The sequence below is a fragment of the Conger conger genome, chromosome 16 (assembly GCF_963514075.1).
Source record: "Conger conger chromosome 16, fConCon1.1, whole genome shotgun sequence".
NCBI classification, from domain to species: domain Eukaryota; kingdom Metazoa; phylum Chordata; class Actinopteri; order Anguilliformes; family Congridae; genus Conger; species Conger conger.
This window is the reverse complement of record NC_083775.1, coordinates 14,087,307-14,159,395: the sequence shown is the minus strand read 5'-3', so window position 1 is coordinate 14,159,395 and position 72,089 is coordinate 14,087,307. Positions and strand designations below refer to the sequence as shown.

Here is a 72,089-nt window from a genome sequence, read left to right as displayed (position 1 = left end):
TCCGTTGGAGTTTTATTGGTCCAGTGGCTGCTATTCTCGCCGTAAGTTCTTAGTGTGCTAGGTGTACTCTTCAATACTCACTATATTCACATTTTATTATCTTACAGTATTTAATTTAGACTGGCAATGCACAAAAAAAACTTTAAAATAGAGATGCTCCGAGATGCTTCCTTCCCGATACCAATTCCGATACTTGAACTTGCGTACCAGCGATACCGAGTAATGATACGATGCCTGTGCGTAAAAAAATGTAAAAGTCCCGCTTTTCAAACTTTATTTTGGGCCATCTTAAGAGTTAAATGCCAACATTGTAAGTCAGATAATAGCCTAATTGTCAAATTAAAGACTTACATTTACGTTGAATTGTTGGAGAGTCTAAATTGCCCATAGGTATGAGTGTGTGAGTGAATGGTGTGTGTGCCCTGCGATGGACTGGCAACCTGTCCAGGGTGTATTCCTGCCTTTCGTCCAAAGTATGCTGGGATAGGATCCAGCCCCCCTGCGACCCTGCTCAGGATAAGCGGGTTCAGATAATGGATGGATGGATGGATTTACGTTGAATTGTGCAATGTAACCTCACTTGATTGGCATCGGCTACGATAGCATTCAATTCCCTGCGGTATTTGCATTCTTAGCACTGAAATGGCCGCAGATTGCTTGATAGTAGGCAACCTCTGTAGCTTCTCGATTGCTAGTTCAGAATGGAAGGGTATTACTTGCGTGCAGCATTTGTCAAATGATCTATTGCTTTGTTTATTTTCATGTAGAGCATAGTGGAAAGCTGCGTTCAGTTTGCCGGTAGTTTGAATTTGTGTGTCAACAAATAAATAGGGATCTTCTGTGAACCTTAAGAAACAACACATTACAATAAACCATAAGTCAACAGCTACATAAATTCTTTGATAACGATAATACTGTAGGATTCAATTCCCTGTGGTGCATTTTAAACCCCCTGAATTGGCCAGATTGCTTGCAAGAACTATTGTAGCTTGTCGATTGTTTAGGATGTAAACCGCTATAATACACTTGGTGGTGAACACGTAAACGTTTACGACTCAGTTTCCCTTTGCCTTGGTGAACTCGTCATGCTATTTCACCTGATGCGCCTTCAAATGCTTTGTGAGATTGCTGGTGTTGAAATTGCCAATACTGTGCCGCCTCAAAACTAAAGTCTTGTATGCTGTGCACATCACCATTTTACTGGTGAGATTTTCCAGTGTAATGCCAACTTGCTGAAATTTTGCTGGCTCTGACAAACATTACTATCTCCGCTCCGCACGTGCTGTTGTTTGCCTGAGTAGCGTAAATGAGCTATCATCACATGATACATTAGGTGGTATCGGATTGGTGCATAGACACGTGTACTCGCCGATCCCCGATCCACCATTTTGGGCTGCATCGGAGCCATTTCCGATCCTGGTATTGGTAGCGGAATAATATAATTATTGAGAAACTCAAAAATGTAATTACGTGAAAGTTGCTGAACTTTATTAATGTTTAAAACCAAGCAAAATCAAACATTAATTTAATAAAAAATTGATTTCACCAAAATTAAGGATATTGGCACCCCTTATTTAGTACTTGGTGCATCCACTGATGGCAAGGATAACAGCATGGAGTCTTTTCATGCTTGACAAGGTTACGGCACGCATTTCCAGAGATTTTGGACCATTCCTCTTTGCCGATCCTTGCATCATCCTTCACATTCGTTGCACTTATCAACTCCCCTCTTCAGTTCAGCTCAGGTCCAGCGCTTGATATGGCCATTGCAGAACATAGAAATGGTTCTGTGACAACACAACCTGTGTGGATTTTGAGGTTTGATTTTGGGTCATTGTCTTGCTGGAAAGTCCACATACAGCCAAGTCTCAGCCTTCTGGGAGAGGCAACCAGATTTGCCTGATCTTTGGTGGAATCCGTTATACCATTGATCTTAACCATTGCCCCTTGATCTCTAGCATAAAAACAGCCTCAAAACATCACTGAACCACCACCATATTTCACTGTGGGTATGGGCCATGTCTCATTTTACGTGTCTCTGTTTCTGTTTCATACCGATGCTGTATCAGCCCAAAATGTTCATTTTTGTCACATCTGACCACTACACCTTTATTCAATTATACTTTAAATGACTAAATGAGACCACATAAGACCAAACTGTAAACTTTTGATCTGGTCATTTTTGTGCATTGCCAGTTGGGGGTCCCAATAATTTTGGAGCCCACTCTATATACCAGTGCAGACAAATGGACAGTGACAATATTAGCTTGTAAATATTGCTTCATTGGCTAGCTACAGTACTGTGAAAGTATTTGCCCCTTCCTGATTTCCTCTATTACTGCTTATTTGTTGCACTGAATGGTTTAAGACCTTTTGATAAAATGTATTATTAGACAGCGGTAACCTGAGTAAACGCAATTCTTTGTCAAATTATTATTTTTGTCTGAAACTTAAAAACTGATTTCACCACCTTTAGCAACAAACACTTCCGATTTCATATCAGCCATATCATATCATCACTGTTGAGGAGTTTTAACCCACTCTTCTCCTTTTCAATTCATGGTTCCTTCAATAATGGAAGTTGTCCAGATACCAAGGCAGCAAGGCATCCCCCCACCATCACACTACCCCCACCATGTTTGAATCATGGTATGATGTGAAATGCTATACATTTCCAGACTGATACATTTTAAAAAAGTTCTGTAATTTCCTTTGATCATATGAATATGTCTGAATGAAAGTAAAGTGAGCTAATTCCTCCACAATCGCATTTATTTCTGCTAAAGGTGATGCAACCAGCTATGAAGATTAATGAGGCAATTACTTTTTCACAGGGGCGATATGGGTGTTTGATTACTTTTTTCATTCAATAAATTACTCATTTAAAAATGTATTTTGTGTTTAAACAGGTTCCCCTTGTCTGACATTACATTTTGTATAAAAATTTTAAAACCATTCAGGTTGAAAAAAAATGTTTATGCTGCAAATCCATGTTGTAGCCAAGCTCACCAAATACAACAAACACTAGTGCCCCATAAACACAAGTTCAACCTGACAAGCCTGGAAATTAATCATGAGGTATATGTGTACCAGCAGCAGGGAAATTGACTGAATGCTTGAGTTTAGATCTATAAATTGTTATTTTACATAGAACTTTTACCTGACATTTAATTGTAAAAACAAAAATCTAATTATACTGTTGATTGAGGAGCCGCAGTCTGGATATCTTATATACGTTTCCTATACGTTATTGAACCAGCTCAACTTGGTCTCATTTTGTGTGATCATCTGGAGCCTGCTGCCTACTCTAGCCAACATGAAGAGTGACGTCTCCCAGTCAAGAGACACCAGGTGGGTGTGTACCTGCCTCTGCATGAGTGAACCTTCATGCTAGTGTAGGTTTTTGTACAAATGTAAGTGAGTTTCTGGTTTATTCATATTTGGGTTTTGTTTCAGGCAGATGTATACTTAGCTTCTGAATATGTGACTCGACGCAGAGATGGATGTATCATCGCGCAGTTCTCAACTTTAAAGAATGCTGAAAAAACTCTGTTTCTTTTTTGTCATAAATGAGAAGCGCACATAATCTTGAAATACTCGTCTGTCATTCAGCTATGAATTCATTATGCATCACAATGTGCAAATATGAAAAAGATTTTTAAATATAAAGTCTCGTCGAGTCATTCGGTTTCCCCAGTGATAGTGTTTTCTGTTTTCCTGTCATGTCTTTCTTGCCGTATGGTCCAGTTCGCTTTCCGTAATATGTTCATTCATTCATTCATTTCACCTGCGTCTCGTTACCTGTTTTCCTGCACTCACATCTGTTCGTAATTTCTGTAATTTGTCAGTGTATTTGCCATTGTTCACTGCCGGATTGTAATGTATGTATACAATTCACTTCAGTAATTTCCTGCCTGTCTGCTTCGTGTCCTGACCTGTTTCTTGCACCCCAACCTCCATTTTTGGATTACCCTTCTGTAATTTGCTTGATTATGTGTTACGCTGATTTAACATTTGATTTACGATTCTCCGTTTATCTTTTCTACCTTTACCTGTTCAGATTCAGTTATGTCAGTATATGTTAGTTATGTGATTAAACTATGAATACCGAAAACTAGTGAAACGGGTAGGGAACACAAGGGCAGCACTCAGGAACAGAGAGAGACAAACTAGCCTGAGAAACTGAAAAGGACAGGTATAAATACACAGGGGAATGAGACAACCTAGGCTGGGCATGGGAGTGAGGGCAGTCTAACAAATAGGGCGGCCTGTAGCGTAGTGGTTAAGGTAAATGACTGGAACACACAAGGTCGGTGGTTCTAATCCCGGTGTAGCCACAATACAATCTGCACAGCCGTTGGGCCCTTGAGCAAGGCCCTTAACCCTGCATTGCTCCAGGGGAGGATTGTCTCCTGCTTAGTCTAATCACCTGTACGTCGCTCTGGATAAGAGCGTCTGCCAAATGCCAATAATGTAATGTAATGTAAAATAGACATCAGGTGAAATACATTGAAGGGGAATAATACAATAATAAGGGATGCATGAAGATGCGGACTGGATTCACATAAGCGCACATGTAATACAAACGGCTCCGGATTTGGGAGTAGACAATTGCACAGAGTCCAGGACCGTAGTGATAATGGAGAGCAGGTGCGAACCCTCCGCTGAATAAAGGCAATTTAGAAATAGAACAGTTTGCGGACCTACAGAGCAATGTAGAATATAGAGGTAAAGTTAATCTGTTAGTATACATGATTAAACCCCATTACCCAAAGCTAGTGACTGTTCGTTAGACAGACAAATTGGTGTGTTAATATAATTAGTACTGTACACAAACTATGTTAGTTGGTATTAGTACATTAGTGCTATCTACAAACGGAAAGAAAGCAGGAAGTAAGAAAAGTGAGATTAAGAAGGAATCGTGGGAAACACCAGAATAGTGATTCACACAGGGAAGTGATTCGGGCTCAGAACTATATAAAGACACAGGGCCTGTAGTGGTTAAGGTACATGACAGACCCACAAGGTCAGTGGTTTGATCCCCGGTGTAGCCACAGTAAGATCCGCACAGCCATTGGGCCCTTGAGCAAGGCCCTTAACCCTGCATTGCTCCAGGGGAGGATTGTCTCCTGCTTAATCTAATCAACTGTACGTCGCTCTGGATAAGAGCGTCTGCCAAATGCCATTAATGCAATGTAATGTAATAGACAGAATCCAGGATCATATCACTAAGACTTATTGCCCTACCTACTACTACTCAGACCTCTTCACAGTGTGTGAGTGTGTGTATGAATCGGTGAATGAGAAGCATCAATTGTACAGCGCTTTGAATAAAGGCGCTATATAAATGCCAACCATTTACCATTTAGGTGAGAATCTGTGACACTCATAAAACATTGGAGACAAATGTCTCAAGCCAAGTGTGTCAATACCTTGTTTTGTAGTTCTGATTTTCAAGTAATACATTTTTTTTGTCTGTGCATTGATACCTTATTTACCGCATTGTGTCACATATGGAGGTTCAGAGCTTGTCATTGTTTATCTTTCAGGTTGATTATCTTCAAAATTGTTGCCCAGTTTCTCATTTTGGGGGGCACCTGGATCCTGGGATTTTTCCAGAGAACCTTTGTGTTAAAATACCTCTTCGTCATTCTCAACTCACAGCAGGGCACCTGCATCTTCATCGTTCACTGTCTGCTCAACAAAGAGGTGATCAGACCCTCGCCTGCATTGAGACTTAATGTCATGTTTGGTGAAGGGCTTGTTACATAGAGTAAGTGTTATCATATTGACTGATGCTGGACAGTGCTGATTGGTCCCTGTGTTGTGCAGGTGCGGGAGCAGTACAGGAGGTGGCTCTCTTGTCTGTGTAGAACCGAAGGGCCTTCAGGAGGCAGACACAAAGAAAATAATATTAAACACACTGGGGTAAGAATGTCAGCAGAACAAAATTTCAGTCATTTTACAAAATGTAAACATGGACAGAACACAGGGCTCATGGAGCAACTTGGTTGAGTTTGGGGTTTGGGCAAGGTTTGACTATTCACCAGCCAAACCAGCTGCTTCACATGTTCTATAAATGTAATACTTTTGGGCATTTACCAGACATTTCTATCTAGTGTGAATTGTTCAGAATAAATTTAAATATACAGCTGAATAGTTAGGGAAGAGATGCAGGTCAAGTACCTTGTTCAAGGGTGCAACTGCAGTGTCTCAGCTAGGAACCAAACCTTCAATCTCTGTGTTATAGAAAGCTCAGTTCCCTATTATGCTACACTGTTGACCTGAATGCCTCCCAAATACACAAAGAATGCAAAATCCTATAATCTTAAAACTTTCTTTTTTGTTAATAAAGGTGTTTTCTTCTTATGTTTTCAAGAATACCGCCTCCCAACCCACGGAAGACCTGAACAAGGCAGATCACAGATGAGAAACTGAACAATTACAATTTTGTTTTGTGAAGGGGTTGGTACACAGTTAGAGAGTATACAAGGTCTCCATTTAGTTATTCAGTAATACAGGCTGATATAGTTGCATATGCTTGAATTGGTAGTTAGTCTCATGTAAATACAGTATATATTGCTTTACATGGTTAATAATGCGGTTGAAGTATGTGGCAAGCAGTGCACAGGAGGCCAATTATTGTCAGAGAAAACAAGACGTATGTATTAAATAAATGCTTAATTGCAAAACCACCTCTGTGGAGGCATGGGTAGCTAAAACACCTTGTTGTGTTTGTTGTGTGGTTCATTTTCTACTTATGTGTCTCGTGTTGTGTGAGTTTCATACTGTATATTAGACATGCTGGGAAATTTTGTGTCACCCTGGATGACGTGTGGGTTTTCTCGATGGCTTGGTTGAGGATTGTGTCTTCATGGGTTAAGTATCATAGATGTTAGTTAAGAGCTCATTCTTTAATGTATACCATCTACATTTATCCCCCATTGTATGTCTAAATTCATCTTGTCTCATTATGTTGTATTACAATAAACAATGAATGAGAATTATATGAAATATTTAAAGGTGATTTGTGCTTCACTACTTTTTTTAGTAAAGCTAAACTTGGTGTCTTGTTAGTCTACTCTGTTTAATAGCATTTAAACAGAATCACTACCCTTTATTAATGGCATGTTGCTGTTGAGCTTATTTGGATTAAATTCTTAAATTATGTGTGTTGGCATTTTAAAAATCACCGTCAGTGTAGCAGTTTCCTAAATATGGGGCCAGCTTGTAAGGGCAATTGCGTCCAATGACATCACTGGATGTTTGACTTGAACCAGCAGGTAACGGGTGCTCAAAATCCACCGTTGAATGCTGAGACTGGTTTATGGGTGGCCACCCATCCAGGCGATCACATGACACTCCAACGAAAATACTTTAACATTAGCCTACAGATATCATGCAACCTACCTTGGCTAGCCTGAGCGATATGACGGACAGCTCTGACTTCGCCGAGTTACAGGGTGAGCTTTTAGATTTTGACGAAGAAATACAACCTTACAGTTGCTATGTACTGCAGGATGTAGCAAGGGTTCGATCAAAGTTATTATTGGCACTTTATTCGGTATTTATTGGACTTATTTGCTAGGCTATGGCAGCAGAAAACCAATAAGTCTATCCACTTAAGAGGTTTGACACGTTGTGTGTTCAGAGATGCTCTTCTACATACTGCTGTTGTAATGTGTAGTTATTTGCTTTATTGTCACCTTCCTGTCAGCTTTGAGCAGTCTGGCTCTTCTCCACTGACCTCTCTCATTTGAGATTTATTTCACCAGGAATAGACTACCCCATTCTCTTTTGCAAGAGGACCTGAAAACATTTTATTTATTTATTTCAAACTTCAAGCACTTGTTGGCCTACTGTTGCTACAGTTGCATTGTTGCTGCACCCGAGACAATAAATTAACATTAAAAGAAACTGTTTTCCCTGTTTTTCAACAGCTTGACTGCTCCATCACTTCAGCAAATATTTTCTGAGACAAGCACCCAGCATTGCATCAGTAATCAGAGTATTGCCCCCTTAATAGTCACCTTAAGTATACCTTCTTATAAAAAAATGTTTTAGAGTGGGGCATGCCCCCTGACCCACCTCAATAAGCAATGGTTCAAAACAAGACAGACGGGCAAAGCAAGAGGCTGAAGTCCAAGACAAAACACTAAGTTGTAACCTAAATCAATGAGGAAATAACGCTGGAGAGTATGGTTGGGACAAATCCCATAAGTGAAAACAGAACATAATAAAAAAGTAACTATTTGTCAAGTTGTTGACAAATAGTCCTCATTGACAAACTAACAAAGTTGTTTGTATACATGGGTAACGACAAGGGAAATTACATTTAGGTGTAGGAAACAATCAAGAAGTGGGAGACGAATGACAGGGAATGAATGAACTGATAGACAGACTATGCTGTGCACAGAGGGTAACAATAAACAGAGACGCTAAATACTTGGACAAAACAGAAAACAAAAAACACAGAACCTGACCGAATGGTTGTTATGATTTTGGGGTAGATTTTACCCCAAAATCTGTGGCCCCAATGCTAACTGCATCAACACTTTTGACCAGGGGTACAGTGCAGTCATCTCAGGCTGCATGGCCAGTGCTTGGGATGCCTGTCAAAGTCAGAGCATCTACAAGACTGTCAGGTTTGAGAACTGACGTGGGCTGGAGGATAGTGTGTGATAAGTTGTGTAAGTCACTCTGGATAAGAGCATTTACTAAATGGAATGAATATGCATTACATTAACAGCTGACACAATCCCAGGGTGTTAAATGACAATTATGTTGAATTGATCTGCTTTTTTACTGAACATAGTAGAGTGGGGATGGTTTGTAACCAGAAATGTATTAAAAAAATTAAAATATTGTCCAATGATTTGGAAAATAGTCATCTCATATCACATGAAAAGCATCATAACCCTGTCATCCTTCTTCCACAGATATTGATGTGTGTGTGGATGACCCCAACATCTGTGGTCCCTGTGATGTATGTAGTTCCAAGTGCTAGGTGTTATGACTGTCCTAGGTGGCAGTAGTGCTACGATGCTTCTGTTCACACTTTAGATTGCGAGAAAAAAGCAAGCAAGTGATTCATGTGGTTGCTACCTGCATACCAAGTATCTATGTTTCTCTATTTTAGTGTTAAAGTACAGTAAATGGTAGTGAAGCTGCTTAGCTGATGTGGCAGTCCCAATGCTGAGTGCACCAACACTCCAGGGAGCCGCACCTGCATGTATAACCAAGCATACAGTGTAAACTCGGGCTCCATGCCCAATTAAATCTCAGGCTCCATGCCCAGCACAAACCCCTGTGAAGGTCAGACCATCCCAAACACATCGGCTAACCCACATCAGGATTGAGAATGGAGGGGATGAGTGATGTCTTGTGTATTGCAGATTTGGATGAGTGTCTCCAAATCTCATCTCATCTCACTTGAGATGTTCTTGCTCAGCAACACCAACAAGGATTTGGAGGACAACCCTGATATAGTTCTACCTGAAAAGGTTTGTCCTGGAAGCTAAGATCCTGACTTGAGTACTGTGTATTCGCATTTGAGTGAATGGACATGGTTAGGTTGGGCATGTGGTTTTGCCTGACTAATCTGTTCATTTAGCGACAAAGATTGGAAGCAAAACATCTAAAGGCTCATGACTAGTCAGAGTACAATGATGGACTTCAGGGGATGTGACATTTTAAGCTCTTGGCAATACCTGCTAGGATTAAAATAACCAGGTATGGTTCCACTTGTATTGCTCCAAGTGTGTGCAAGCAGGTGTTATAGTGTAGCTTCATAAACCAAGGCTGGGGATTACAAATGGTTTTGGGAGAAATTATGGAGTAAAATCAGTACAAAAAGATTTCAACATTTTGACATACACAGTCTCAGTTTTTCAGCTGTGTATATTATGAATGTTTAGATTCTTTATGTATCTAGGCACATACTGTATACTGCAGTAAGTGCTGGGACAAAAGTTGAATGACACAGACAGTTTTACTCTAACTTTGCCTTTTCTTTGACTCCCACAGACAGTGACTAGTTTCCTGAGCATTACCATGTCTGTTGCAGACATGCCCCCTGCAGAGGGAAAGAATAGTACTGCAGATGTAACCAGCATCCTCCTGAAAATCACAGAGGGGCTGGCGTCTGCAACAACTAACAAATCTGTGAAGACAACAACCATGGGTAACACAATGGACAGGAGTCAGTGGCTAGTTAGGGCGGCCTGTAGCATCGTGGTTAAGACACATGACTGGAACCCGCAAGGTCGGTGGTTCGATCTCCGGTGTAGCCCCAGTGCACAGCCGTTGGGCCCTTGAGCAAGGCCCTGCATTGCTCCAGGGGAGGATTGTCTCCTGCTTAGACAGTACATCGCTCTGGATAAGAGTGTCTGCCAAATGCCATTCATGCAATATAATGTCATGTAATGTAGGTAAATGAATTATTATTATTATTATTATTTTTATTTTTTTATTTCTGGATGTTCAATAGAAATTTAGAGACACAAACCTAAAGGTTATGGTCAGCAAAACGAGATATAACCCTGGGAGTTGCAAGATTAATTATACAGCACTACTACACTAGCTGAAATTCTCACGCAGCTGAGACCAGTGCTAAGCTCGAGGCTCTTGCTTTAAAGCTAGACGGCATACTATTGTCTATCGCAGACCATGAAGAGCGAGTTGGTTTGCTAGAAACTAATGCCAATAGCATTGAACTGCTCCTGCAGCAGCTCGAGTCACTTAGAGCTAAGGTGACCGATCGTCAGGGACGAAGTCGACGCCAAAACATCCGCATTGTTGGTCTACCTGAATCATCCGAGGGCCCCCGACCGACCAAATTCTTCTCCCGTTTCCTGGTGGACGTCTTGGGGTCTGAGGTATTTCCGTCTCCCCCCGAATTAGACCGTGCACACCGGGGCCTAGCTCCTAAGCCCGCCCAGTGGAGCCGGCCGAAACCCGTCATTCTCTGTTTTCACCGTTTCCAAGCAAAGGAACTGGTAATACGTGAAGCTTGCAAACACAGGGGAGTTTACAACGGTCATAAGATCCGTTTTTACAAAGATTACAGTCCTGCGGTACAGAAGCTGCGCTCAGAGTTTCATGGAGCTATGGCAGTTTTGTATCGGCTAGGCTACGTGTCCCTCTGCCTGATGAGCTAAGAAGTGGCTCCCGACTGCGACAGCGGCTGATGAGTTTGTCCGGGGTTTGCAGAGCCCCTCCGCAGATCCATAAGCTGAGCATCCTGATTATATTGACTTTTCTCGTTATGTTAGGTGGATCCTAAGGGCCCTGGATAGCTGGGGGGTTTTTTACATAGACTGCAGTTGTCTTCTTTTTCTCTCATTCAAGGTTTTTAACAAAAAGGTTCAATTTACAATTCCTGCTAATTGTAAGCAGGTGGGAGCGGGTGGAAAGAAATAAGAAATGGCAAGATCCTCATCAAGACACATAACTCAAATAAACACCGGCGACGGCCTAGGGATGTTTTTTGGACCCTCAAACCATTAATAAACAGTTCAAGGACTTTTATGCCTTGTTATACACTTCTGAATGTTCAACAGATGAAACGCACCTTGACAACTTCTTTGGGTCCCTGAATATTCCCTCTATTGACTCTGAAATTTGAATCTAGGTTAGATTGCCCTTTTACAGTGGGAGAGGTGAAAAGTGCTTTAATGTCCATGCAGAAAGGGAAGAGCCCAGGCCCAGACGGCTTTCCCTCCCAATTAAAAAAAAAAATGCTGACATTACATTACATTACATTATTGGCATTTGGCAGATGCTCTTATCCAGAGCAACATACAGTTGATTAGACTAAGCAGGAGACAATCCTCCCCTGGAGCAATGCAGGGTTAAGGGCCTTGCTCAAGGGCCCAACGGCAGATTATGCCCTTTGATACTAAGCATGTTAAGCTTGTTAAGCTTCTGGCCAAGATGCTGGCGAAACAATTTGAGTCTATCCTGCCAAATATTATCTCCACAGACCAAACCATTTTTGTTAAGGATAGGCACTTTTTCCACAAAATTAGGCGGCTACTCAATATACTATACCCCACCCGTCCTCCGTCACCCCAGAACTGGTTATCTCAATGGATGCCAAGAAGGCATTTGACCGGGTGGAATGGCTCTATTTGCTTTATCCGCGAAAAAGATTTGGGTTTGGCAATAATATTATTTAATGGATCCAACTTTTATATACATCCCCACTCGCACAGTCCGCACAAACAATAATTACTCCGATTACTTCCCCCTTGAACTCGGCAGGGCTGTCCCCTATCGCCGTTGCTGTTTGGGCTAGCCAGATGATGGGCATCTCGGCAGGCGTGGTGATGGACAGCAGACTGTCCCTTTCCGATAACATTGCGGCGGTGACCCGGTCTTGCAGGTTCTTCCTATACAACATACGGAGAATCCGCCCCTTTCTCACCCCCTACTCGACCCAGCTCCTGGTCCAAGCGATGGTTCTATCCCGCCTGGACTACTGCAATTCCCTCTTGGCTGGCCCAGCGTCCGCCATCAGACCCCTCCAACTTATCCAGAATGCAGCAGCTCGTCTGGTCTTCAACCTTCCCAAATACTCACACGTCACCCCCCTGCTTACTTCCCTCCACTGGCTGCCTGTCATGGCTCGCATCAAATTCAAAACATTGGTGCCAGCCTTCCAAGCAGTTAAGGGGTCTTCCCCAGCTTATCTACAAAAAATCATCAGACCCTACACCCCTGCCAGACCTCTTCGTTCAGCCTCCACAGGCCGCTTGGCACCTCCCCCTCTCCGAACCACCACGCTCACGACTACTGTCTGTTCTGGCTCTACAATGGTGGAACGAACTCCCCGTTGAGGTCAGAACTGTAGAATCTTTCCCTACCTTCAAACGCAAGCTGAAGACACACCTCTTCAAGCAGCACCTCTCCCCATCCCTCCCTACCTCCCTGTGAACCTTAATTGTTGTCTCTGTGACTTGCTTTGTGTATCGGTATTTTTAGTTGGCTAGGTAAGCAGTGTTTGGATAGTTAACTTTGGTCACTTTTGCTCTGTTGTTTGTTTCTTTGTTGAAAAAATAAAATAAAAAATTAGCCCTCGTCCTTATCTTTGTTGTACAGGGAGCAGTTGAAATTGTACTTCCCTCTAGGGTCTTTCAGCGAACTTATCCCTGGTTATGGGTATGCACTTTGTTGTACGTCGCTCTGGATAAGAGCGTCTGCCAAATGCCAATAATGTAATGTAATGTAATGCATTTAGAGATTCCAACATTGCATTATGATTATAAAAAATTGGAAATCAAGAATTCAGGTAAGAATTTCCACACAGAAATGACATGGAACTAAAACACTAATCGCTAAAACACATTTTACATTACACAACCAGAAATCAGAGAATTTGGGGGGTTGTGAGGGAACGACTATTATGCTTGACTGTCTGTGCCTCAAAGTTTTTTCATGGCTCTTTTGTCTCCCCATGATCTTATTACTGTTATGGGTGGCTATTAATTAAAGGAAAAGCAAACTTTTTAGTTGAGGCTGCTGGGTGGAGCCACCAGCTCCTGTGGGCTGAGCCCTTTTCACTGGTCTGTTTCATTTGGGCCACCAGCCGAAGGGTACAAAAGGCTGCCTTTTCTCAGTGGGGAACTGAGAGTGGTCAAGGTGGTAATATGGTAATTTTTAAACTGTTAATCACCAAAGAACCCTTTGGCAAAAGCCTTTGTGTTTGTGCTTGATTGAGTCGGAAGATTAGATACCCCAAAGTGGGAGATTTGTAGTTTCTTTAAGGAAATACCCCAATAAGTGGGAGTTTGGAGTTCAACCCTGTGAAAAAAGAGAAAAAAAAGAAGCTCAATTTCTGTTTCCCCCTCTTTTTATTTTTTTTGAGAGCTGCTTTTCTCCTCCCAAGTCTCCATTTTTTATGTTTTAAAATATGAAGTTAAGCTCTTGCTTTGATTCTCTTTCCGATGACTGAGGCCTAGCCTGACCCTGAGTGAGCCTAGTGTGGCTGACGGTGAGTATGGGGAGATTGCTGCTGTGGCTGGGCATGGGCCTGCTTCCTCCAACTCTAGAGTGGATGGGTTATTTTGTTTGGGTGGGGTGTATTTCCCAGTAGGGCAGTGGAGTGGGAAAGTAACACTCTCTTCTGGCCCCACAGTGGTGGAATGACCTTCCTGTGGATATTGTATTGTTGTACTCGGGGTATTCTAGCTGCTAACCGTGGAATGCCAGTTTAAGTTGATGTATTCTTCAAGGGTTCAATTGTATCTGTATGGTCACGTGAGGGCTCAGAACCGAACTATCCTCTAGGGTCCTCTTCACACTTGTTCCTGTGTTCTATCTGCACTTTGTTGTATGTCGCTCTGGATAAGAGCGTCTGCTAAATACTTTGTAATGTAATGTCAGAACAAACCTTTCCATGCCTGCCTCACTACCATGATTAGCCTAGTGTATGCAATAGATTATAATGGCACTTGTATTGTTATTGTACTCAGTGTATTCTAGCTGCCAACCGTGGTATGCTAGTTGGTAAGTTGATGTACTCTTCAAGGGTTCAAGCTATGGTCACGCTAGGACTCGGAACTGTACTTTCCTCTTGGGTCCTCATCCCACTTGTCCCTGGGTTTGATTTGCCCTTCGTTGTACATCGCTCTGAGCGTCTGCTAAATGCCTGTAATGTAATGTAACACTACTCACTAATGTCAGTCTCTCCAGCTTAATCTGTCTAATGTTATTTAGGGAGCCAAACCAAGCTGTTGGGCGGAAGGTCAGTGCAAATTTCCCAAGAATTTCGAACACTCCCCAGTGTCCCACAGCAGGAGGATTTGGTATTGTTCTTTGGATACCTAAATTATTTTGTGGAATTATGGAACTTTACCAATCAGCCTCTCATCAGTCCTCAAATGCCTTTGTGTTGAAATGACATATGAGCAAATGGAAATTTGTACATTTGTTTTTCTTTCCAGACCTCTCAGCTAAACCTTTGCCTGTAGCCCTTTGCATGTGTTTGCCCACATTTGCAAACAACATTAACAATCATGGCAGCGTGAATGTTAGAATTCTCATTTATAGTATTTAGAAATAATATACACTCAGTGAACACTTAGGTATTTATTCAATGTATTTAGACTTGTACTGCTGTAGCCTATCCATTCAGTTATGATGTGCTATGATGTGATCAGAGATGCTCTTCTGCATACCACTGTTGTAATGTGTGGTTATTTGTGTGACTGTCACCTTCCTGTCAGCTTTGACCAGTCTGGACATTCTCCTCTCCCATTAACAAGGCATTTCTGTCTGCAGAACTGCTGCTCACAGGATTTTCTTGTTTTTTGCACCATTCTTTGTAGAGACTAGAGACAAGTGTGCATGAAAACGGCAGGAGATCAGCAGTTTCTGAGATACTCAAACCACCTTGTCTGCCACTAACAATCATTCCACAGTCAAAGTCACTTGGATCACATTTTTTCCCAATCTGATGGTTGATGTGGACATTAACTGAAGCTCCTGACCTGTATCTACATGATTATATGCGTTGCACTGCTGCCACAAGTGAAGTGCTCGGTGAGTGTGTATGTGCTAGTTAATCAATTAGGCAGATACTGCATGGTGGTTTCGTATTTATTGTAACTCCAAAAATTACTGAGCAACAATGTTTATCATTGTTTGACCCATTTTTTCAACAAATTTGCTGTGGCACAATGTTGCGATCATTTCATTATTGAATATATTAATTTGACAAAATTCCTGGTTTGACTCCCATCTCTATGAAATCATAAAATCAATATTTTATCATTAAAACCGGTTTAATGGAATGCCCATAACAATGCAGGTGTGGTTTATGAGAGGTTTATTGCTATACTGTATATTGAACATTTTTGTTGTGAATCCACACATTATTTTACACTGACTGACACAATCAGACTTAAGTTTTGCACATGATGAGTGTATGAAGCTTGTTTTGTGAGGTGTTCAGTTTTAGAGAGTGATGAGGGTAGTGCACATTTAGAGGCTCTCTGCCAGGCCTGTTCTCAAAGCTTCCTGTCCCCATATTTGCATACGATGTTTGGTTTTCAAAATGAGCTTTTTCAAGCATGTTCCATCACAATTGAGCCTGCACATTCGATCACTTTACCTGTCCCTGCAAGGAACACGCAAAGATGAACCATGGCCATTTTCTAATGTTACTGGGTGAGTTGGTCATGCTTCTTAACCAGGTTAGATGTCTTGCCTATATTAAAATAATTTAGTTCACTTTTTTATCTTTGGTTAATTGCTTTCCTCTTCATGCTGTTGTGTATGGATTTATATATGTATAGGATAGTATTAATTATCCAGGAATGTAAACTGTGTAAGAGCCTCTGCTATATTCCTAAAATGTACTGTAAACATTTTTCTTACCATGTCGCATTTCTTTTTTTCCAGGCTTTTTGCTTTCCTTAACAGCCTTTTACATTTGTATTCGAGCCGGTAAGTAATTCCATGTTTAATCTGTGTGAAACTGATGCAAACCTCTCTGATTCTACTGAAATTGGCAATCAATCAACTTCCTGAATAAGATTTCTTAAATGTGCTGAATTATGTTTGTTTTATTCTGAATAAGCACATTCTGTTTTTCTGTCGTCCATATGCACAGGTACCATGAAATGTATTTTGTATTCCAAACACAAGAGTATTGTGCTTATGGATGTATATTCATTATTGTACTCGTACTGTATGATATACTATGTTATTTCCAAAACCTTTTTTATTTGCCATATTTTTATATGCTCTCTTTTATAGATTATATATTATGAACACAATTGGATACGTCTCCATTTCCACAAATCTTGAATAAAACCTGATGTATTTTGAATGGTATTCTGCTGCAGCATCTTGTACTACTTGTACTGGTTTTGTTTGATCCTCAGTGTAAGAACAACATTCCTGTGCAAATGCGTCTTCGGATGTGCAGCTGCAATTATCGGTTTAGAGTTATGTTAGGATTTGAGTTAGACACTGAATCAATGGTGGGGAACAATGGGGGCTCATTCATCAGTATTTTCGTAAATCCATATGTCATTAGAACTGAACTAAGAAATTCGGCCGCATTCTTTTATTTTTTTGGTATCCATGTGTGTATGTTGATGAATAACAAACAATCGTAGACAAAAAGCACGTTCATAAAACTTGTGATTAGCAAAAAATGACACCCCTAAAGGAGTCAATTGCATACCTTATAAGGAGCTTAGCATTCCATTTCAGGCAAGGAGCCAATAGTTTGCACCCTGCTTAGGGTAAAATTACTGGCACACCTGAACTCACTTCAGTGTGCATTTGTGTTCTGCAATGGGTTGGTAGCATTTTCTGTATTCAACGTCAGTGTTATTTAAGCAGTTGTGTTGTGCACCAGTGGCAGCTGGGTGCGGCAGCCTCGGCATACGAAGTCGCAGGCGTACAAAGTCGAGGGTGTCTCTCTACGGGTGTCCATCCAGGCTGTCTGAGAGCCTGATGAGTATTTTTGTTTTCGCTGCCTGCCCTCATTTCACTACGTAGTATTCCTCCTGGGTGACTTTAACCTCAACTCAGAGTCCACCCAGTCTACCTTTCTCTCCCTCCTTTCTTCCTTTGACCTTACCCTCACTCTTTCCCCTCCCACCCACAAAGCAGGCAACCTTCTTGACCTCATTTTCACAAGGAGCTGCACAACAACCAACCTCTCTGTAACACCACTCCATATATCTGACCACTCCTTCATCTCTTTTTCTCTTCCACTCTCTAACACCCATCCATCTCTCCCACCATCCACTGTCACCTGTCGGCGGAACCTATGCCACCTGTCTTCCTCCACCCTCTCATCTACAATCCTCTCCTCCCTACCATCCGCGGAGTCTTTCTCTCGACTGTCTCCCGATGATGCTGCTGCAACTCTCATGTCCTCCCTCTCATCTTCCTTTGACTCTGTGTCCCCTCACCTCCAAATTAGCTCGAGCCTCCCTCCCCAGTCCTTGGCTTTCTGATGCTCTACGAGCTGTCCGAACCGGACTGCGGGCAGCGGAGAGAAAATGGAAAAGGCCCTGTCTCCCCAGTGATATAGCTTCCTTCCATGCCCTCCTATCATCTTTCCATTCCTCTGTCTCTCTAGCTAAATCTTCCTCTCCTTTCACTCAAATTAACATGGCCGCCTCTAATCCCCGCAAACTGTTTTCAACCTTCTCCTCTCTTCTGGCCTCTGCCCTGAACAACTACTGGCCTGTCTCTCTTCTTCCCTTTCTTGCTAAAACTCTGGAACGGGCGGTCTGCTCCCACTGTCCACTTATCTTCTCCAGAACAATCTCCTTGACCCCAACCAGTCTGGCTTCAAGAGTGGCCACTCCACTGAGACCGCCCTGCTCGCGGTCACTGCGGCACTCCACTCTGCTAAAGCCAAATCCCTCTGTCCTCATCTTCCTCGACCTGTCGGCCGCCTTCGATACAGTCAACCATGAGATTCTGCTCTCATAGCTGTCTGGGATGGGTGTCACAGGGTCTGCACTCGCTTGGTTTTCCTCCTACCTCTCTGGTCGCTCCTACCAGGTGACTTGGAGGGGCTCAGTCTCTGACCCTCACCCCCTACAAACTGGAGTCCCGCAGGGCTCAGTTCTTGGGCCTCTCCTCTTCTCGCTATACACCATGTCTCTTGGTTCTGTTATCTCTTCCCATGGCTTTTCTTATCATTCTTATGCTGATGACACCCAACTCTTTATTTCCTTCCCCCCCGACACCCAAGTCACCACACAGATCTCTGCCTGCTTGGCTGATATCTCTGCGTGGATGACTTCCCACCACCTGAAGCTCAACCTTGCCAAAACTGAGCTTCTCTACATCCCTGCTAAGTCCTCTCCGTCAATCGACCTCTCACTGACTCTGTTGAGGACTTTGTGGTTTCCTCCTCCCGTACGACAAAGAATCTTGGGGTGACTCTTGATAACTGCCTCACCCTGGCTCCACAAGTATCCACCACTGGCAGAACCTGCAGGTTCTTTCTGTGTAATATACGCCGTATCTGTCATCAAACTCTACCTTAGTCCTCCCTCCTGATTTCCCCCGCCCCCCCTTTCTGATATCCCTATCCTCCTTGTCTAACCCAAAAAAAAAAAAAAAAAAAAAAAAAAACTTATGATGACGACTATATGTTTAAAACAGCATTCCATGTGTATTTTCCTAGTTATGGATGTGATGCTTTGACTTGTGGTACAACCTATGCACTTGTAAGTCGCTTTGGATTAAAAGCGTCTGCCAAATGACAAAAATGTAAAAATGAAAATTTGAAGAAATGGCTGAGAAATTGATCTGAAGCAAAGATTGAAGTGCTGTTCATTGAAGTACAAGCCAAAAAAACATTTTCAGTAGTGAAAGCATGGGAACGTCAGGGCTGGGGATGACTACACAGTAAAAAAAAAAATCTAATTCAGTTTTTAAAAGTTAGCATCTTGCTGCAGTAGGATTCCAGGTTAAGACAAGTTTAAGAAGACATTATTTACACATTTGTGTAGGCTGAAACATGTCTCTGCACAAGCTTTGCACACCTGATTTGGGTAGTTTATCCCATTTTTTTCCTGGCAGATCCTCTCAAGCTTTCAAAAACCACACCAAGCATTAAGTGTGAACTTAATGTAGTGTACAGGGGTGGCCTGTAGTGTAGTGGTTAAGGGAAATGACTGGGACACGCAAAGTCGGTGGTTCTAATCCCAGTGTAGCCACAATAAGATCCGCACAGCCGTTGGGCCCTTGAGCAAGGCCCTTAACCCTGCATTGCTCCATGGGAGGATTGTCTCCTGCTTAGTCTAATCAAATGTACGTCGCTCTGGATAAGAGCGTCTGCCAAATGGCAATAATGTAATGTAATGTAATGAACTGAATTCCAGGCACTACTTAGAAACAGAGCCAAATTCTTTAGTCAGACGAACTAATATTGGACCTAGCCACCTTCTGGCTCTGTGGAAATAAATGCTTCACCAGTGTCACTTCGGTTAGATCGAAGGACGACCTACAAAAGGATCCTCAACGAATTACTGAAGAAGTAGGGCCCTCCTTTGCAGCCTGAATCTTCCTGGGGATGAAAAGGAACAAGGCACCTGAATGGGATGGCATACCTCCTGAGCTTGTAAAAGGTTGATCGCACAAAAATATCATAACAACCCAGTCATTAGGTTTTCTCTCCCCTTTCCTTTGCAGAGGAAAATGTGGCCCTCAATAAACCCTCCATTCAATCATCCACGTACCTTGATTTTGTTGCGTCCAGAGGGAATGACGGGAATCGCGATCCAGACAATGCGCATGACTCCTGCTTCCACACAAATTTGGAATTGAAGCCCTGGTGGAGGGTAGACCTGCATGCTCCTCACTATATCTCCTCTGTGGCTGTGACCAACAGAATAGCCTCTTTGGGAAGAATCCATGGTGGGGAGATTCGCATTGGAAACTCCTTAGAAAACCATGGCAACAGTAATCCATTGTAAGGCACTCTCTTGTTCAGCACACACCCACAAATACATACAGTTGTATGAAAAAGTTTGGGCACCCCTGATAATTTCCATTATAATGGAAATAGTCAGGGGTGCCCAAACTTTTTCATACGACTGTATACATGCATGCAGGCAAGCGCACACACACACACTCAATCGTGTGTGCACAACCACACACACACGCACACATACACACACACCCACTGGTATGCACGCACATCCACACAAATGCAGGCCACACAAATGTAGATGTGAGAGAAAATGTAACACTTTCCTGCAATGGATTCCTACATTCAATTGCTCCTACATTATGATCTGATATTCATCCAAGTAACAATAATAGATGAGCACAATCCGATTAAACAATGGACATATTGTGGAAGAGAAGTTGAAATGTTGTTCATTTCCGAATCCAGCCGTTTTAACAACTACACCCTTGTTTAACATTCTGCATTCTGAATACCCAACATAAGCCTCAACTGTTAAAACCCCTCAGTAAAGCAACATGTAATCTAACTATTCAACTAAATTATCACCAAAATGTATAGTTAAGTTGCAACAAAATATTCTACGACTTTGTCTAAAGACTACCTGAAACAAAGAATGCTACAGACATGGTACAGACATTTTGCTGCCAGTGGTCCTGGGGCACTGTTTAAGATCAATGGCACAATGAATTCACCAAAGTACCAGTGGGACAATGACTGCAAACATACAGTTCAAAAAAGATCCATACAGAAATGGTAAAGTGAAAACTATATCCATGCTCTGCAATGGCCATTCCAGTCTTCAGACTTAAATCCCATCTAAAACCTGAGGTCTGAACTGAAGAGTGGGGTCCATAAGGCCAAAACCAAGGATATCAACAATTTTGTTTGGCATAGAGGAATGTTCAAAGATCCCTCCAAATGTGTTCTCTAACTTTATCACAAAACAAGGAAAAGACTGATGGTTGTCATCTTTGCCAGGGTTGTTTGTACCAGGGGTGCCAATAATGTGAAATGTGAAACCTGTTTGATGGGGAAATAATTTAAGACTTTGGTTGATTCTACGCTACTTTACACATGTTGGAAAATAAAACTCATATCAATAACTTTTTAGTTTACAGTACTTTTTGCTCATATTTGAATTTTCAATAATTCTGACTGTAAATGTAGGGAAGGACTCCTCAAACCTATACCTGATTGTCACCTCATTCATTCGAAGATTGATTAGACTACAGTAGCCACCTTCAAAGAATCCATTATCCAACAGGTTTACATACTTTTTCCAACCTTGCCTGCGATTGTTTTAACCATGTGTTCATGAAAAAAGACATGAAAAAGTAAAATTGTTTGTGTGTTGTTCATCCAATCAGATTGTGTTTATCTATTATTCTGATCAGAAGCAATTAATACAGGAATCCAGTTCATTCCAAAATGGTTCACAAACGTATCTATCAACCCGCATACGTAAGTACATAATACTGTGCACCAACAAAAACACATGACCATGAAGCACAATCTTCCTCTTGATATATACAATACATCAATACTCATCTATACTCTATATAGTTATTATAATTATTATATCTTTCATTTTGCAGGTGTGCTCAGATTTCCAGCATCCCTCCAGGGAAGACTGCATCCTATCAGTGCCATGGGATGGAAGGAAGATATGTGACCATTTCAATGAATAAAACAGAAATGATGAATCTGTGTGAAGTAGAGGTCTATGCCCCTGTTCAGGAAGGTACTGACTCCTACAAAAACCCAAAAAGAACAACCAAAAATTGTTGGCTTTATTATAGCTTGGTGTTGGTGGTGTCATAGATTCCATAATTTAGCTATTTTCTGCCAGATTCTTGATTCTTGACTTGGTTAGCAGATTTGAATGGTAACTGTCAACCTCCACATGGCCGACAATGTAATGTGTATATGCCTATGCCTAAGCATTTAATCATACTGCCAAATGCTTGGGGAAACAATGGGTTAGGTTTTGGGTTAGACACTAAATCTTTAGTGGGGAACAAAATGTTTACCATTCGCTTGTGTTTCATGTGTTTCTGTCCTTATATCACTGTCTGGATACAAGTTACAAAATTAACAGGTTGAACAACAAAAAAAGTTTGCCCAGACAGAAATGTCCATGTTTCACTTTCTCCACACACCTTATCGCACTGATGAGCATCTCATAATTAGTCCTCCATTATATAATGGGAATAATTCTGGGTCAGATGGCCGAAGGTTGCTAAATTTGTACTGGCAACAGTGACACCTGGTGGTTAACTGCAGAAAGGTAGGTTGGCTGTACAGATGGGCACTTATTACTGTTCTTCTTATTACATTACACTAATGGCATTTGGTAGACGCTCTTATCCAGAGCAACGTACAGTTTATTAGACTAAGCAGGAGATAATCCTTGCTCAAGGGCCTTGCTCAAGGGCCCAACGGCTGTGCGGATCTTATTGTGGCTACACCGGGGATGGAACTGCCAACCTTGCGGGTCCCAGTCATGTACCACTACGCATTATTATTATAATAATATACATTATTATTTTTATTATCATTATTATTATTATTATTATTATTATTATTACAGTTATTACGCTTTTATCCAAAGTGACCTCCACTTGCTTGACAATTTTTCCAGGTATACTTGTGTCCTATCATCGGTGTTGGGATGTAGCCGATTTATGTGCAATCTCTATTACACACTACAGAAATTAAGTAACTGTAATCCAGGATACTTTTTCATATATTCTAAATGTGATTAAAGTTACTTTTCTAAGGATTAAATTATTACATATTGGATTACAAGTAATCGGCCCAACACTGACTGTCTTAAACTCAGTGATTTGTTTTTCGCCCCTTTCCTTTGCAGAAGAAAATGTGGCCCTTGGTAAACGCTCCACTCAGTCTTCCACGGACCATGGTGGTGTTTCGTCCAGAGGGAATGACGGGAATCCCGATCCAGTCTATGGGCATGGCTCCTGCTTCCACACAGCGTGGGAAATGAAGCCCTGGTGGAGGGTAGACCTGTATGCTCGTCACAATATCTCCTCTGTGGTTGTGACTAACAGACAAGCTGATTGGCAAAACATCAATGGCGCTGAGATTCGCATTGGAAACTCCTTGGAAGACAGTGGCAACAGTAATCCATTGTGAGGCACTCTCAGCATTGTTTAGCATACACCCAGGCACATGTAGTTGCAGGCAAAAACACATACACTCACAAACCTTGAAACACGCACTGGTACTCATGCACACTCAATCAATCGCACACACACACACACAAGCACACACACGCATGCACGCACGCATGTACACACACAGCTGCACATCAACACATACACAGGCACGTACACCTGCACACAGGTGCTCAAAGGTACACTCACGGCCACACATGTACAAAGCACGATCATTCAGCAGACAGTTATATCTAGAGGGACCTACACACAAATGTAGTTGTGAGAATTTTGTAACACTATGGAATTACAAGAATTCCTGCATTAACCCTTTCCATTTTGCCTTCCCAGAGGGAAATGTCCACCTATTTTGTATTAGTCCTATAAGTGTCAATATCTCAAAAACTTAGAAGTTGGTAGAAGGCTTAAATTTAAGAAGAGGCTTTTACCATTCAGAAATTTGAGATGGAACAAATTTGTCAGAGCATGCGCATACAGCGTTCACAAAAGATACATTAAAATACATTTTTTAAATCTTATGTTTTTATAGTTTAGCACTGAATATAAAAAATTTCAAGTCAAGGATGAACCCAGAATTATCTGCAGGCATTCAAATTCCATATGAGTTTTCCGTGAATTTCATAACATTTTGAACACACACATACATAAATCCGTAATACTGTGTACAAAAAAACCCCACATTCACATGAAGCGTAATCTTCCTCTTGATAGGTGCAATAAATCAATACTCATCTTATTTCTCTACTCGTAACTATTATATCTTTCATTTTGCAGGTGCACTCAGATTCCCGGTATCCCTGCAGGGAAAACTGAAACCTATCACTGCCACGGGATGGAAGGACGATACGTGACCATTTCAATCAACAAAAATATAAGTATCCATCTGTGTGAAGTAGAGGTCTACGCTCATGAAGGTACTGACTCTTACAAAAACATTTAAATGAGATATTTTCTGCCTCATTATAGCTTGATATAAGTTGCAGGTATCATGGTGTAGAACCTGCACAGCTAGACCAATGAGGGAATAGCTGGAGGTGAAGGGACGACGTGTTCTTTCCTGGCTGTTGAATGAAAGATTTTAAATTATCAAACTCCGCACACGAACAGAGCACAATTATGTTTAGGAATATACTGGGTCTGTTGCCACGGGTCGGATATGGATTGACCTGCCCCATATCCCGCTTACAACTGGCCTGAAACAGATCAGTAATATTCCTAATATTCTCCGTTCGTAAACGGGGCCGTTTTGAAAGCTTAGTGGTTACTCTCGTTCCACTCGTTGATCTGACTCCATTTAAGATATAATTTAGAAATTTGGGTTTGTAACTTACGCAGACCTCGGGAGTGATTACACTCGACTCGTACCTGCGCCACCATTACTCAATATATGCTCCCGGGATTAGCATTACTGCTGAAATCTCAGTTCGGTGGAGAACTCAGAGGCTGAGGGTCCAATCAACACAATACATGCAAACCTGCCATGATATTTGCGAGCCCAGGTCGGCGTAGCATTGTCTGGGCTCCTTAGAGCTAATTTGGTAGGAACCGGCGTCATAACGCCCAAGGGTTCCCTTCGCACCAGATTACAAGAGCCTTGCGTCGCCCGACCCTTTAAGGGACAGAAATTGCTGGCCTCACAACTTAGAACTATCACAGGTGTACCGCCCCGCCGATCGGTCGGTCTTTTGGCCACCATTTCCCCCTGAGTATTTCAGTTGTAATTTAGGCTGAAAAGGTACAAGATGAATTAGAGTCATGGAGATCACGCAAGTTACAAGCAAAATAGTTTATTTGCAGACAGGTAGGCAGTTAACGTAGAATATGAGTCAATTACAATTAGACAAATTGAAAATAAAAAGTATAGAGTAAAGAATCTTACCCAGCCTGCTTTCGCTACACACATATACAGAATATGCACAGTGTGGGAAATCGAGTGCGATGTTCCCGATACTTACATACACGCATACCTACATAAGACATGTTGTGTGGGAAGTCGAATACGATCTTCCCCGATTGGTCTGTCTCCCTTGCTTTTATGCCAAATCACACGTTTGAAACCAGGCGGCAGTGCCATAAATCAACCTGGAGGGGTGGTCAAATCTGGAATTTAGACCCCCACCGTTGGGGGTTGTTGAGTAGGGAAAATGAGATGATTACCAGGAGAGGACGTGTAGGTTTTCCCTTGAGTTATTGAAACTATGGTTAATTAAAATCCATTTGGTATGAAATGTATCTCATCTGATTCGTTGACTTTACTGGATCACATCCATACCAAACAGATTATCCTAATGTTTTGTTATGGTGCAGTTATCATGAAACTTCCCTCCTGATTATCCATTTTACATGCAATTCCTGTTACCATTACATAAGACTTAATGCAATAATACAAGGATCACATGGGCAATGTTTTCAAGGTGTTACCGGGTCTATTTACCATCTAAACAACAGTTTTGAGGTTTTCATTCAAGAGAGTAGTCCCTGGGGTAATGACAGCAGTGCCCAAAGGAGGGCACTGTGGTACTGCCCGGAGTCTTTCCCCCTGGAAGTGACCAGGTGTGGGGCCATAAGATGTTAGGCACATTCCTTTCCCGGGAGTTTTAATGGCCCACATGGCCTAATTGCCCGGGAACCGCTCATCCACCCACCATATATCTCTCCTTTATCATCTTGGTGTCACTGGTCTGGAACTCCTCAAAAGGTACTACAAACAGTATTGTCCTTTGTCCCTTTTGACACGCCCCAGAACCCCCACCTCACAAAGGGCAGAGTCAACCCCCAGCTCACAGGCTCTTCACAGATGGCAGCCCTTCCTGCTACATGCTGTAGTTGGGAGTTTTCATGATAACTGCATTATGCTGTAAATATGTCTTTGTGCCTCTCATGGTAATATACCTTTTGGATAAACCTGATTTGGGTGAATGAAAGGAAAGGAGACATCCCAGACTGTTTGGTTTCTTCTCCTTATCTCCGAAATCCAGTTCTAAAAAGTGAGTCACCCATCTATAATTTACAGCCAGGCCCACCCGGCAGGGGGCTAAAACACCTGGCTTCTACAGAGCTTTTGTCCAGTTTCCCCTCGGCTCCTGAATGGTTGTGATATCATAGGTAGACTGTTACAAAAACTAGACCATTTCACCAGTCGCACTGAACCAATCAGAATAACACCAAACATCACTATATTCTGACCTGGGATTATCATGAAACATCTTTATACCATCTCCAATATTCCTGTTCTGGAATGTGAGAAAATCCTTCTCTAGCTCTCCCCCACAGGCATGTGTGCCAATGGTGGGGGCTAACAATGTAGGAGGGGGGGGAAGTCAGCAAGCTGACCAGCGCATGAGACCAAATGTTCCTTATGACCGGCTTACAATGGATACCGCAATTTTTTGGAAATTCCTTGACTTTCCTTGTTTTGTTTTTTATTTGCTTGTTCTGTAATTTCCCCCATTCTTTGTGTTTTTTTGTGCGGTTGTTTTGAATGGTAACTGTCAACCTAAACATGGTCTACAATGTAATATGTACATGCCTAAGCATTAACTGCTGGGTGAAACAATGTATGGGTGCTGTAGTGTGCATGCTGTTTTGCGTTCCTACCAATTACATTAATTTTAGCTTTCTGACAATGGGGTGCCAAATGCAACATAAACAATTTTTTTAGATACGACCAAGCAGCTAGTATAGGCCACTCTTGGTCAGTCGGTCCGATCAAAAAACTTTCAAGCACTGCCTATGTGCCTATAGCCACAATACAAAACCATTCACTGATAACCCTGCTGATTGGCTGAGAGGTCATGCAAACATAAACCTCTTAACATGGATAAAAATATATTGAAAGAGAATAACATGGCAGACATAATCTACCGATACATTGTATAAAACATGTTTCTCTGGAAACATGTTTGCTGGAACTATTTAGGTAGGCAAGTTAGATACCCTGCTGGGATGGGGGAAAAACAAATATTTTTTAAGTATATTATTAGATGGCGGTGGGTAGCACTGCCGCCTCACAGCAAGGAGGACCTTGGTTAGAATCCCCATCGCCCGGGGCCTCTCTGTGCGGAGTTTGCATGTTCTCCCTGTGGCTGCATGGGTTTCCTCCGGGTACTTGTCCGTAGGTATGAGTGTGTGAGTGAATGGTATGTGTGCCCTGCGATGGACTGGCGACCTGTCCAGGGTGTATTCCTGCCTTTCGCCCAATGTATGCTGGGATAGGCTCCAGCCCCCCTGCGACCCTGTTCTGGATAAACGGGTTAGGATAATGAATGAATGAATTATTAGATGGCACCATGCATGACAGTTTTCATCAGATTCCATTTATATTATGCATTCAACCAGCTACCAGCTATTTAATTACTGAACTAGCTTGAGCTGATTTATTTCAGCAGGGTTTACAGTCCTGTGAACTACTAAATATAATGAAATATAAAATGCATTTCAAAAATTGATGATTAATAAAACATCTCAACTGATTTCATAAAGATTTCTTTCCAATGTGCTTGAAGTCTGACTGACCAAAGCTGCATTTATCCAATGTTTTGACGTAAAAACTTTTTTTTTCAAGTGCGAGGTTGATGTTGAGTTTGTTGAGCATAAGCTTGGTCCACGTAGGGATTAATGACATAGGTAAGGGCAGGTTTGAGGCTCTGCAGGACAGATTTGTGGAATTAGCAGAAAAGATTAGGAGCAGTGCCTGGTTGCAGAAAACACCTTAAGTGTTTCCCTTAATTCTGACACTTAAGGGTTGATTTCCCCTTACCAAAGGGAATTACGTGAGGGTGTTGCATATACTGTAAACCCTTAGACATTTTTCTTTGGTAAGTGAACCAGTTAAATGCTTTGCTGCAATGATTGATGCTTCACTGTAGCAAAATTCAGCCAAAACCATGGATGTGCAATCTCATCAGTTATGATCACTTACTGTAGGCTATACAATAAGATTAGGTTTTAACCACTAACGTACGGTAGCCTAGCTGTAATTTATTTTGTGAAAACAAAAAAGGAAACCAAATTCGACTGATGAGGGGAGGTGTATACTGTTGGAGGAATACGTTAAAATAATGGCGGTGTATCCCCAAGATAACACTAATTGGATTAGATAGGATACAATTGGCTACCAAATTGGGAGAAAAAGGGAAAAATCTGAAATAAAATATATTTTTTAAAGCGAACACACGACTGTGACAGCGACCAAAAACAGAAGATGTGGGAAGAAATAACAGATTATATTAACGCTACAAAATATAGCTGTGAAGACAATTCAGGAGGTTGTTAAAAAATATGACAATATGCATATCTGCGAAAAAAGAATTGAGCAATTAGCTATAAGAGGGAATCCAGCAAAACCAGTGAGAACTCAAGTAATAGCTAGCTAGTTAGCTAGCCATAGATAACTATAGCAAGCCATATTCGATCAAGTAACGTTAAAATAATTATGTATTCACGTTTGAAGCCCAAATAATCAGCTACAATTCTACGGCGCTGTTGAAGCCAAACTAATGCAAGGTACATTGTTTAATAGGATGTCGACCGCCCCCAGCCAATTTATCAGAGTCCACGAAAATGGTGAAGTACATTCTTGGGAAGGACTCATCGGTTCTGGCTGGTATCCCAGGTAGTTTAGAGAGTGGAGTCGTGGACCACCTGAGCCGATGTAGCAGAGTGGGAGTCATTTAAGAAGTAACTATGAAATATGAAATAAATTAGTATGCCTAGTGGCTTACACAGGTTGTTTGCGATCTCATAAATAGATTTACGTGCAAATCTATATTCAAGAATGAACTTTTTGTCTGTCATGTAGTCTAGAGCATTTTCTCTATGATGAAAAATTAGTGGAGGGACATTTTCTTCCTCCAATGGCTAAAAAAACTCAGCTATTCCTTCATTTACCGAGACTTAAGTTAATCTGTAGCGAACCTTAAATTTTACTGAGGGAAAATTGTCCTGTCCCACGTGCAAGCAGAGGGAAGCAGAACTTTATCTGGAGGTTTAACAGTTACCTGTTGTGTTGAGGTTTATGGGAGCTGAAGGACAGTCTGTCACACATTCACCTGCACCTTTTATTTTGTACACAAGTGTTAGACACCACATCTGGGGTGGGCAATGGACCAGTTATAGACCACAGCAGCCCGGTGGAAACTAACGTTGTCCCAGATGATAACATTCATGGGCTGCTCTGGCCCATCCATCTGTGCAGGTGGAATCATGATGTTGTGGAGGGTGTCCAAAAGGTGACCTGATGGGCATAATTGTAGGGTCCAAGGTGGGCATGGTGTTTCTACTACTTCTCATCCTCCTCCTCCACCTCTTATTCTTACTCTTACTCTACCTCTTCCTCTCATCATTCCTCTCACTGACATCTATATTTCACCAATACAGGAGAGCAAATCTGTGGCTCTTTTATTCATGTGTAAGTTGTGATTGCTAATTGAAATGGTTTGTAACTAGTACTTAAAATAGTGAGTGAAGTAATGTGGCCAATTGGTAATTTGTGTGTTCGAATAATAGTGCTTTCCATGTGAATGCAAGAAATTTCATTTCTGAGAATTGTGCCAAAAGCAGAGAATTGTGTGTAAAAACTGTGATTTAGCATTCTAATCTGTGAAATGGTATAGGGGTTTGATACATGAGTGCAAGATTTTGGTTATTGTGTTTCAAGTCACGTTGTGAGTGTGTAAACATTTAAAAAAATGTACTTTATGTGTAAGTGAGGAAAATATGCCGATACGATGAATCTATAAAATAATTTTTGGAGGTTGGAAAAAAAAATATATATATATATATATATATATATATATATATATATCAATATCAATTCTTCCCAATTCTTTCCTCAACAATTAACACTGTACTGTTTACTTGGTTTTGGGTATCCATGGCTACAGGTGCACAAATTTCATATTACATTACATTACAAGGCATTTAGCAGACGCTCTCATCCAGAGCGACATACAACGAAGTGCAGATCAAACACAAGTACAAGTGCGAAGAGGACCTGAGAGGACAGTACAGTTCCGAGTCCTAGTGTAACCATACAGATACAATCGGAACCCTTGAAGAATACATCAACTTACAAACTAGCATACCACAGTTGGCAGCTAGAATACCCCGAGTACAATAATACAAGAGCTAATACAAAAAACAACAATATCTATACAACTATATCAGTGGAATTACAGTCTATGGCATATATAAATATATATATATATATATAAGGCAAATAATGGTGTTGGGTTAGGGAGGGAAAGGTGTAGCCTGAAGAGATGAGTCTGAGTTTGAAAGAGGTCAGAGACTCTGCCGTTCTGACATCCACCGGGAGGTCATTCCACCACTGTGGGACCAGGACAGACAGCAGTCGTGAGCGAGAAGTGCAGGTGTGGCGAGGGGGAGGAGCCAGACGGCACGAAGTGGCAGAACGGAGGGGTCTTGCTGATGTATAGGTCTTGATAAGTGATTGAATATATACAGGAGCTGATCCCTTAACTGCCTGGTACGCAAGCACCAAAGTGGAGCCAGTGGAGGTTGCTGAGCAGGGGCGTGACCTGAATGTCTGGGAACATTGAGTACCAGACAGTCTGCAGCATTCTGGATCAGTTGTAGGGGTCTGATGGTAGATGCTGGAAGGCCAGCCAGCAGAGAATTGCAATATTCCAGGTGGGACAGGACCATTGCTTGGACAAGAGTGGGTCATATATACTTTATTTATTTAATTAATATTTAAGCCCATTTGCATGTACAGAATATCACAATGATGCATGCGACCATGACAGTTTTTGGAAATAATAATCAAAACATTTTACATTTTTTACAATACAATTTATTTCTGTGCATATCCTTAATTTAAATATGTAAACCAAAAATAATTTATTTTTGAACATAATTATTTTCATATTTATGTGTCTGTACATTGTAGTAGGGCAATGGGTATTGGTGAGTCAAGATGGACCTGGCAAATGGGACCTTAAATTACTGTACCAATGTAATTTTTATTCCTACAAAATGCCCCCTTCCTATGTAACAAAATACGTTGTAATAAAAACCTTGGAAAAACAGAGTTTAACAAAACGCCTCATCTAATGAAGCTACAATGACAAAGAATACAGCTGGCATGACACCTGGATGTTAAAAAACAACACCTGTCACCCATCTTTCACTTCAATTAATGAGTGTACAGATGACCCCAACCTCTGTGGTCCCAACACTGTTTGTACCAATACTCCTGGGAGTCACACCTGTACCTGTCACCATGGGTATTGTGTAACCATCTCAGGCTCCGTGCCCAGCACCTGAAACCCCTGTGAAGGTCAGAACATCGCAAACACAATCAGGATTGATAACAGAAGTGTGTTAGCTGACAGTGTGTGATATTGAGAAGATGTGCTGTGTCTTTCAGATGTGGATGATTGTGCCGGAAATGCATGTGGTGCCAACTCTGAGTGCTACAACACTCCAGGAAGTTATTACTGTATCTGCCTGGATGGGTACATCGCCTCTTCAGGACTTACTTGGGAGAATGGAGTTACTGTGTGCACGAGTAAGTGGTGGATGGAATGATTTTTGAACTGAGTTCATAAGCCTTCTGTGGTGGCAAGAATCAATGATCTCTCTCTTCAGGTTCCGAGGAATTTCTTGCCTCTCTAAACCCTCCAGAGGTAAGTTGATAACTGAAGAAAACCTGACTGTGGGAAGGACAGCAAAGGATAGTGCCAGATACAGAATGCCACTATTTTGCCTTTTTTCTTCACAGGGCCAGTCACGTGAAATGTTCTTCCTCCGTGAACTCAACAAGGATTTGGTGAACAACCCCGATATTGTACTGCCTGAGAAGGTTTGTACATGGGCTGCTTGAGCAAGATATTTACAGTGAATGTCCATCTGTATAAGTGCCAAAGTGTGCTGGGAGTAGACTGCAGGTGATGATTTCCATACTACTGCTCACCCCCTTAGGCGGTGACTAATGCCCTGAGCATGATCATGCCCATCACAGAAAACATATCTCCTGACAAGGCAAAGGAAGACCAAGTCAAGACTGCCAACATGGTCCTGAGAATCTCAGAAGGGCTGGTGTCTGCCCTGGTTGAGCCCAAGTCTCAGGAAAATAATACAGAGTCTCGGAAAACTGTGAAGACACCAACCATGGGTAGGATACAGTGGGTGGCTACATTGCATGTTTAGTCATCTAATTCCTGGTTTGGTGAGCTCCTTGGTCATTGTGTTGAAGAAGCTTTACTTGCAGACATACCACCGGTGTCCATTTCATGAGACAGACATTCTTACCACCAGAAATTGTCTTTCATGAGCAATGCTATGGCCCACTGCTTTCTGCCAACAACAGTTAACACTGCACGGCAGGAGGAATCACTCAGTAAAGTACAGAGCCAGATGCCCAACCAGTGGCACAGCACAAAATTGGTTAAAGTTTAAAAATGTAATTTCTCTTGTGCTTCATGATGATATTTTTATTGTCCTCTCATAGAAATTAATGTAGTGAGCCTTAAAGGGAATATGACTGGGCTGCCTGTACTAGATGCCAAGGGAAACATGATGGAAATCAATCTTGCAGCTGTTGCTAAAAACAACAATGGTAAGAGCTGAAGGCCAGTAAGGATGATGTAAAGTGCTGATGATGTCAAATTTATTTTTCTGGTGATACTGATGATGATTAAATTACCTGTGATGATGATGATGGAGCATAACCAGTGTCTCTCTGGCCCAGGATCTGCTTTTGCAGCTCTGATGTCAGTCAATGGGATGGAGAAGCTCCTGAGTCCCAGTTTCTTTGAGAGTGAAAATGTCACAGAGATATATTCTGACATCATCACTGCCACACTGCCTAAGACGAAACACAGGGAGCTCCCTGAGCCTGTTAACTTCACTGTGTTCCACAAGAAGGTACGGAACTGGGCAGTTCACAGTGGGAGAGAACTAACCTCAAGCCTTTCATGGTATTATGATCAGTAGCGTCCAAGCCACCTTTGAGAAAATGAGAAATATCCTTGTGTTCCTTTCGTGAATCACTAAAGTACAAATGCAAATCAACTCTGCAAAGCAAGAACCACAATACCCCTGAATATGTGTATGTGTTACATTACGAAAACACTAATGCTAATTAGCTACACATATATATATATATATATAGTTGTGCTCTGTCGCTCTCTTGTACTGGTCAGTAGAAGTTCCAGGCTGGCCTGGTTACCTGTGTGTACTGGAAGGAACAGGGGGAGGAGACTCACTGGTCAGTGAATGGGTGCACAGCCTCCTTCTCCAATGAGAGCCTGACAGTATGCAGCTGTACTCACCTCTCCACCTTCGCCCTCCTCCTGCAGACGGAGGAACAGGTAGGGTGTCCCTCAGTGCTGCTGAGAAGGATATGAGGACAGGACTAGATACTTGGACAGAGATGAGCTCTGTGTATCTCTACAGGAAGAGGACAGTTCTCTGCTGGAGGTGGTGAACCTGTTCTGTATGAGTGTGGGTCTGGCCTTCCTCGCCCTTGCCATCCTCACATTCCTGCTGTGCACATGGAACCCTAAAATCAACAACACCGCCCGCCTCCACCTCAGTATCTGCCTCTTCTTGGGTCACCTGCTCTTCCTTGTGGGCGTGTCTCGCACTGAGAATGCGGTAAGGGTCTAATGTTTTTTACCTCAACTTTTTTAAAAATAATATCTGCTCACAAATATTCGGATTCTGAAGCAAGGGCGGAGCTAGCCCTTCATACATTTGGGTATGAGGCAGGATGAGTGCCCCCTTCCGCTAAGGTTATTCCTCCACAGTGATGTGAAAGATTGGTATCAAATTATAGGAAAGGATAATTGGTTGCAGTTATTGCTGCTAAACGTGGTGGAACCTTTTCATTTGGGTGTTTGATAACTTTTTTCATTATGTAAATAAAATAATCAATTGTCTAAAGATTTCAAACCATTTAGTGTGACAAATATGGAGGAAATGAGGAAGTGGGGCAAATATATTGGCACTGTATGTGTCCATATATTATATTACATATAACCACGATTTCAGAGCAGTTTTCCCAACACTGGACATAGTGTAGGGACCTACTGATGTATGTTAAAGGTACAATAGGTAATTTTGGACTCCTAACGGTCAAGCGAGGAATTACATTACATTAATGGCATTTGGCATACGCTCTTATCCAGAGTGACGTACAACAAAGTGCATATCCATAACCAAGGAATTGCAACAACATACAACCTCAAACCACAACACTGCTTATGCTTCCCACAGTATATAAATTTAACGCATAATGGAAATCATTATTATACAGTTCAGTGTTCTCGTGCACTGTTTTGGAAAGCTGACAGTGACAAACGCAACAGAGCCTGCTGTCATTTTGTAGCATTCTAGTAAAAAACTGTTCGCCGAGCAGGTGACTTTGAGATCTTGACTTTGGTGTGCACTATTTCTAGTTTTCACTTTAGCTAACCAACTATATTGTGAGCAAGCAAGTTATTTGGCTGCTTAACTAGCTGGCTATACTAAGATATGATAGTCTACCACAAACGATGCAACTGCAACTTATAGTTTGAGAGAAATAAAGGTATACGGATGATTGAACACGTAAAGAGATCAAAGGAACGTGAAGCTGCCCAAATTGCACTCCAGACAAGCGATCACTGAAACTCTGTATACTATTGCTTATCTTGTTAGAAAACATTTCCAGTTTGCTATAACAAGCAAATTAGCGATTACGTGTTAGCTTACCAAATTCACAAATATCCACCTGAAGCACAACGCTTGTGCAATCGCGACTGTGTTCGTATTGCCTGTATTATATGGTAAATGGATATTGGTCAATTTCTCAAGCTAACTATAGCTAATTTGCTTGTTGCTGCCGATAACAAATTGGTATTGTTTTATAACTAGATATGTAGTCTTCGCTTGGATAGTAAGCAATAGTTCAGAGTTTCAATGATTTCTTGTCTGGAGTGCAATTTGGGCAGCGAGATGAACAATCAGAATAAGCCCCCAGAATGCCACTGGCTGTGGCAGTTGGAACCATTTTTCAACCAATGAGCTAATTTAATTGCTGTACAGCTGTACAATGTTTTGATGCATTTGACAGCCCTACATATGTACACTTTCACACCTGAATTTAAGGACTATAAACACAGGCAGAGGGTGAGTCAACATGTCAGTGAGCCTATTGCAATGATAGGAAGGGATTTACAATAGTCTTGTAACAATGTTTTAACACAAAAATCTCACCTATTGTACCTCTTAACATATGACATCTGATTAGTCTCCTCTGGCTCCCCCAGGTGGCGTGTGCAGTCATTGCAGGCATGCTGCACTTCCTCTTCCTGTCCAGCTTTGTGTGGATGCTGCTGGAGACTCTGCAGCTCTTCATGCTGGTCAGGAGCCTGTCCAAAGTGCAGGTAATCCAGAAGGAGGGGCTGAGGGCACTGTACCTCCTGCTGGTTGGCTACGGAGCTCCCCTGGTGGTGGTGGGAGTGTCTGCAGCGGTGTATTCAGACGGCTATGGCAGCAAAGGCGCGTGAGTTTTTATTTTCTGATTGTGCAGAAAAACAACTTTTGGTCCAGGTCCTTTTTTTGTGAAGAGCATATCTAGTGGCTTATGCAAGTGATACCTGCAAATTGGCTTTAGAGCTATCCATGGGAAATGTTGTGGGGAAACTGTCAGCAGGATCTGTATTTTGTCCTTTGCTTCCAGTTGCTGGTTACAAAATGAAAAAAACTTCAGTTGGAGTTTTATTGGTCCAGTGGCTGCTATTCTCGCCGTAAGTTCTTAATGTGCTAGGTGTACTCTTCAATACTTACTATATTCACATTTTATTATCTTACAGTATTTAATTTAGACTGGCAATGCACAAAAAATACTGAGAAAAAGAGATGCTCCGATACCATTTTTTCCTTTCCGATACCAATTCCGATACTTGAACTTGCGTACCAGCGATACCGAGTACCGATCCGATGCCTGTGCGTTAAAAAATAAAAAAATCACACTTTTCAAACTTTATTTTGGGCCATCTTAATAGATAAATTCCAGCATTGTAAGTCAGATAATAGCCTAATTGCCAAATTAAAGACTTACATTTATGTTGAATTGTGCAGTGTAACCTCACTTGATTGGCATTGGCTACTATAGCATTCAATTCCCTGTGGTATTTCCATTCTTGGAAATGGCCGCAGATTGCTTGGTAGTAGGCAACTACTGTAGCTTCTCGATTGCTAGTTCAGAATGGAAGGGTATTACTTGCGTGCAGCATTTGTCAAATTATCTATTGCTTTGTTTATTTTCATGTAGATACAGCCTAGTGGAAAGCTGCGTTCAGTTTGCCAGTAGTTTGAATTTGTGTCAACAAATAAACAGGGATCTACTGTGAACCTTAAGAAACAACACGTTACAATAAACCATAAGTCAACAGCTACATAAATTCTTTGATAACGATAATACTGTAGCATTCAATTCCCTGTGGTGCATTTTAAACCCCCTGAATTGGCCAGATTGCTTGCAAGAACTATTGTAGCTTGTCGATTGTTTAGGATGTAAACCGCAATAATACACATGGTGGTGGATGCGCACTTATTTTAAACTGAGCTTACCATTTCAGCTTCAGAAAAAAATATTATAGGTTAGCAATTTTTTGTAAACGTTCACGACTCAGTTTCCCTTTGCCTTGGTGAACTCGTCATGCTATTTCACCTGATGCGCCTTCAAATGCTTTATAAGATTGCTGGTGTTGAAATTGCCAATACTGTGCCACCTCAAAACTAGTCTTATATACTGTGCACATCACCATTTTACTGGTGGGATTTTCCAGTGTAAATTAATGCCAACTTGCTGAAATTTTGCTGGCTCTGACAAACATTACTATCTCCGCTCCGCACGTGCTGTTGTTTGCCTGAGTAGCGTAAATGAGCTATCATCACATGATACATTAGGTGGTATCGGATTGATGCATAGACACGTGTACTCGCCGATCCCCAATCCACCATTTTGGGCTGCATCGGAGCCATTTCCGATACTGGTATTGGTAGCGGAATAACTCTATTGAAAAAATAGACAATAAAATTATTGAGAAACTCAAAAATGTCATTACGTGAAAGATACTGAACTTTATTAATGTTTAAAACCAAGCAAAATCAAACATTAATTTAATAAAGAATTGATTTCACCAAAATTAAGGATATTGGCACCCCTGATTTAGTACTTGGTGCATCCACTGATGGCAAGGATAACAGCATGGAGTCTTTTCATGCTTGACAAGGTTACGACACGCATTTCCAGAGATTTTGGACCATTCCTCTTTGCCGATCCTTGCATCATCCTTCACATTCCTTGCACTTATCAACTCCCCTCTTCAGTTCAGCTCAGGTCCAGCGCTTGATATTGCCAAGGCAGAAAACAGAAATGGTTCTGTGACAACACAACCTGTGTGGATTTTGAGGTATGATTTTGGGTCATTGTCTCGCTGGAAAGTCCACATACAGCCAAGTCTCAGCCTTCTGGGAGAGGCAAGCAGATTTGCCTGATCTTTGGTGGAATCCATTGTAACATTGATCTTAACCATTGTCCCTTGATCTCTGGCATTAAAACAGCCTCAAAACATCACTGAACCACCACCATATTTCACTGCAGGTATGAGCCATGTCTCATTTTACGCATCTCTGTTTCTACACCAAACATACCGATGCTGTATCAGCCCAAAATGTTCATTTTTGTCACATCTGACCACTATTCCTTTATTCGATGATACTTTAAATGACTAAATGAGACCACATAAGACCCAAATGTAAACTTTTGATCTGGTAATTTTTGTGCATTGCCAGTTGGGGGTCCCAATAATTTTGGAGCCTACTCCACATACCAGTGCAGGCAAATGGACAGTGACAATATTAGATTGCAAATATTGCTTCATTGGCTAGCTACAGTGCTGTGAAAGTATTTGCCCCTTCCTGGTTTCCTTTATTAATGCTTATTTGTTGCACTGAATGGTTTCAGACCTTTTGATAAAATGTATTATTAGACAGCGGTAACCTGAGTAAACACAATTCTTTGTCAAATTATTATTTTCGTCTGAAACTTAAAAACTGATTTCACCACCTTTAGCAACAAACACTTCCGATTTCATATCAGCCTTTCACATCACTGTTGAGGAGTTTTAACCCACTCTTCTGATTTTCAATTCATGGTTCCTTCAATAATGGAAATTGTCCAGATACCAAGGCAGCAAAGCATCCCCCCACCATCACACTACCCCCACCATGTTTGAATTATGGTATGATGTGAAATGCTATACATATATTTCCAGACTGATATATTTAAAAAACTTTTGATCATGTGAATATGTCTGAATGAAAGTAAAGTGAGCTAATTCCTCCACAATTGCATTTATTTCTGCTAAAGGTGATGCAACCAGCTGTTAAGATTAATGGGGCAATGACTTTTTGACAGAGGCGATATGGGTGTTTGATTACTTTTTTCATTAAATAAATTACTCATTTAAAAATGTGTTTTTTGTTTAAACAGGTTCCCCTTGTCTGACATGACATTTTGTATAATAATTTTAAAACCATTCAGGTTGTAAAAAAAATTTTAGGCCGCAAATTAGTTCCATGTTGAAGCCAAGCTCACCAAATACAACAAACACTAGTGCCTCATAAACACAGGTTCAACCTGACAAGCCTGGAAATTAATCATGAGGTATATGTGTCCCAGCAGCATGAAAATTGACTGAATGCTTTACTTTAGATCAATAAATTTTTCTTTTACATAGGACTTTTACCTGACATTTAATTGTAAAAACAAAAATCTAATTATACTGTTGATTGAGGAGCCACTGTCTGGAGATTTTATTTACATTTCTTGTGTGTAATTGAACCAGCTCAACTTGGTCTCGTTTTGTGTGGTCATCTGGAGCCTGCTGCCTACTCTAGCCAACATGAAGAGTGACATTTCCCAGTCAAGAGACACCAGGTGGGTGTGTACCTGCCTCGGCATGAGTGAACCTTCATGCTAGTGTAGGTTTTTGTACAAATGTAAGTTATGAGTTTCTGGTTGATTCGTGTTTGGGTTTTGTTTCAGGCAGATATATACTTAGCTTCTGAATATGTGACTCAACACAGAAACGGATGTATCATTGCGCAGTTCTCAACTTTAAAGAATGCTGAAAAAACTCACTTTCTTTTTGGTCATAAATGAGATAAGCATATAATCTTGAAATACTTGTCTGTCATTCAGCTATAAATCCATTATGCGTCACAATGTGGAAATATGAAAAAGATTTATGAATTTAAAGTCTTGTCGAGTTCAGTCACTGTTCCTGTCGGTCAAACAGCCTTAGTCTCTGCAAATTAATGCAAATTGTCACATTCAGTTTCCCCAGTGCTTGTGTTCTCTGTTTTCCTGTCGTGTCTTTCTTGCCATATGTTCCAGGTCGCTTTCCGTAGTATGTTAATTCATTCATTCCTTTCACTCGCGTCTCATTACCTGTTTTCCTGCACTCACACCTGTTCGTAAATTGTAATGTGTGTATACAATTCATGTCAGTGATTTCCTGCCTGTGTGCTTCGTGCCCTGATCCGTTTCTTGCACCCTGACTATCTTTTGGATTACCCTTATTTGTTACCGGACGCTGATTGAAAATTTGATTTACGATTCTCGGATTATCTTTTCTACCTTCACCTGTTCGGATTGCCTAACTGTGCTTGGACTTTTGCTTGTGCCCCCAACCACGATTGTGATTATCCCTGCTGTTCCTGTTTGCCAACATTTGACCACTGCCTGTATTACGCTCACAGCCAAAAACCCAAACGCAGACCACAGTATTCCAAAAACATTCCAAAACTTTATTCAGTCCAAGGGTCAAAGCGAAATAATTCAATAGACATCGTGCCAAATCGAGGAGCAAAAGGGAAGTCACAAAAACAGTCCACAGGTCAAAAGCTCTAGATCAGGGAGTAAGACAATTGCACAGACTTAAGGAATGCAGTGATAGTAGAGAACAGGTGTGAACACTGCAGAATTAAGGCAATTGAACAGGGAGGTAGAGCAACAGAGCAGTGCAAGTGTAGCATGGTTAGCTCAGCTACTTCGCTAGTAAGCACGGATGGTGCAGTGAAAGCGAAGGCTGGTAGCAGGTTATCGCGACAACACTCCCCGATGACGTAACCCTCAAATTCAAAAGAAGGTTGTTGCCCTTGGCTAGGGGCGAGTTTGTCTTTAGCTGACTGGTAACGCGTTCGTTCAACAAATATTTGGACAAGTGAGAGGCCGGGGTTCAAATCCCACCTCGGACTCAGGCAATTTCTCACCTGTTACACAGGAATAGGGAGAATGTTAATATGTTAATCAAGTGATTAAACGAATACCGAAAACTAGTGAAACGGGTAGGGAAAGCAAGGGCAGCACTCAGGAAAAGAGAGAGACGAACTAGCAAAGAGAAACTGAAAAGGACAGGTATAAATACACAGGGGAATGAGACAACCTAGGCTGAGCATGGGAGTGAGGGCAGTCTAACAAATAGACATTAGGTGAAATACATTGAAGGGTAATAATACAATAATAAGGGATGCATGAAGACACGGACTGGATTCACATAGGCGCACATGTAATACAAACGGCTCCGGATTTGGGAGTAGACAATTACACAGAGTCCAAGACCATAGTGATAATGGAGAGCAGGTGCAAACACTCCACTGAATAAAGGCAATTTAGAAATAGAACAGTGAGCAGACCTACAGAGCAATGTAGAATATAGAGGTAAAGTTAATCTGTTAGTATACATGATTAAACTGTAATTACCCAATACTAGTGACTGTTAGTTAGTTAGACAAATTAATGTGTTACTATAATTAGTACTGTACAAAAACTATGTTAGTTGGTAATAGTAGATTAGTGCTATCTACAAACGGAGAGAAAGCAGGAAGTAAGAAAAGCGAGACTAAAAAGGAATCATGGGAAACACCCGAATAGTGATTCACACAGGGAAGTGATTCGGCCTCAGAACTACATAAAGACACAGGGCCTGTAGTGGTTAAGGTACATGACGGACCTGCAAGGTCAGTGGTTTGATCCCCGGTGTAGCCACAGTAAGGTCCGCACAGCCATTGGGCCCTTGAGCAAGGCCCTTAACCCTGCATTGGTCCAGGGGAGGATTGTCTCCTGTTTAATCTAATCAACTGTACGTCACTCTGGATAAGAGCGTCTGCCAAGTGCCATTAATGCAATGTAATGTAATAGACAGAATCCAGGATCATATCACTTAGACTTATTGCCATACCTACTACTACTCAGACCTCTTCACAGCAGTGGCCACTGGCCAAGTTCTTATACCTAGATCACTTCTAAGTATGGGGGGCGACATGGCTCAGGCAGTAAGAGCAGTCGTCTGGCAGTCGGAGGGTTGCCGGTTCGATCCCCCGCCCGGGCTGCGTCGAAGTGTCCCTGATCAAGACACCGAACCCCCCAATGCTCCTGACGAGCTGGTTGGTGACTTGCATGGCTGCCAATCGCCGTCGGTGTGTGAGTGTGTGTATGAATGGGTGAATGAGAAGCATCAATTGTACAGCGCTTTGAATAAAGGCGCTATATAAATGCCTACCATTTGGGTGAGAATCTGTGACACTCATACAACATTGAAGACAAATGTCTCACTTCTGTCAGACACACATGCTTTAACAAGCCAAGTGTGTCAATACCTTGTTTTGTAGCTCTGATTTTGAGGTTCAGAGCTCGTCATTGTTTATCTTTCAGGTTGATTATCTTCAAAATTGTTGCCCAGTTTCTCATTTTGGGGTGCACCTGGATCCTGGGATTTTTCCAGAGAACCTCTGTGTTAAAATACCTCTTCGTCATTCTCAACTCACAGCAGGGCACCTTCATCTTCATCGTTCACTGTCTGCTCAACAAAGAGGTGATCAGACCCTCGCCTGCATTGAGACTTAATGTCATGTTTGGTGAAGGGCTTGTTACATAGAGTAAGTGTTATCATATTGACTGATGCTGGACAGTACTGATTGGTCCCTGTGTTGTGCAGGTGCGGGAGGAGTACAGGAGGTGGCTCTCTTGTCTGTGTAGAACCGAAGGGCCTTCAGGAGGCAGACACAAAGAAAATGACATGAAACACTCTGGGGTAAGAATGTCAGCAGAACAAAATTTCTGTCATTTTATAAAATGTTTGGGGTTTGGGCAAGGTTTGACTATTCACCAGCCAAACCAGCTGCTTCACATGTTCCCTTCACGGACAAACCTTTGTCATGTCTGTCCTGACTAAACAATGTAGTAATTGACATGTACTATAAATGTAATACTTTTGGGCATTTACCAGACATTTCTATCTAGTGTGAATTGTTCAGAATATATTTTAATATACAGCTCAATACGTAGGAAAGAGATGCAGGTCAAGTACCTTTATTTTTCGTTAATAAAGTTGTTTTCTTATGTTTTCAAGAATACCGCATCCCAACCCACGGAAGACCTGAACAAGGCAGATCACAGATGAGAAACTGAACAATTACAATTTTGTTTGGTGAAGGGCTTGGTACACAGAAATAGAGTAAAGAAGGTCTCCATTTAGTTATTCAGTAGTACAGGCTGAATTACACATATAGTTGCATATGCTTGAATTGGTAGTTACTCTCATGTAAATACAGTATATATTGCTTTACATGGTTAATAATGCGGTTGAAGTATGTGGCAAGCAGTGCACAGGAGGCCAATTATTGTCAGAGAAAACAAGACGTATGTATGAAATAAATGCTTAATTGCTCTGTGGAGGCATGGGTAGCTAAAACACCTTGTTGTGCTTGTTGTGTGTTTCATTTTCTACTTATGTGTCTCGTGTTGTGCGAGTTTCATACTGTATATTAGACATCCTGGGAAATTTTGTGTCACCCTGGATGACGTGTGGGTTTTCTCGATGGCTTGGTTGAGGATTGTGTCTTCATGGGTTAAGTATCGTAGATGTTAGTTAAAAGCTCATTCTTTAATGTATACCATCTTCATTTATCCCCCATAGGATGTCTAAATTCATCTTGTCCCATTTTGTTGTATTACAATAAACAATGAATGAGAATTATATGAAATATTTAAAGGTGATTTGTGCATAACTACTTTTTTTTAGTAAAGCTAAACTTGGTGTCTTGTTAGTCTACTCTGTTTAATAGCATTTAAACAGAATCACTACCCTTTATTAATGGCGTGTTGCTGTTGCCTCTTGAGTGTGAAAACAGGGTCTTACTCCTTTCTCAAAGGAGCACTGTCCCGTTTTTGTCAGTTGAGCTTATTTGGATTAAATTCTTAAATTATGTGTGTCGGCATTTTTAAAATCACCGTCAGTGTAGCAGTTTCCTAAATATGGGGCCAACTTTTAAGGGCAATTGCGTCCAATGACATCACTGGACGTGTTTGGCTTGAACCAGCAGGTAACGGGCGCTCAAAATCAACCCTTGAGGCGACCACATGACACTCCCACGAAAATACTTTAACATTAGCATACAGATATCACGCAACCTACCTTGGCTAGCCTGAGCGATATGATGGACAGCTCTGACTTCGCCGAGTTACAGGGTGAGCTTTTTGATTTTGACGAAGAAATACAACCTTACAGTTGGTACGTACTGCAGGATGTAGCAAGGGTTCGATCAAAGTTATTATTGGCACTTTATTAGTAAAATGTAAAACATTTCTGATAAAAAAAATGTTTTACAGTGGGGCATGCCCCCTGACCCACCTCAATAAGCTATGGTTCAAAACAAGACAGACGGGCAAAGCAAGAGGCTGAAGTCTAAGACAAAACACTAAGTTGTAACCTAAATCAATGAGGAAATAACACTGGAGAGTATGGTTGGGACACATAAAAATCTGGCAAAATCTGTGGCCCCAATGCTAACTGCATTGACACTTTTGACCAGGGGTACAGTGCAGTCATCTCAGGCTGCATGGCCAGTGCTTGGGACGCCTGTCAAAGTCAGAGCATCTACAAGACTGTCAGGTTTGAGAACTGACGTGGGCTGGAGGATAGTGTGTGATAAGTTGTGTAAGGCACTCTGGATAAGAGCATTTACTAAATGGAATGAATTTGCATTACATTAACAGCTGACACAAGCCCAGGGTGTTAAATGACAATTATGTTGAATTGATCTGCTTTTTTACTGAATATAGTAGTATAGTGGGGATGGTTTGTAACCAGAAATGTTTAAAATATTGACCAATGATTTGGAAAATAGTCATCTCATATCACATGAAAAGCATCATAACCCTGTCATCCTTCTTCCACAGATATTGATGTGTGTGTGGATGACCCCAACATCTGTGGTCCCTGTGATGTATGTAGTTCCAAAAGCTATGTGTTATGACTGTCCTAGGTGGCAGTAGTGATACGATGCTCACGTTCACACTTTCACACTTGAGATTGTGAGAAAAAAGCAAGCAAGTGATCCATGTGGTTGCTACTTGATTGTGGTTGCTGCATAACAAGTATCTATGTTTCTCTATTTTAGCGTTAAAGTACAGTAAATAGTAGTGAAGCTACTTAGCTGATGTGGCAGTCTCAATGCTGAGTGCACCAACACTCCTGGGAGTCGCACCTGTATTACATTATTGGCATTTGGCAGACGCTCTTATCCAGAGCGACGTACAACAAAGTGCATATCCATAACCAAGGATAAGTTCGCTGAAAGACCCTAGAGGGAAGTACAATTTGAACTGCTACCTGTACAACAAAGATAAGGACGAGGGCCAATTTTTTTTTAAACAAGAAACAAACAAACAGAGCAAAGTGACCAAAGTTCACTATCAAAACACTGCTTACCTAGCCAACTAAAAAATACCGATACACAAAGCAAGTCACAGAGACAACAATTAAGGTTCACAGGGAGGTAGGGAGGGATGGGGAGAGGTGCTGCTTGAAGAGGTGTGTCTTCAGCTTGCGTTTGAAGGTGGGGAGAGATTCTACAGTTCTGACCTCAACGGGGAGTTCGTTCCACCACCGTGGAGCCAGAACAGACAGCAGTCGTGAGCGTGAGGTGGAGGTTCGGAGAGGGGGAGGTGCCAAGCGGCCTGTGGAGGCTGAACAAAGAGGTCTGGCAGGGGTGTAGGGTCTGATGATTTTTTGTAGATAAGCTGGGGAAGACCCCTTAACTGCTTGGAAGGCTAGCACCAATGTTTTGAATTTGATGCGAGCCATGACAGGCAGCCAGTGGAGGGAAGTAAGCAGGGGGGTGATGTGCGAGTATTTGGGAAGGTTGAAGACCAGAGGAGCTGCTGCATTCTGGATAAGTTGGAGGGGTCTGATGGCGGATGCTGGGAGGCCAGGCAAGAGGGAATTGCAGTAGTCCAGGCGGGACAGAACCATCGCTTGGACCAGGAGCTGGGTCGAGTAGGGGGTGAGAAAGGGGCGGATTCTCCGTATGTTGTATAGGAAGAACCTGCAAGACCGGGTCACCGCTGCAATGTTCTCGGAAAGGGACAGCCTGCTGTCCATCACCACGCCGAGGTTCCTTGCACTGGGTGACGGCGTGAGTGTGGTATCCCCGAGGGAAATGGAGAGATCCAGATGGGGAGAGGTATTAGCAGGGATGAATATCATTTCAGTCTTGCCTGGGTTGAGCTTTAGATGGTGGTTGTCCATCCAGCTCTGGATGTCCCTCAGGCAAGCAGAGATACGGGCTGAAACCTGTGTATCAGACGGCGGGAACGAGACGAAGAGTTGGGTATCGTCCGCGTAGCAGTGATAGGATAGCCCATGGGCAGTGATCACAGGGCCAAGGGAGCGAGTGTAAAGAGAAAAAAGAAGCGGGCCTAGGACTGAACCCTGGGGAACTCCCGTGGCGAGGGGCCGAGGTGTCGATACCGAACCAGCCCAGGCAACCTGGAAGGAGCGACCAGAGAGGTAGGACTCAATCCAGTCCAGGGCTGTGCCACAGATGCCCGTTGCTGACAGGGCAGACAGGAGGATGGAGTGATCCACAGTGTCGAAGGCAGCAGAGAGATCTAGAAGAATGAGGACAGAGGAGAGGGAGGCTGCTCGTGCGGCATGGAGTGACTCACTGACGGATAGGAGCGCAGTCTCTGTCGAGTGGCCCGATCTGAAGCCAGACTGATGGGGGTCTAGCAGGTTGTTGTTAGAAAAGAAAGAAGAAAGTTGAGTAGAAGCGGCTCGTTCTATAGTTTTAGAAAGGAAAGGAAGAAGAGATACCGGGCGATAGTTCTGGATGATGGATCCAGAGTAGGCTTTTTTAGCAGCGGAGTGATGTGGGCCCTCTTGGAGGATGCCGGAAAACAGCCGGAAGACAGGGAGGAGTTGACAAAGCATCGAGTGTATGTATGCCCAAGCATACAGTGTGTGTATGTATGACCAAGCATACAGTGTAAACTCAGGCTCCATGCCCAATAAAATCTCTGGCTCCATGCCCAGCACCTCAAACCCCTGTGAAGGTCAGACCATCCCAAATACATTGGCTAACCCACATCAGGATTGAGAATGGACGGGATGAGTGATGTCTTGTGTATTGCAGATTTGGATGAGTGTGGTGCCAACTCTTGCCTCTCTGAACCCTCCAGAGGTAAGTTGGTAACTGAAGAAAAACTGACTGTGGGAAGGGCAATACATGATAGATACAGATACAGAAGGTCATTATTTCCTCCTTCTCAGGGCCAATCACTTGAGATGTTCTTGCTCAGCAACACCAACAAGGATTTGGAGGACAACCCTGATATTGTTCTACCTGAAAAGGTTTGTCCTGGAAGCTAAGATCCTGACTTGAGTACTGTGTATTCGCATTTGAGTGAATGGACATGGTTAGGTTGGGCATGTGGTTTTGCATGACTAATCTGTTCATTTAGCGACAAAGATTGGAAGCAAAACATCTAAAGGCCCATGACTAGTCAGAGTACAATGATGGACTTCAGGGGATGTGACATTTTAAGCTCTTGGCAGTACCTGCTAGGAATAAAATAACCAGGTATGGTTCTACTTGTATTGCTCCAAGTGTGTGCAGGCAGGTGTTCTAGTGTAGCTTCATAAACCAAGGCTGGGGATTCCAAATGGTTTTGGGAGAAATTATGGAGTAAAATCAGTACAAAAAGATTTCTACATTTTGACATGCATAGTTTTTCAGCTGTGTGCATTATGAATGTTTAGATTCTTTATGGATCTAGGCACATACTGTATACTGCAGTAAGTGCTGGGACAAAAGTTGAATGACACAGACTGTTTTACTCTAACTTACTCTGCCTTTTCTTTGACTCCCACAGACAGTGACTAGTTTCCTGAGCATTGCCATGTCTGTTGTACACATGCCCCCTGCGGAGGGAAAGAATGCAGATGTAAGCAGCATCCTCCTGAAAATCACAGAGGGGCTGGTGGAGCCCACTAAGACCCAGACTAACAAATCTATGAAGACACCAACCATGGGTAACACAATGGACAGGAGTCAGTGGCTAGTTACAGCGGCCTGTAGCATCGTGGTTAAGACGCATGACTGGAACCCGCAAGGTCGGTGGTTCGATCCCCGGTGTAGCCCCAGTACACAGCCATTGGGCCCTTGAGCAAGGCCCTGCATTGCTCCAGGGGAGGATTGTCTCCTGCTTAGACAGTACATCGCTCTGGATAAGAGTGTCTGCCAAATGCCATTAATGCAATATAATGTAATGTAATGTAGTGAAATGATTTTTTTTAAAAAAGATCAAAAGCTCCTCCTAATTTATGGATGTTCCATAGAAATTTAGAGACACAAACCTGAAGGTTATGGTCAGCAAAACGAGATATAACCCTGGGAGTTGCAAGATTAATTATACAGCAGTACTACACTGGCTGAAATTCATGTGATGATCACAACTCAAGCAGCTGAGACCAGTGCTAAGCTTGAGGCTCTTGCTTTAAAGCTAGCATACTATTGTCTATCGCAGACCATGAAGAGCGAGCCGATTCGCTCCTGCAGCAGCTCGAGTCACTTAGAGAGGGGACGAAGTTCAGGGACGAAGTCGACGCCAAAACATCCGCATTGTTGGTCTACCTGAATCATCCGAGGGCCCCCGACCGACCAAATTCTTCCCCCGTTTCCTGGTGGCCGTCTTGGGGTCTGAGGTATTCCTGTCTCCCCCCGAATTAGACCGTGCACACCGGAGCCTAGCTCCTAAGCGCGCCCAGTGGAGCCGGCCGAGACCCGTCATTCTCTGTTTTCACCGTTTCCAAGCAAAGGAACTGGTAATACGTGAAGCTTGCAAACACAGGGGAGTTTACAACGGTCATAAGATCCGTTTTTACGAAGATTACAGTCCTGCGGTACAGAAGCTGCGCTCAGAGTTTCATGGAGCTATGGCAGTTTTGTATCGGCTAGGCTACGTGTCCCTCTGCCTGATGAGCTAAGAAGTGGCTCCCGACTGCGACAGCGGTTGAGGAGTTTGTCCGGGGTTTGCAGAGCCCGGCCGCAGATCCATAAGCTGAGCATCCTGATTATATTGACTTTTCTCGTTATGTTAGGTGGGATCCTAAGGGCCCTGGATAGCTGGGGTTTTTTTTACGTAGACTGCAGTTGTCTTCTCTTTTTCTCTCATTCGAGGTTTTTAACAAAAAGGTTCAATTTACAATTCCTGCTAATTGTAAGCAAGTAGGAGCGGGTGGAAAGAAATAAGAAATAGCAAGATGCTAGTGTGCCGTTTGTTGTGTGTGTTTCATGTTAGCAACAACTTGACAAATAGTTACTTTTTTATTATGTTCTGTTTTCACTTATGGGGTTTTATGTTTTTGATTACTATGTCTTGTTTTGTCAGATTTACCACACTTAGCTTGGTCAGATACCACACGGTCCATTTTTTTGGATGGCATATGGAGGATGCTGGTCATGGGGGCCTTGAGGTTCACAAGTTGGAATGTTAATGGGTTGAAGTCACCTGTGAAACGCAATCAGATTCTGCAACATCTGAATAGCTTAAACACCAAGATTGCCTTTTTACAAGAAACCCGCCTTAAGTCATCAGACCACCTCAAACATTGCAGGGGGTGGGTAGGCCAGATTCACCACTCTTCATTCTCAAGTAATGCCAGAGGGGTTGCAATCCATGTCCATAAATCAGTACCACTCTCCGTGACTGATATCATTTCAGACCCAAATGGGTGCTTTTGTTATTGTTACAGGGAACATATGTGGCAGCAACCTAACTTTGGCGAATGTGTACGGTCCAAACTATGATAACGAGAATTTTTTAAAGAATTTCCTTTTCTCCCTCCCCAACCTAAACTCCTTCCAGTTGGTTCTGGGGGGTGATTTTAACTGCTGGACCCCCTACTCGACCGCTCATCAAATAGACCCTCCCCCCTTTCTAAATCATCGAAAGTCATCAGATCGTTTATGGAGCGATAGGCAATCTCTAACGTCTGGCGTTTTTTTAACCCAAGCTCCAAACAGTTTTTGTTTTTTTTCTCATGTCCATAGAACCTTCTCCCGAATAGACCTATTCCTTGTTGATAATAAACTGCTGTCCTCTGTCAGTTCAGGTTCGTATGGCCTCATAGTAATCTCTGACCACGCAACGGTTATAGTCGATATTTCCCTTCCCGGTAGGTCACTGTCACAAACCTCCTGGCGCTTTAATCCGACACTACTAACCAACCCTGATTTATTAAAACAACTGGGAATTGCATTGACTGTGTCTGCGGCAATAACCTGGGAGGCATGCAAAGCCTACCTACTTGGAGAAATTATATCTTTTTCAGCCTACAGAGAAAGGTTGCCAATGAGGGGCATATCCGTCTCTCCAGGGAACTGTCGGAGCTACAGTTGCGGTGTGCAGACTCACCTGATGTAGACCTCTCTAAAGAACTTGTCACATTTCAGGTCTGTCTTGCCATGTTTTATGTTTATTCATTTTGTCTTAGTCACGTATTGTCTTATCATGTATTATGTTAGTCTAGGTTCGTCATGTTGTTTAGTTTGTTTCTTGTTCTTGTTCTTGTTGTTGGGTTTTGGGTTCTTGTTGTTGATTTATTTTCTTGTCATGTCTAGTTATGTTTAGTTACGATTATTTTACCTTGTTATGTTGAGTGGTTATCGTCTTAGTTCGTTTAGTGTTATGTTTTGATTTATGTTTATTGTTACGCAGATTGGTCATTGTTTAAACATACACTTTTACATGTCTTTCCGCAAACCATGCGTTCCGGCTTTCTCTCTCTCTCTTTCTGTCATTCACACCCTAATTGTTTCTATTTGTCTATTTACTAAAACTACTAACCCTAGATCAGGATTGGGTAAAACTAACAAACTACACATGATTAGGTTTATTACTAACGATTACTAATTACCTTGTTAAACTTGTCATCCATCACACCTGTTTTCCATTCCCTTGCTGCTCTCTAACTAATTGTCTACACCGGTCTACACCTGCATTTATAGCCCAGTCGCACTTCTGTTCTTCGCGAAATTGTCTGCCTCTTGTACGTCAAATCAACTCTTGAGCATTACTGTCATTGATTACATGTTAAGATCCAAGCCTGTTTACCGACCATTGATTATTGATTTCTGTTTCGTTGACCATCATTTGTTTTTGACCACGTCCTCGCCTACCGTTTTTGTACCTTTGCCTCGCTGATTGTTTTATGGTTCCGACTTCTGCATCGCCCTCGACTACGACCCTGCCTGCCGTCCACCTGTACTTCTACCCCGCTGACAGCTCTCCTACTACCGGACCTCCCTGCACGTCTACCGACTACGAGTTCGCCTCTTCCCTTGGCACCGTGCTTTTTGTTTGTTTATTGTTAGTTTGGCTGGATCTACGTGTATGGACTTTGCTTGTTTTGACTACGCCCCTGGGATTTGTCCCGAATAAAGCCCTGACGGGATTTTATCTAACTATTGTTTCTGAGTCGTGCATTTTGGGTCCAACCCCCACGCACCCGTCTCAGAACTACTAATAAAAAATGTTGAATTAGACATACTGACTGCTAATGAGGCTACAGAGGCACTGTTAAGAATGCGTCATAATTATTATGAATTTCGAGACAAGCCAAGCAAATTACTCGCCCATCGAATTTGACAAGCCTCCTCATCAAGACACATTACTCAAATAAACACCCGCGACAGCCGAGGGATGTTTTTTGGACCCTCAAACCATTAATAAACAGTTCAAGGACTTTTATGCCTTGTTATACACTTCTGAATATTCACCAGATGAAACGCACCTTGACAACTTCTTTGGGTCCCTGAATAGTCCCTGAAATTTTAATCTTGGTTAGGTTGCCCTTTTACAGTAGGAGAGGTGAAAAGTGCTTTAATGTCCATGCAGAAAGGGAAGAGCCCAGGCCCAGACGGCTTTCCCTCCCAATTTCTAAAAACTTTTGCTGACATTACATTACATTATTGGCATTTGGCAGATGCTCTTATCCAGAGCAACATACAGTTGATTAGACTAAGCAGGAGACAATCCTCCCCTGGAGCAATGCAGGGTTAAGGGCCTTGCTCAAGGGCCCAATGGCAGATTATGCCCTTTGATACTAAGCATGTTCAATTAATCTCTACAGTCTGGTATACTCCCTCTTACACTACGCCAGGCTGATCCAGTGTTTCTCTTATTCTGAAAAAGGATAAAGATCCCCTCTCCTGTAGCAGTTTTCGCGTTACTTTGTGCGGATGTTAAGCTTCTGGCCAAGATGCTGGCGAAACAGTTTGAGTCTATCCTGCCAAATATTATCTCCACAGACCAAACCATTTTCGTTAAGGATAGGCACTTTTTCCACAACATTAGGCGGCTACTCAATATACTATACTCCGCCCGTCCTCCGTCACCTCCGTGCACTGGTTATCTCAATGGATGCCGAGAAGGCATTTGACCGGGTGGAATGGCTCTATTTGCTTTATCCGCGAAAAAGATTTGGGTTTGGCAATAATATTATTTAATGGATCCAACTTTTATATACATCCCCACTCGCACAGTCCGCACAAACAATAATTACTCCGATTACTTCCCCCTTGAACGGAGGACTCGGCAGGGCTGTCCCCTATCGCCGTTGCTGTTTGCCATTGCTATTGAGCCTCTAGCGATCGCCCTTTGGGCTAGCCAGATGATGGGCATCTCGGCAGGCGTGGTGATGGACAGCAGACTGTCCCTCTCCGATAACATTGCGGCGGTGACCCGGTCTTGCAGGTTCTTCCTATACAACATACGGAGAATCCGCCCCTTTCTCACCCCCTACTCGACCCAGCTCCTGGTCCAAGCGATGGTTCTATCCCGCCTGGACTACTGCAATTCCCTCTTGGCTGGCCCAGCGTCCACCATCAGACCCCTCCAACTTATCCAGAATGCAGCAGCTCGTCTGGTCTTCAACCTTCCCAAATACTCACACGTCACCCCCCTGCTTACTTCCCTCCACTGGCTGCCTGTCATGGCTCGCATCAAATTCAAAAAATTGGTGCCAGCCTTCCAAGCAGTTAAGGGGTCTTCCCCAGCTTATCTACAAAAAATCATCAGACCCTACACCCCTGCCAGACCTCTTCGTTCAGCCTCCACAGGCCGCTTGGCACCTCCCCCTCTCCGAACCTCCACGCTCACGACTACTGTCTGTTCTGGCTCTACGGTGGTGGAACGAACTCCCCGTTGAGGTCAGAACTGTAGAATCTTTCCCCACCTTCAAACGCAAGCTGAAGACACACCTCTTCAAGCAGCACCTCTCCCCATCCCTCCCTACCTCCCTGTGAACCTTAATTGTTGTCTCTGTGACTTGCTTTGTGTATCGGTATTTTTAGTTGGCTAGGTAAGCAGTGTTTGGATAGTTAACTTTGGTCACTTTTGCTCTGTTTGTTTCTTTGTTGAAAAAAATAAATAAAAAATTAGCCCTCGTCCTTAACTTTGTTGTACAGGGAGCAGTTGAAATTGTACTTCCCTCTAGGGTCTTTCAGCGAACTTATCCCTGGTTATGGGTATGCACTTTGTTGTATGTCGCTCTGGATAAGAGCGTCTGCCAAATGCCAATAATGTAATGTAATGTAATGTAATGCATCTCAAGGGGAAGTCTCGAGAACAAGCTGTCCCTGTACGCTGACGACCTCCTGCTGTATATATCCAACCCAGACAGATCTATTCCTCCAGTGTTGGCCTTGTTAGGGGAATTTGGTCAGATTTCAGGCTATAAGTTGAACTCTAACAAAAGTGAACTCATGCCCATTAATGCTACAGCTGTAGCCTACCCCCTTTCGAAATTGCCCTTTAAGACATCCCAGGAACATTATTACCTCGGTTGACATTCGCCCTTCACCTCTGATTGGCTTATTTGGTGTCTTCCCACTTCCCACTTTGTTGGTTTTGTGGCCTTCCTTACACTGCTAGCTAGGCGAGCCATCCTGATGCGTTTGAAGGGCCCCTATCCGCCATCCCATTCACTTCTTTTTTTTTTTTTATATTGTTTATTTATTTCCTATTGATTGATGTGGGCTTGGGAGGGGAGGGAGGGATTTGGGTGGGGTGAGGGATTTCCTGTTGTATTGTTTTGAATGTGTTCAAGAAAATGTAATAAATAAATAAAAAGATTTTTCTTTATAGTTAGTTTCCTGATACAATTCATTGACTAAATATGTTGTTACTGTATCTGTATTGTTAATGTAGTACCTGTGAACATTAAATGGAACACTTTTTATAAAGAAAACAGTTACACTAAAAAATAAAAATACACCACTTTCTCTGACCTAATCAGCCCCAAATGCTTCTTCTACAGAAATATCTAATTGACTCTAGTGCTTGAAAGCGATGCATGTATATTTCCCCCTATAGAGATTAGTGCAGTGGCCATTGGACCAGAGGGGAATATGACTGAGATGCCTGCGATAGTTGCCATGGGAAACATGATGGCAGTCAATCTTGCAGCTGTTGCTAAAAACAACAATGGTAAGAGCTGAAGGCCAGTAAGGATTATATGCCAGGATCTGCTTCTGCAATGGGATAGAGAAGCTCCTGAGTCCCAGTTTCTTCGAGAGTGAAAATGTCACGATATATTCTGACATCATCACCGCCACACTGCCTAAGATGAAACACAAGGAGCTTCACTGTGTTTCACAAGAAGGTATGGAACTGGGCCTGTCACTATATAGGAGCTTTTGATCTTTTAAAGCATTTAATGATATGACTCAAACTTTTATGCTGTTTTACACACTCCTCTGACATGCTGTTTTGCTCTGTCCCTCTCTTGTCTTGATCAGTAGGCTGGCCTGGTTACCTGTGTGTTCTGGCAGGAACAGGGGGAGGAGACTCGCTGGTCAGTGGATGGGTGCACAGCCGCCTTCCCCAATGAGAAACACACAGTATGCAACTGTACCCACCTCTCCACCTTTGCCCTGCTTCTGCAGACAGAGGAACATGTAGGGTGTACCTCTGTACCATCTGTCCATTAACACTATTCTCTCAAACCTCCTAAATCCAACATTTTTCTAGCATGTCAGCCCGCAGTCAACCAATCATGTTACTGACTAGAACTGGCAAAGTCTCTTAACCCTCTGAGTGCATATCACATCAAGCTATGTGCGATAGGACGTGATGAAGTCTTTCAAGAGTGTTGGACGGAGCCGGTCACGGACAGGCCAACACTCAGGGATGGGAAACTGGACTTCTGGCATTCCTGGAAGAGAACGAGCTGGCGGGGTGACGGCTGCATCCATCTGTTGCCATTCAAGCCTGATAGGAGGTGCTGGAATACCGGCCTCAAAGTCTCTCCTCAATCTACGGTTGGGCCGTGCTGTTTGGTCGCCTGCAGGGGGCTTAACCAAAAGCAAGTAATCTTGTCATGGCGATGTGGCCTGTGGGTCCTCACTCAGAGACCAGAATGGGCTCTGTGTGCCTTTTCCTACTGCTCCTTCATTTTCTGCTGTTGTCTCCTAACTGCTGCCCCAGCGTTCACCTCCCTGGGTGACAGCTGTGCTGGCCGCAATCTGCCCAGGGGAATCTGTCCCGGCCCACCATCAGTGACGCTGGAGATACCCCAGTGGTGGAGTGTGGCATTGCCCTGTAGTGCAACAAGAACAGGGTTTGCAGCAACGCAGACTGGATAGTACAACCTTTAAGATCTGGTTGAAACGTTCCACGCCACCAATGGCCTGTGGATGGTAGAATGCTGTCTTGATGTGCCCGACCTCACAGGTCTCCAAGAAAGGGACTCAACTCCATGGGGGTGAACTGTGGCCCATTGTCAGTTGTGATGGCTTTGAGGAGCCCCCCAATGACTGAAAATCTTTTTGGGGAAGTCTCTACAAGCTTTGCACACCTTGTAGAGTTATCCTCTCTGACAGATCCTCTCTGTCAGATTGGATGGGAAGTGTCTGTGAACTTCAGGTCTCTCCACAGATGTTCTATGGCAGTGGTTCGGCCATAAAGGCCTGATTGAGTGCTGCTGAGATGCTCGTCCTTCCGGCAGGTTTTGCCATCTCTGCAGAGGACCTCTGTACCATCTGTCCATTAACACTATTCTCTCAAACCTCCTAAATCCAACATTTTTCTAGCATGTCAGCCCGCAGTCAACCAATCATGTTACTAACTAGAACAGGCAAAGTCTCTTAACCCTCTGAGTGCATATCACATCAAGCTATGTGCGATAGGACGTGATGAAGTCTTTCAAGAGTGTTGGACGGAGCCGGTCACGGACAGGCCAACACTCAGGGATGGGAAACTGGACTTCTGGCATTCCTGGAAGAGAACAAGCTAGCGGGGTGACGGCTGCATCCATCTGTTGCCATTCCAGCCTGATAGGAGGTGCTGGAATACCGGCCTCAAAGTCTCTCCTCAATCTACGGTTGGGCCGTGCTGTTTGGTGGCCTGCAGGGGGCTTAACCAAAAGCAAGTAATCTTGTAATGGCGATGTGGCCTGTGGGTCCTCACTCAGAGACCAGAATGGGCTCTGTGTGCCTTTTCCTACTGCTCCTTCATTTTCTGCTGTTGTCTCCTAACTGCTGCCCCAGCGTTCACCTCCCTGGGTGACAGCTGTGCTGGCCGCAATCTGCCCAGGGGAATCTGTCCCGGCCCACCATCAGTGACGCTGGAGATACCCCAGTGGTGGAGTGTGGCATTGCCCTGTAGTGCAACAAGAACAGGGTTTGCAGCAACGCAGACTGGATAGTACAACCTTTAAGATCTGGTTGAAACGTTCCACGCCACCAATGGCCTGTGGATGGTAGAATGCTGTCTTGATGTGCCCGACCTCACAGGTCTCCAAGAAAGGGACTCAACTCCATGGGGGTGAACTGTGGCCCATTGTCAGTTGTGATGGCTTTGAGGAGCCCCCCAATGACTGAAAATCTTTTTGGGGAAGTCTCTACAAGCTTTGCACACCTTGTAGAGTTATCCTCTCTGACAGATCCTCTCTGTCAGATTGGATGGGAAGTGTCTGTGAACTTCAGGTCTCTCCACAGATGTTCTATGGCAGTGGTTCGGCCATAAAGGCCTGATTGAGTGCTGCTGAGATGCTCGTCCTTCCGGCAGGTTTTGCCATCTCTGCAGAGGACCTCTGTACCATCTGTCCATTAACACTATTCTCTCAAACCTCCTAAATCCAACATTTTTCTAGCATGTCAGCCCGCAGTCAACCAATCATGTTACTAACTAGAACAGGCAAAGTCTCTTAACCCTCTGAGTGCATATCACATCAAGCTATGTGCGATAGGACGTGATGAAGTCTTTCAAGAGTGTTGGACGGAGCCGGTCACGGACAGGCCAACACTCAGGGATGGGAAACTGGACTTCTGGCATTCCTGGAAGAGAACAAGCTAGCGGGGTGACGGCTGCATCCATCTGTTGCCATTCCAGCCTGATAGGAGGTGCTGGAATACCGGCCTCAAAGTCTCTCCTCAATCTACGGTTGGGCCGTGCTGTTTGGTGGCCTGCAGGGGGCTTAACCAAAAGCAAGTAATCTTGTAATGGCGATGTGGCCTGTGGGTCCTCACTCAGAGACCAGAATGGGCTCTGTGTGCCTTTTCCTACTGCTCCTTCATTTTCTGCTGTTGTCTCCTAACTGCTGCCCCAGCGTTCACCTCCCTGGGTGACAGCTGTGCTGGCCGCAATCTGCCCAGGGGAATCTGTCCCGGCCCACCATCAGTGACGCTGGAGATACCCCAGTGGTGGAGTGTGGCATTGCCCTGTAGTGCAACAAGAACAGGGTTTGCAGCAACGCAGACTGGATAGTACAACCTTTAAGATCTGGTTGAAACGTTCCACGCCACCAATGGCCTGTGGATGGTAGAATGCTGTCTTGATGTGCCCGACCTCACAGGTCTCCAAGAAAGGGACTCAACTCCATGGGGGTGAACTGTGGCCCATTGTCAGTTGTGATGGCTTTGAGGAGCCCCCCAATGACTGAAAATCTTTTTGGGGAAGTCTCTACAAGCTTTGCACACCTTGTAGAGTTATCCTCTCTGACAGATCCTCTCTGTCAGATTGGATGGGAAGTGTCTGTGAACTTCAGGTCTCTCCACAGATGTTCTATGGCAGTGGTTCGGCCATAAAGGCCTGATTGAGTGCTGCTGAGATGCTCGTCCTTCCGGCAGGTTTTGCCATCTCTGCAGAGGACCTCTGAAGCTCTACAGTGACTGTGGGGTTCTTGGTCACCTCCGTGACCAAGGCCCTTCTTGCCCGGTTACTAAGTTTGGCCGCACGGCCAACTCTAGGAAGAGTCCCTGTGGTTCTAATCTTCTTCCATTTGACAATTATTGAGGCCACTGTGCTCATGGAAACACTCAAAGCTTTAGAAATGGTTTTATATCCTTGCCCTGATCTATGCCTTGCCACAATTTTATCATAGAGAGGTTTACAGAGAGTTCCTTGGTCTTCGTGGCTTGGTTTTTGTAAAGCAAACAGGACTACAATTTGTGCCACAGCAAAAGGTCTGAATACTTATGTAAATGAGAGATTTCAGGTTTTGATCTTTAATAAATTAGCAAAGATTTATTGGTAAAAATGGCAATCAATTTAATCTACAATACAATAAAGTGTGCAAAAAAGTGAAGGGGTCTGAATACTTTCTGTAGCCACTGTATGGCACTGTATGGTAGCGTGCTGATCTGCTATCTGTTGTGAACATATGGCTCCCCCAGGTGGCGTGTGCAGTCATCCTGTCTTCCTGTCCAGCTTTGTGTGGATGCTGCTGGAAACTCTGCAGCTCTTCCTGCTGGTCAGGAGCCTGTCCAAAGTGCAGGCCATCCAGAAGGAGGGGCTGAGGGCACTGTACCTCCTGCTGATTGGCTACGGAGCTCCCCTGGTGGTGGTGGGAGTGTCTGCAGCAGTGTATTCAGAGGGCTATGGCAGCAAAGACATGTGAGTTTCTTTCACTTGTATTTTCTCTCTGCACAACACCATGGATCTTCATGAATAAAATTAAAATGGAGTGAGAATGCACGAGAAATTTTCCATTTCAGGTGCTGGTTGAGCAAAGATGGATGGATGGAGTGGAGTTTCATTGGTCCAGTGTGTACTATTCTCACAGTAGGTCATCTTATGCACTGAAAAATATGCTTTGTCTTGAGTTTACATGAACATACAGTGGGGTCCAGTGGTCTGACACTACTTGTGAAAATATTTCTATTTTGCATTATTTTCTAATTTAATACAAACTTTTAAATTACTAATTATATTATCAGCGTAATAATTTGAGTGAAAAGTGGAATCTTTGAAAAAATAAAATTCATTTCAGAATTTCTTAATATTTGGTATGTCCACCTTTTGCTTTAATGGCAATGTGCACTCAACATGGACTCCACAAATGTGTACAAAACCTGATGATTCATGTTATCCCAGCATTATTTGACAATGTTCTAAAGAGCATCTTGTGATGTTACTGAATGCTTGGCTTTTGTCAGTCTTCAAGTGCCCCCATAAATTTTCAATGGGGTTGTCAGGTGATTGTGGATTGTCCAGCACTCCTTGCTCTTCTTTGGACTTCGAGTAGTTCTTCCACAGCTTTGAAGTAACTTTCATTTGTTTAAATTTTTTCAAAATCCAAAAAAGAAATTTTTTTTCCAGGATGACATGGACCCCACTGTACATGTTATGTGCTGAGAATTGTCCATTGTCCTTGTGTGTAATTTTAACAGCTCAACTGCATCTCGTTTTGTGTGATCCTCTGGAGCCTGCGGCCTACTCTAGTCAACATTTAAGAGTGACATCTCCCAGTCTAAAGACGCCAGGTGAGTGTACCTGTTTCTGCTTGTAGGTACATCTGCATGTCGGTGTGAGTGCACAGGGCCTTAAACTTTTTGTTGAACCAGCCACTGTGTCTGCTGGATGAAAATTGGGCATTGTACCAGACACTTTTTTTATTGTATTTTTTCTTAATCGCAGACACATATGAGACAGCTTTTAAAAACTTTTTTTTAAAGTGTTTAAGACAAAGTATCACAATGCGATTGTAAGCCCCGTGCTAACCCAACAACGGAATTTAGCGAGGGCAAAGGCACCTACCTGCTTGTGCTTCTGGTGTTGCTGAATGAAAGTTTGTAGGTTTAAATTTTACTGACCATTATGTGGAGAGATTAGATCTACCAATACGTAAACCAAGTTACAAAGACAATAGTACCACTCTGCCTTCCGCTTTTTACTGGTCCAGGCCGACCAAGAATCTCTACAACAGTGCCAATAAATCAATCTTTGTATGATCTGACTCCATTTTAATAATATAATGTAATTTATATCTAAAATTTGAGTATTAATAATTGATCATTTAGACTTGATCGCTAAAGGAATCCTATACCGTAACAGACTCCCAGAACAGTCCTCTGCTAGTCCCACCGCATGTCACATCGCGCGTTATGTGCATGTCTCACAAGCTGGCTAGATGTCTACGGTCATTTACGGTCAGTAGCGTAAGATGCTACTTTTGGGTGTGTCCGAATGACGGCTCAGGGACCCAAGAAGACCAACATTAGCTATCCCCGTTCTCAACATGAATGATAAGGTAAGGCGGAGGAGTTTGATTTACTGTCAGAGGTCTATGGGTGCAATACACTGTGATACAGTAAGTGTAAATGTGCATCCTCCATAGAACAACTCGAGGGGGGCATCCAAGCATTTCCTGTGTAACAGCGCAATAACTCCACGTCTTTTGGGCCGCACTGTCTGCAGGTATTTGCTCCAACCGGGTGCTACACCACTTGATTTCACTAATTACCTTATTATCTGAACCAAGCAGGTAAACTAATCAGTGAAATCAGATGGTGTAGCGCACGGCAGAAGCAAATACCTGCAGGCACTGTAGGTCCACAGGACGTGGAGTTGAGTAGCGTTGCTCTAGGGCAGGGGTGTCAAACTGAATCCCCGGGGGCCGCAGTGTCTGTGGGTTTTTGTTGTTTCCCTTCAATCAGCCGCCAATTAAGGCCTTGAGAACAAGGCGTGTGGATACTTTACCCAATCAATGAATTGAATGAACCCAGAACACCCCAAAAACCAGCAGACACTACAGCCCTCCAGACTGGAGTTTGACACCTGTGCTCTAGGGTCTTTCAGTGCACTTGTCCCTGGTTATGGGTATGCACTTTGCACTTTGTTGTATGTCGCTCATAAGAGAGTCTGCCAAATGCCAATTAATGTAATGTAAATGTATGGGTTTCCCAGTGGTTTGATGGTTGTGTCTGCAAGGGTCAAGGGTTGTAGATGTTAGTTAAAAGCAAATTATTTCATACATATCATCTTAATTTATCCCACAGTGAATAAATTTATCTTGCCCCAATATTTTGTATTACAATAAACAATGAATGAGAATTGTATGAAACATTTAAAGGTGATCTGTACAGAACTACTTTTTCAGTAAAGCTAAACTTGCTGTCTTGTTCATCTACTCTTGTTTATCAGCATAAACAGAATCTGCCGGTGTGTCAGGTTGGTGTGTCACTACCCTTTGTTAGTAATGGCGTGTTGCAGTTGCCTCATTAATTAATGGAATGGAATATAATTGTTTGGAACAAGCAAAACCTGACATTTTAAGCAATTTAGAAATCCCACATGGTTGTTTTTGGTTCGAAAAATGAGAAAAAGGGAACAGCCTAAATGACATTCCGAAAATGACATAAATTGCATTTAGAGATTCCAACATTGCATTATGATTATAAAAAATTGGAAATCAAGAATTCAGGTAAGAATTTCCACACAGAAATGACATGGAACTAAAACACTAATCGCTAAAACACATTTTACATTACACAACCAGAAATCAGAGAATTTGGGGGGTTGTGAGGGAACAACTATTATGCTTGACTGTCTGTGCCTCAAAGTTTTTTCATGGCTCTTTTGTCTCCCCATGATCTTATTACTGTTATGGGTGGCTATTAATTAAAGGAAAAGCAAACTTTTTAGTTGAGGCTGCTGGGTGGAGCCACCAGCTCCTGTGGGCTGAGCCCTTTTCACTGGTCTGTTTCATTTGGGCCACCTGTGGCAAATCAGCCGAAGGGTACAAAAGGCTGCCTTTTCTCAGTGGGGAACTGAGAGTGGTCAAGGTGGTAATATGGTCATTTTTAAACTGTTAATCACCAAAGAACCCTTTGGCAAAAGCCTTTGTGTTTGTGCTTGATTGAGTCGGAAGATTGGATACCCCAAAGTGGGAGATTTGTAGTTTCTTTAAGGAAATACCCCAATAAGTGGGAGTTTGGAGTTCAACCCTGTGAATAAAAAAAAAAAGAAGCTCAATTTCACTTTTCCCCCCTCTTTTCATTTTTTTTGAGAGCTGCTTTTTCTCCTCCCAAGTCTCCATTGTTTATTTTTTTAAATATGAAGTTAAGCTCTTGCTTTGATTCTCTTTCCTATGACTGAGGCCAAGCCTGACCCTGAGTGAGCCTAGTGTGGCTGACGGTGAGTATGGGGAGATTGCTGCTGTGGCTAGGCATGAGACTGCTTCCTCCAACTCTAGAGTGGATGGGTTATTTTGTTTGGGTGGGGTGTATTTCCCTGTAGGGCAGTGGAGTGGGAAAGTAACACTGCTGTCCCCTCTGGCCCCACAGTGGTGGAATGACCTTCCTGTGGATATTGATTGTTGTACTCTGATGTATTCTTCAACATAGCTGCCAACTCTCACGCTTTCGGCGTGAGACACACGCATTTGCCTGTTTCCACACGCACATGCAAATGTGTGTTTCACGCCGAAAGCAGACTGCTGACCCATTTTTTCAACAAATTTGCTGAGGCACCATGTTGCAATCATTTTATGATTGAATATATTCATTCATGACACAATTCCTTGTTTGACTCCCATCTCTATGAAATCATAAAATCAATATTTTATCATTAAAACTGGTTTAATGGAAAAAAAGGTACACAAGTAGTGGTTACTGTGGTGTTTGAAGCTAAATTGCTCATAACAATGCAGGTGTGCTTTACTCAAGGTTTATTGCTATACTGTGTATTGAACATTTTGTTATGAATCCACACATTATTTTACACTGACACAATCAGACTTAAGTTTTGCACATGATGAGTGTATGAAGCTTGTTTTGTGAGGTGTTCAGTTTTCGAGAGTGATGAGGGTAGTGCCCATTTAGAGGCTCTCTGCCAGGCCTGTTCTCAAAGCTTCCTGTCCCCATATTTGCATACGACGTTTGGTTTTTTAAATCTGCCTTTTAAAGCATGTTCCATCAGAATTCAGCCTGCACATTGTTGATCGGTTTACCTGTCCCAGCAAGGAACACGCAAAGATGAACCTTGGCCATTTGCTAATGTTACTGGGTGAGTTGGTCATGCTTCTTAACCAGGTTAGATGTCTTACCTATATTAAAATAATTTAGTTAACTTTTTTATAATTCAGGCTAACATAATTTTTTTATTAGCCTTTATTTTCTGGTCTTAACTTAAAGATTAAAGATCCAAATCTTACATTCAATGTAAACTGTGTCTAAAATGTACTGTAACCATTTTTCTTACCATGTCACATTTCTTTGTTTCCAGGCTTTTTGCTTTCCTTAACAGCCTGTTACATTTGTATTCAAGCCGGTAAGTAATTCCTTGTTAATTATGTGTGAAACTGATGCAAACCTCTCTGATTCTATTGGCAATCAAGCTTCCTGAATAAGATTTTTTTAAATGTTGTGCAGAATTATGTTTGTTTTATCCTGAATAAGCACATTCTGTTTTTCTGTCGTCCATAAGCACAGGTACCATGAAACATATTTTGTATCCCAAACACAAGAGTATTGTGCTTATGGATGTGTATTTCTTAATATACTCATACTGTATGTATACGATATGTTATTTCCAAAACCTTTTTTATTTGCCATATTTTTAGAAGCACTCTTTTTGTAGATTATATATTATGGACACAATTGGATACGTCTCCATTTCCACAAACCTTGAATGAAACCTTATGTATTTTGAATGGTATTCTGCTGCAGAATCTTGTACTCCATCTGGTTTTGTTTGATCCTCAGGGGGATTTCTCCGTGTAAGAACAATATTCCTGTGCAAATGCGTCTTCAGATGTGCAGCTGCAATTATCGGTTTAGAGTTATGTTAGGATTTGAGTTAGACACTGAATCAATGGTGGGGAACAATGGGGCTCATTCATCAGTATTTTCATAAATCCATGTGTCATTAGAACTGAACTAACAAATTCCCCCGGATTGATCAAACATGCATAGAGTATCCATGTGTGCACTTATCCCTGTTTATGGGTATGCACTTTGTTGTACGTCGCTCTGGATAAGAGCGTCTGCCAAATGCCTGTAATGTAATGTAGACAAAGCACATTCATCGAACTTGTGATTAGCAAAAAATTACACCCCTAAAGGAGTCAATTGCATACCTTATAAGGAGCTTAGCATTCAATTTCAGGCAATTTGAAGAAATGGCTGAGAAAAAATGATCTGAAGCCAAGATTAAAGTGCTGTTAATTGAAGTGCAAGCCAAAAAAACATTTTAAGTCGTGAAAGCATGGGACGTCAGGGCTGGGGACGACTACACAGTAAAAAAAAATCTATTTCAGTTTTAAAAAGTGAGTATCTTGCTGCATTAGGATTTCAGGTTAAGACAAGTTTAAGAAGACAAATTATTTACACATTTGTGTAGGCCTAAAAATTGTGTAGATCCTCTCAAGCTCCGTCAGATTGAATGGGAAGGGTCTATGAACTGCCATCTTCAGGTCTCTCCACAGATATTTTCATGGGGTTAAGTCTAAGCTTTGGCTGGGCCACTCAAGGACAGTCAGAGACCACTCCAGCATTTCCTTGGCTGTATGCTTCGGGTCGGTGTCTGGTTGAAAGGTGGACTGTCACCCCAGTCTGAGGTCACATGCACTCTGGAACAGGTTTTCTTCAAGCACTCTGTATTTGGCTGCATTCATCCTTTTCTCAATTCTGACCAGTCTCTTTGTCCTTGCCGCTGAGAAGCATCCCCTTAGCATGATGCTGCCACCACCATGCTTCACTGTAGGGATGGTATGAGCCAGGTGATAATTAGTGCCTGGTGTTTGCCAGATATAGTGCTTAGAATTCTTCTCAAAGAGTCAATTTGTTCTAATCAGATGAGAATATTTTTCGTCCATGTTTTCAAACTCCAAGTGGGCTATCCTATGCCTTTTAATTGAGTGGCTTCCATCAAGCTATTCTACCATAAAGGCCTGATTAGTGGAGTGCTACTGAGTTGGTCCTCCTTCCAGAAGGTTCTCCAATCTCTGCGGAGGACTTCCAAAGCTTTGTTGGAATGACCATTGGGTTCTTGGTCACCCCCCTGACCAAGGCCATTCTTGCCTGGTTATTCAGTTTGGCCAACTCTACGAAGAGTCCTGGTGGTTTCAAACTTCTTCCACTTCAAAGTTATTGAGGACACTGTGCTCCTGGGAACACTTATCCCTATACCTTTGCCCTGATCTATGTCTTGCCACAATTTCATTGTGGAGGTCTACAGAGAGTTCCTTGGACATTGTCCTGACATGCAGTGTGAATTGTGGGACCTTATATACACAGGTGTGTGCCTTTTGAAACTTTGTCCAACTTCAGCCTGCACTTTTATTTAAAGTGACTTTTTCCAGGTCCTACTTATAAGGTATACTTGTATCCTATCTTCAATGATGGGTTGTAACAAGTTAAAGAGGCAAAACCATGACATAAAACCACTCAAACAAAATCAGCTTGAGGCTAAAATTCCAGAGCTAGAGGATAGGAACAGGTGATCAGGTGATGCAAGTTTCACTCTAAGCTACGTGAGAGTGGATCCGATCCGGTTGGCTTTTCTGACTGATGCCCTCAAAAAATGGTTTCCCTCTCTTGCCCACCATATCTACAGCGGCTGATCCAAAACTGCAAAAAACAGTAATTTCAAACTGATTATCTATTATTCAAACTAAATAATTATACTTGCGTACATTGTAAGTGGAATCAAAGTCGGGACAATGCATGACCCTACCCAAGTCAACAAACCCTTACTAGAGGAAAGTAAAAGTTTATTGAATGCAGCACTGGACCAGTGGGAAGATCACAGGGGGAAAAAACAAGCTTGTAGTACAGCAAGCTTCAACACACTGGTCGTATGACCTGGCTTAACATGTTGACATGATTGCATCACGCAATTTCTGCAGATCTGTAAGCTGCACATTAATGCAGTGAATCTCTCATTCTTCCACATCCTGACAGTCTTCTATTGGATTCAGATCCAGTGGGAAGGGCACTGAAGAACATTAAACTCTGTCATGTTCATGAAACCAGTTTGTGATTACTTTTGCTTTGTGATGTAGTGCATTATCATGCTGGACTCTACAGACTGACGTGTGTGAAAATCCCAGGAGATCAGCTGTTACAGAAATACTCAAACCAGCCTGTCTGGCACCAACAGCCATGCCAAAACCATGTCAAAATCACTGACATTTTTTCCCAATTCTGATGGTTCATGTGAACATTAGCCCCAGTCCTGCATCTGCATCATTTCATGCACTGCACTGTTGCCACACGATTGGCTGATGAGATAATCGCATGAAAATGTAGGTGTTCAGGTGTTCCTAATAAAGTGCTAAGTGAGTGTATGTTTCATTAATCCACATTATGGAGCAACTCTGTTTAGAGTTTGCTTTGGTCGTCGCATCAAGCCGTCTGCCCCCAGGTAGTGGTTGAGGGCAAGAAACCACACCGAGCATTAAGTGTCGACTGAATTCCAGGCACTACTTAGAAACAGAGCCAAATTTTTTGTCAGACGAACTAATATCTCCATGGTGCGAGACCTAGCCACCTTCTGGCTCTGTGGAAATGAATGCTTCACCAGTGTCACTTCGATTAGATCACAGGATGACCTACAAATGGATCCTCTACGGATTACTGAAGAAGTAGGGCCCTCCTTTGCAGGGGATGAAAAAGAACAAGTCCCCTGAATGGGATGGCATAACTCCTGAGCTTGTAAAAAGTTGATCTCAAAAGAAATATCATGCACAGACATTTGCATGGAATTTGCCCAACACTGCCTATTGTGAAAACCCAGTCATTAGGTTTTCTCTCCCCCTTCCTTTGCAGAGGAAAATGTGGCCCTCAATAAACCCTCCATTCAGTCATCCACGTTCAAGGATTTAATTGCGTCCAGAGGGAATGACGGGAATCGCGATCCAAAATTGGGGAAGGGCTCCTGCTTCCACACAAATTTGGATATGAAGCCCTGGTGGAGGGTAGACCTGTATGCACCTCACTATATCTCCTCTGTGGCTGTGACCAACAGACTAACCTCTTGGGAAAGAATCAGTGGCGGGGAGATTCGCATTGGAAACTCCTTAGAAAACAATGGCAACAGTAATCCATTGTAAGGCACTCTCTTGTTCAGCACACACCCACAAATACATATACATAAATGCAGGCAACCACACACACACATACACACACACCCACTGGTATGCACGCACTCATGCACATCCACACAAACGCAGGCCACACAAATGTAGTTGTGAGAGAAAATGTAACATTTTCCTGCAATGGATTCCTTCATTTAATTGCTCCTACATTATGATCTGATATTCATCCAAGTAACAATAATAGATGAGCACAATCCGATTAAACAATGAACATATTGTGGAAGAGAAGTTTAAGTTGAAATGCGGTTAATTTCCGAATCCAACTACACCCTCATAACATTAACATTCAGCATTCTGAAGACCCAACATAAGTGCCTCAACTGTTAAAACCCCTCAGTAAAGCAACATGTAATCTAACTATTCAATTAAATTATCAGCAAAATTTCTAGTTAAGTCACAACAAAATATTCAACGACTTTGTCTAAAGACTAATGCTACAGACGTGGTACAGAAATTTTGCTGCCAGTGGTCCAGGGGCACTATTTAAGATCAATGGCACGATGAATTCAACAAAGTACCAGTGGGACAATGACCGCAATCATACAGTAAAAAAAAAATCCATACAGAAATTAAGTGAAAACAACATCCATGTTCTGCAATGGCCATTCCAGTCTTCAGACTTAAATCCCATCTAAAACATGAGGTCTGAACTGAAGAGTGGGGTCCATAAGGCCAAAACCAAGGATATCAACAATTTTGTTCAGCATGGAGGAATGTTCAAAAATCCTTCCAAATGTGTTCTATCACTTTATCACAAAACAAGGAAAAGACTGATGGTTGTCATTGTTGAGGAAATATTTTTTGTTTCTTTTCCTCCTCGTCCCTTTTACGTGTAGTTGTATTGGCAGCAATGATGTTGAAGAAATATTTAGAGTCAATAGTTGCTCATTACAAATCTTTAGTTGAAAATAAAACAGATTAATCTGGGGAGTCTGTGTGCTCTGTGCAAGAAGCTTCCAGAGACCAGAGAATTCCAAAGTAACAGTAGGACGTATCCTAGTCTTTATACATTATAGCTAACCAATCATTTGTCATATAACATCACATTGTCTCTCTTAACCCGCCTTAATATTTTCTGTCACTCTATGAAAGCTGAGCTGTCTTAACCTTTCGCCTCTATCATGACGCAGGCAAATTGACTGGTGATCACTAACTCTCTGCAAAGACCCACATTGCTTGACCTGCAACACTTAGTCAAAACAGGTCGTATCCAATGGCATGGTTTGCAAAACACCTGATTAAGTTTTCTCTGCACTTTCATTAAACAAACTGTACTTTGCAGTGCAATGTGTTTGAACAGACACAGTTCTCATGCTGACTTATTCACTTATTCTCAATTCTAACCATTTCACAGTTTTAACAAAAGCATTTAAATCAAACGTCATCATTATTCTTAACATTCCTGGTTTTCAAATAAGAGCATTTTGATCAAACTTCAACATCATCTTTGCCAGGGGTGTGTGTACCAAGGGTGCCAATAATGTGAAATGTGAAACCTGTTTGATGGGGAAATAATTCAAGACTTTGGCTACTTTACACATGTTGGAAAATAAAACTCATGTTAATAACTTTTTAGTTCACAGTACTTTTTGCTCATATTTGAATTTTCTATAATTCTGCATCTGACTGTAAATGTAGGGAAGGGCTCCTCAAACCTATACCTGATTGTCACCTCATTGATTAGAAGATTGATTAGACAGCAACTACAGTAGCCACTTTCAAAGAATCCATTATCCAACACGTTTACATACTTTTTCCAACCTTGCCTGCGATTGTTTTAACCATGTGTTCCCTGAAGACATGAAAAAGTACAATTGTTTGTGTGTTGTTCATCCAGTCAGATTGTGTTCATCTATTATTATGATTATGATCAGAAGCAGTTAATACAGGAATCCAGGTCATTCCAAATGGTTCACAAATGTATGTATGAACCCGCATACGTAAGTACATAAAACTGCACACCAACAAAAACACATGACCATGAAGCATAATCTTCCTCTTGATGTATACAATACATCAAAACTCATCTATACTCAATATAGTTATTATAATTATTATATCTTTCATTTTGCAGGTGTGCTCAGATTTCCAGCATCCCTGGAGGGAAAACTGTAATCTATCAATGCCATGGGATGGAAGGAAGATATGTGACCATTTCAATAAATAAAACAGAAATGATCAATCTGTGTGAAGTAGAGGTCTACGCCCCTGTTCAGGAAGGTACTGACTCCTACAAAAACCCAAAGAGAACAACCAAAAATGGTTGGCTTTATTATAGCTTGGTGTTAGTGGTGTCATAGATTCCATAATTTAGCTATTTTCTGCCAGATTCTTGACTCTGTGCTTGTTTTTAGCTTGCTCTGAATTTCCCCCCATTTTTAGTGCTCTTTGTGATTGGTTGGCAGATTTGAATGGTAACTGTCAACCTCCAAATGGCCGACAATGTAATGTGTATATGCCTATGCCTAAGCATTTAATTAGCCAAATGCTTGGGGAAACAATGGGTTAGGTTTTAGGTTAGACACTAAATCTTTAGTGGGGAACAAAATGTTTACCATTCACTTGTGTTTCATGTGTTTTAAAATCACTGTCTGGATACAAGTTACAAAATTAACAGGATGAACAACAAAAAAAAGTTTGCCCAGACAGAAATGTCCATGTTTCACTTTCTCCACACATCTTATCGCACTGATGAGCACCTCATAATTAGTCCTCAATTATATAATGGGAATAATTCTGGGTCAGATGGCCGAAGGTTGCTGAACTGGCAACTGGCTGGGAACTGGCTGAACTGGTTAACTGCAGAAATGTAGGTTGACTGTACAGATGGGCACTTATGACTGTTCTTCTTATTACATTACACTAATGGCATTTGTTAAACGCTCTTATCCAGAGCAACGTACAGTTGATTAGACTAAGCAGGAGATAATCCTTGCTCAAGGGCCGAACAGCTGTGTGGATCATATTGTGGCTACAACGGGGATGGAACTGCCAACCTTGCGGGTCCCAGTCATGCACCTTAACCGCCGTACATTATTATTATTATAATTATTATAATTATTATTATTGTCATTGTTATTGTTATTATTATTATTATTATTATATTTATTATAATTATTATTGTTATTATTACAGTTATTACGCTTTTATCAATAGTGACCTCCACTTGCTTGCCAATTTTTCCAGGTCCTTCCTATTAGCTATACTTGTATCCCATCCTTGGTGTTGGGATGTAGCCGATTATGTGCAATCTCTATTACACACTACAGACATGAAGTAACTGTAATCCGCCCAGGATACTTTTTCATATATTCTAAATGTGATTAAAGTTACTTTTCTAAGGATTCAATTATTACATTTTGGATTACAAGTGATCGGCCCAACACTGACTGTCTTGAACTCAGTGATTTTTTTTTTCGCCCCTTTCCTTTGCAGAAGAAAATGTGGCCCTTGGTAAACGCTCCACTCAGTCATCCACGGACCATGGTGGTGTTGCCTCCAGAGGGAATGACGGGAATCCAGATCCGGTCTATGGGAATGGCTCCTGCTTCCACACAGCGTGGGAAATGAAGCCCTGGTGGAGGGTAGACCTGTATACTCGTCACAATATCTCCTCTGTGGTTGTGACTAACAGACAAGCTGGTTGGCAAAGCATCAATGGCGCAGAGATTCGCATTGGAAACTACTTGAAAGACAATGGCAACAGTAATCCATTGTGAGGCACTCTCTTGTTTAGCACACACCCAGGAACATGTAGTTGCAGGCAAAAACACACACTCACAAACTCGTAAAAACACATGCACCGGTATTCGTGCACACTCACTTAATCACACACACACAGGCACACACGCACGCATATGCACATCCACACATACACAGGCACGTACACCTGCACACAGGTGCTCAAAGGTACACACAATTTTGTAACACTTTAAAATCACATGAATTCTTGCATTAACCCTTTCCACTTTGCCTTCTCAGAGGGAAATGTCCACCTATTTTGTACTAGTCCTATAAGTGTCAATATCTCGGACTTCTGGTTCAGCAATGTAGTGGAAGGACGCGTGGTGTCTCCGTTATAATTTCAATATTATTTTGATTATTACGTCGATATTTCAAATTGAACTTGAGAGCAAAGGTCTGTTTTAACTTTCAACATCACGTTGGGCTTATTTATACAAGAAAATTGGCAAATAAGTTTGAACATCCCGGAGGCGTAGCCTCTCTGGGGTCGAAGCCAACGCTAGCACTAATCCTATGGCGTCCGGGCCTTCTCCTCTTACGCTGGAAACTCTGATTAGACTTGGAAAAATCCATGAAAAACATGACTGCCGAACTCACCGCTTCTTTGAATGCAGCCCTCGCCCCGATTCACTCATCTCTCGAATCCGTTATCGCCACAGTAACCGGACATACTTCCACCATCTCTGAAATGGAAACAGCCCTTTCATCTCATTCGGATGGCATTGCGGGCCTGGAGCAAGGCGGAGCATGCTGCTCTTCAAGCTACTGCCGAGGACTTGATTTCTCGCTCAAAACGACAGAATTTAAGAGTGGTCGGTCTGCCCGAGGGGGTCGATGGCAAGGACTCGAGGCAATTCATGATGGACCTATTCAAGGAAGTTGTGGAGGACGCGCGACCAGACGCCGGCCCTGATCTGGACCAGGCTCATCGTAGCTTTAGACCAA

General features: G+C 42.4%; 2 protein-coding genes across 2 annotated transcripts in view; both read left to right on the top strand.

The window, feature by feature from the left end:
- LOC133114064 (adhesion G protein-coupled receptor E3-like) overlaps window positions 1–6,492 on the top strand; it is a 12,346-nt gene extending 5,854 nt beyond the window's left edge. The window contains exons 7-11 of the mRNA XM_061223259.1: window positions 1–41; window positions 3,260–3,351; window positions 5,550–5,709; window positions 5,833–5,928; window positions 6,380–6,492. The exon at window positions 1–41 is cut by the window's left edge and continues 26 nt beyond it. Coding sequence (XP_061079243.1) covers window positions 1–41; window positions 3,260–3,351; window positions 5,550–5,709; window positions 5,833–5,928; window positions 6,380–6,430 — 440 coding nt within the window. The 3' untranslated portion in view covers window positions 6,431–6,492. The remainder of the gene's footprint in view (window positions 42–3,259; window positions 3,352–5,549; window positions 5,710–5,832; window positions 5,929–6,379) is intronic.
- Window positions 6,493–32,413: 25,921 nt separating this feature from the next.
- Window positions 32,414–58,919, top strand: LOC133114063 (putative adhesion G protein-coupled receptor E4P). The gene is made up of 11 exons (XM_061223258.1): window positions 32,414–32,479; window positions 32,599–32,791; window positions 33,383–33,543; window positions 33,825–33,989; window positions 34,075–34,256; window positions 35,912–36,166; window positions 36,344–36,410; window positions 39,519–39,610; window positions 42,389–42,548; window positions 47,891–48,131; window positions 58,696–58,919. The coding sequence occupies exons 1-11, from the start codon at window positions 32,414–32,416 to the stop codon at window positions 58,917–58,919; spliced, it is 1,806 nt and encodes a 601-aa protein (XP_061079242.1).
- Window positions 58,920–72,089: the final 13,170 nt, after the last annotated feature.

Excerpts from the sequence above, each read along its gene's own strand:
- LOC133114063 (XM_061223258.1), top strand. The coding sequence starts at position 32,414 with ATGTTCTTCCTCCGTGAACTCAACAAGGATTTGGTGAACAACCCCGAT. Across the intron at positions 33,544-33,824 it reads TCACTGTGTTCCACAAGAAG|AAGTTCCAGGCTGGCCTGGT; the intron begins GTACGGAACTGG and ends ACTGGTCAGTAG. Across the intron at positions 36,167-36,343 it reads GGCTATGGCAGCAAAGGCGC|TTGCTGGTTACAAAATGAAA; the intron begins GTGAGTTTTTAT and ends CTTTGCTTCCAG.